At 47.2% G+C, this 72089-nt stretch overlaps 2 non-coding genes across 2 annotated transcripts; one reads left to right on the top strand and one right to left on the bottom strand.

The window, feature by feature from the left end:
* Positions 1 to 19741: 19741 nt before the first annotated feature.
* Positions 19742 to 19815, top strand: TRNAN-AUU (transfer RNA asparagine (anticodon AUU)). The gene has a single exon. It is a non-coding gene; the product is annotated as a tRNA-Asn (tRNA).
* Positions 19816 to 62900: 43085 nt separating this feature from the next.
* On the bottom strand, positions 62901 to 62974 carry TRNAN-AUU (transfer RNA asparagine (anticodon AUU)). The gene has a single exon. It is a non-coding gene; the product is annotated as a tRNA-Asn (tRNA).
* Between the last annotated feature and the right edge of the window lie 9115 nt (positions 62975 to 72089).

A 72089-nucleotide genomic window follows, 5' to 3' on the forward strand; every position in this document is an offset into this window, starting at 1 on the left:
ACTACGAGAAATAGATTTACCGGTGAGTAAAATCTTATTATATATATATATATATATATATATATGACTTGGGGTTTGTTTTATTAGATAGAGCATGTCCCTGTGAAGTGCCTTTTGGGGTTGTGGTTTTTCAGAAAGTTACAGGTTTTTTTTAATTAAGAGAAATATGCCCCATTATAGAGATCGGGCATTTCAATTTGTTGCGCCTGCGCAGTGGCCGCCAGCAGGGGGTGTACTAGAGTGCCTTCTCTTGAGAGCCGCAATATGGCCGCCTTCTCCCCGGTTATTCTGTAAATAGGAAAATAACCTCACAGGTTCACATAGGGCAGAGTTGCCACTACTAGTGCAGGGCTGTAACTTACAGTACTAAGGAAAAGCCATATACTAAAGCGGCACGGTGACCTCACCCCTCTCAGAGACACCAGGGCGCAGCACACTGGTGCACACACCTGTTAGCTCAGGGCAGCACTATAGGACCCTCCTGTAATGCTGTGCTGGCGGCGTGTAGTGATCAGGGCACTGGGAGACTGGCTGGCTGGTCTCCGTCTCTGCTGCCTATAGAGCTTCCACCTCTGTTATATATCAGGGCTGCTCTCCTGTTATGATTCCAATACTCTGGTCTGGGGATATCTTACAGCAAGGACCTGAGTACTGGAACGTAATGCTTGGAAACGGAGTGGGAACGGGAATATCCCCTGGCGCCCTATCTCCGTTGTCTCGTCCGTGCTGTCAGAAATCTCTTGCGAGACTATGGTTGCTTGGGCCCATGGCAGCCGCGTTTGAAGGGCGGATTACGTCTGCCCAACTCCGATGCCCCCTCAGGTCTTAATGGGAGACAAAGAGAAATCCGAGACAGGGTGATAACAAGGGGCCCTCTACTAAACAACAAAGCCAGGGGCTCAAAACTAACTTTAAACTAGAGTATGTGCGGAAAACCGCCAGGGAAAAGGACAACCAAAATACCCACTTGTCCACTCTTCTACCCGGCACCGGCGAGTTCCGGAGAGGAGTGTGGGAGCGTAAACCTCCGCAAATGCACCAACACAGAATACAAAATAAAGCGGCCTAGGCCGCAGCACGCGGCAGAGCCGCCACTCACGAAAACCACACGAGATCCTCTAGCGACTGTTGCGGGTAAATGAGGACTGGAAGACTCCTTGGGAAGAGATGACAACACTAAGATTCAGGAACTCTGAGGACAGGAATGACCGGACACAGCAGAACTGGAACAGACGTCAGCAAACCAAAGCAGCATGCAGGAAGCTATTACCGGCGTCTGTGTGAAGCACTGAGAAGGTATTTAGCAGGGAGTCCTTCAATCAGAAGTTCAGAGCCTGATTAGCACAATGCCGTGCAGCTGCCTTGCTGCACGACCAGAAGACAAGTGTGTGTGTGTGTGTAGTTCACTTGATTGACCCTGCAAGGGGAGCGCAGTCCGTCCGTGGCGTCCCCGTTGCTAGGGTCCAGGCGGCTCAGCGCGCCCGGCGTCCTAGCGTTGCTAGGGAGCCGGCGGCTAGCACGCTCGGCGTCCCTAGTTGCTAGGCGCCGGGCCGCGAGGACATCGCGGACCACGGCGCCTAACACCTGTGTGTTCTCTTCCTCTCCTACCTCACACTGGAACTGGCCGCCCAGAGAACGAGAGGGCAGCGGCTGACATCAGAGAGGGTGCAGCAATCTGTGTGGGCAGAGCCCCTCACAGCAAGGTGTCCTTATGCTGTGCCCCGTGTAATCACTGTGATCCATACAGACTCACCCTGGTATGCTCTCTATTATTTTTTTTTTACACTGCGGCATGCTCGAGGGAAGGGAGCAGGCACCACCCCACCGCCACTACTCCTCCGCCAGCATCACTACCGAGCCGGTCAGTGTTCCGGCAGCAATGAGCAGTAGGCAGCCACCAGCAACAACAGTCAGGAAGCTGTTACTCCCGGCAGCAGTAGCGTCAAGCTGCAATTCAGCCAGCGGCACGATGATCCGGGAGACAGTGGCAGCACAGGGAAGCAGTACCCCCTCCAATCGCAGCACCAACTAGGAGACTGAGGCAGCAACCTGCCCCCAGCAGCAGCACCACCCTGATGATAGGTAAGATGCATTTTGGTGTCACAAGAAGGTGGCCGGAGTAGTGGCTGGCTGTGGTCACACCCCGGGGAAAAGTGATAGTGATTTCAGTGTTCCCTTGCGTGGGGATTGGATGTGTAGATGTATGGAGGCTATGTATGTATAGATGTGAGCGGCAGTGTGCGGATGTATGAGAGCGGCAGTGTGCGGATGTATGAGAGCGGCAATGTACGGCTGTATAACTGCGTCGGTGTGCGGCTGTATGAGTGCGATGGTGTGCGGCTGTATGCGTGTGGCGGTGTGCTGCTGTAAGAGTGCGGCAGTATGCGGCTGTAAGAGTACGGCTGTAAGAGTACGGCTGTAAGAGTGCGGCTGTAAGAGTGCGGGGTTGTACGGATGTATGAGAGCGGGGTTGTACGGATGTATGAGAGCGGGGTTGTACGGATGTATGAGAGCGGCAGTGTATGGATGTATGAGAGCAACAGTGTACAGTTGTGTGAGAGCGGCAGTGTGCGGATGTATGAGAGTGGCGGTGTACGGATGTATGAGAGCGGCAGTGTATAGGGAGGGATGTCGGAATGCTGTTATAGGGTTCCTAATACAAAATGCCACGTTGGGCTTGATGGGCAGGTAGTGCGGCAAGCACACCCAAATTGGCATCTGACGTCGCCTGCAGTCCACACTGTTGTGAGGAGTCAGAGTTAATTTTGACTGTGTAGTGTACTCACAGAGGACCTACCGCCCGTCCCCTCCTCGCATCTGAGCAGCAGGTCAGGCTCTTATTTTCTTTTTAATCAGGAGAGGCCGAGTGAACTGTGAGCAGGGGGGCAGAGCTACATGGGACCCAGAGGGGCTGCTGTGCTGTCAGAGAGGGAGAGGAAGAGAGAGATGAAGCTACTGCAGATCCCCAGCTGATTGTGAGGTGCCGGGTTGAAGGGTGATGTGATCACCCTTCTCCCTCGCTGCCGCTGGGGACCGCATCTAGGCTTCCTCCATCGAGGGCATGCGGCGCAGCAGTGGGCAGCGTGTAATGAGTTTGTCTGACTCATTATACTGCTGCCTGTTGTGGACACCTCCGTCCGTACGGACTGGTGTACATGCCCAGCACAGAGGTGACAGTGTTGGTGGAAGTGCTGCCCAGTTCTGACCCTGCAGGCCTCCCTGATCTGACTGCGGCCGCTGCTACTGCTGCGGCCCGAAACCCCTGCCGGTCCCCTCCATAGACTTCTGCCTGTCCAGCGCTGAGGTACTAGGGGTATCCCAGCTGCGGGAAGGGTATGTCTCTGGCTTTCTCTCCGGCAGGGGAAGGTGACAGCGGCGGAGGAAGTGTTGCCCACCTCAGACACTGCAGGCCTCCCCGATCCAGCTGCGGCCACAGCTGATGCTGCCAGAACCCCCTGCTGGTCTCCTTTGTTGACTGCCGCATGGCCAGTGCTGAAGTACTGGGGGTAGGCCAGCTACGGGAAGAGTGTCTCTGCCTCGGGCTCTCTCTCTCTGTCAGGGGAAGGAAGGGCTGATTCTCTGGCACAACAGGGAGGGCTAGGCTGCAGGAACACAGCACTGGAAGAAACAGGAGGCCGAACTCATGACCAAAAAGTGAGCAGTGCAGTGATCAGCCCCCTAGTCTTTCCCTCTCTCTGGGTGCAGAGCTGTATTCTACAGAGAGAGCTGGGATGGGAAGAAGGGGAACGGCACCTGACACACACATACACGCGCGGCACCTGACACACACATACACGCGCAACACCTGACACACACACATACACGTGCGGCACCTGACACACACACACGTAGCATCAGACACAATAAAATAAACATGCAGCACCTGACCCACACATACACGCGCAACACCTGACACACACACATACACGTGCGGCACCTGACACACACACACACACACGTAGCATCAGACACAATAAAATAAACATGCAGCACCTGACCCACACATACACGCGCAACACCTGACACACACACATATACAAGTGCGGCACCTGACACACACACGTACCATCAGACACAATAAAATAAACATGCAGCACCTGACACATGCATATACACGCAGCACCTGACACATGCATATACACGCAGCACCTGACACATGCATATACACGCAGCACCTGACACATGCATATACACGCAGCACCTGACACATGCATATACACGCAGCACCTAACACATGCATATACACGCAGCACTTGACACATGCATATACACGCAGCACCTGACACATACATATACACGCACACCATCAGACACACACATACACACGCAGTGCCTTACTCACACACACATGTACACGCGCAGCACCTGACGCACACACATGTACACGCGCAGCACCTGACGCACACTCATGTACACACGCAGCACCTGACGCACACTCATGTACACGCGCAGCACTTAATGCACACTCATGTACACGCGCAGCACCTGACGCACACTCATGTACACGCGCATCACCTGACACAGACATACGTATTTATGCACAGCACCAGACATACACTTGTACACACGCGGAGCACCTGATACTCACACACATATACACCCGCCACACCTGACACACACACACACACGTGCGGCAGCTGACGCATACATACGCACCATCAGACACACTCATATATACACGCAGCACCTGACACACACATACACACAGGAGCTGACACACACATACCCAGGCAGCACCTGACACACACACACATATACACGCGCAGCACCTGACACCACGCACTCACACGTACAAGCAATGCATTTCACGCCTACCTCCAGCCTCAGTTACAGGCTGCTGCCGCCTACCCCCCTCCCTGCATCAGCTGCAAAGGCAGCAAAATATTTTGACCAAAGTCTAAAGGCCCGTACACATTAAACGATGTCGCTCTGTGAGCTACATCGTCTAATGTTTCCCCTCCCGGGCCGGCCGGCGGCCGACTGTACACACTGAGCGATATGACCGCTCATATCGCTCAGTGACGTCACGCCCCCGCCAGCCCTGCATGAAGGTCGTGGACGACAGTCCACATCCTTCCTGCATGCCCTACCGACAGCGAAGATTGTTGCCGACCCGCGGGGCCGCGCATCGTTTGTCGCTGGCTGCATACACACTTAACGATAAAATGAGCGACGTCGCTCATTAAATCGTTAAGTGTGTACGGACCTTAAACAATTTGGTTTGGTTAATAAAATAATTTTGCACAGAACAGTGATGTTATACGAACATTTTCATTAAACATTTAAAAAATCAAATGTTTATTCTTACAGTGAAATTTTACATTTCTGAATAAAAAAAATAAATGTAAAAAAAGCGATGAAATTCCATAGACAAAAAACCTTACGGTTTCACATGTCCCATTAAGGCTTCTTAGACATGATCGAAATTTCAGAAGCCTGTTGTAACTCTTCCACTCAAACTCCAAAAAGCAATGAAATTCCGATCATTAAGGCTGACGCCTTAATGGACGAGTTCCTTGCGCAATACAGATATGGTATGCCATCACAGCCTGTGGGTAAGTGCAGATTCAGCACTCTCACAGAGTGAGATTGCTGTCACTCACACAATGGTGGAGCTGCTAATTCACAGATTTGTGTGCTCATTGGAATACACACATGCAGTCTATGCAACTGAAGGTCTGAGCGGAAGACAACGCTGCTCAGATGAGGTAAGAGTGTTGTTGATTGGAGGGAGGAGAGCGGTGTGGATGGGGGAACAGAAGTGTGTGGATAGAGGGAACACTAAGCAGCACTAATGGGGGGACAGAGAAACACGGGGTAATTCAGACCGCAGCAGCAGCAGCGATTGCAGTCTGAATTAGTTTGTGAGGTGCGCACGTGCAATGGCCGCACTGCGCGTGCGTACCCCAGGAGCCCAGTGAGATGCTATCACCCTGCCTGATTGATAGGCAGAGGTGGTTGCGGGGAAGGAGGGGGGCGTGCAAACAGCGTTAGAATGCCATTGGCAGGGCATGGTCTGCACAACGGAGGCGTTTCCGGACCACTGGGGGGTGGGCTGTGGCGGTTATCCCCCTGCCAAGAGCGCAGGATCCACTAAATTTACCTTCAGGATGTCAGCTACATGAATAGGGTAAGAGTGGTGTGGATAGGGGGTAGATTAAGCAGCAAGTATGGGAAGGGAGACAGAGCGGTGCAGATGGGGGAAATGGTGCAGATGGGTTGAAAACACTGGCATGGATGGGTAGAAAACTGGTGCAGATGGGAGAGAAGACAGTGTGCCATGTACTGGAGGAGGCAGAGTGACGTTGAAGATGGAAACACTGAGCAGCACAGAGAGAAGAAAACGGTGGTACAGACAATGCACAGGTGGGGAAAGACAGATGGTACAGATAAGTTAGTACAGACTAGCACAGATGGGAGAACACAGCAGTAGGGATTGGGGAAGACCGGGCAGCATGGGGGTGTATAGGGGAAGTAAGTGTAGATGCATAGACCGTAGATGGGGTATTATAGTTTAGCAATTAACCAAGATGTTTGAGGGAGCTAAATGTGTATACTAAGTGAGATGGATGTATGGAGTTAGAAGGATGTTGTAACAAGGTGGCTTTGTTGTGTTGACTGAATGGGATGGTTGTGGGCACTGTGTGGGATGGGAGCACCACAAAACTGCTCAGACCTTCAGTTGCATAGACTGCATGTGTGTATTCCAATGAGCACACAAATCTGTGAATTAGCAGCTCCACCATTGTGTGAGTGACAGCAATCTCACTCTGTGAGAGTGCTGAATCTGCACTTACCCACAGGCTGTGATGGCATACCATATCTGTATTGCGCAAGGAACACGTCCATTAAGGCGTCAGCCTTAATGATCGGAATTTCATTGCTTTTTGGAGTTTGAGTGGAAGAGTTACAACAGGTTTCTGAAATTTCGATCATGTCTAAGAAGCCTTAATGGGACATGTGAAACCGTAAGGTTTTTTGTCTATGGAATATATATATATATATATATATATATATCACAAACATATATGATTCATACATATATCACACACACATACATGATACATACATGAGAAAGACCTGGGATGGTGATGAGGCCAGGGCCCCCTGCTGATGTTGCGTTGAGGAAGGCAGTGTTCCAGGGCGGATGCCAGTCGGGGAGAGCGCCGCGCAGCCCGGGAAAAATACTGCTGAGGAGCTACATCTGGAAGAGCCCCTGGGAGGGAGAGTGCCACATGCCCCATCCTGCGCGGCAGACTCTGCAGGCCTGCACATGGGAAGGGAGGTCTCTGGCCACACGTACTCACCCTTCTGCTGAAGCCCCGCTGCTGTCCCCATCAGCGATCTCCAGCGGGGAGCGGGGCCAGGATGAACCTCAACCTGTGAGAACTATCTTCATGATCAAGAGATCTCATATGCAAGATAAGTATGTGTTGGGATAGGGCTGGGGAGGGCGGCTGCTCGGGCACCCCCCCGTCAAGTTAAGGAGATTTAACTGAGGAAGCACAAGGGAACTCTCGTCTGGGGACAACAACTGCAGGGAGACCACATCTTTTCAGATGAACATGGGAGGGCAGAAGGCTGCCTAATACTGAAGCACCCTCAGACATTAAACCATATGCAACAACTATTGCAAGCATTCCTGGGGGAAGTTCTGCAGCAGACGGATTTGCATACGGTGATGTCATCCAAGCAGTGGGCCAAAGTTGGCTGGAACCCTCATCTGTATATGAAAAGAGAAAAGGGGCATGCAGGGCATGGCGGCCTTTTGCGGCGCTTGGATAACCCCAAGTTTGCATTAAACACCCCCACCCTCCTTCGGTGTGGGGCTCATGTTGGCCATGCCCAAGCCCCTGAAGCATTCAAGCTGATTTCTTGCAGCAGCTGGGCACTGTAACAGCTTCAGAGCTGCTCTACAAGACAAGTAAAAGGGTGTGGGCCCTGCAGCACCACCTGCAGTTTGCATACACACATATATAGGACAGCATCTCTTATATGCCCCAGGGTCAATAAAATAGTATCCTTGTCTAGGCTATCCATCCCCTCAGATAAGGTATTTGTCCATGCCGCTACAGCACTACACACCCAGGCCGACGCAATTGCCGGTCTGAGTAAGGTACCTGAATGTGTATAAATGGACTTCAGGGTAATCTCCTGTTTGCGGTCAGCACACTCTTTGAGGGTAGCCGTATCCTGGGACGGGAGGGCTACCTTCTTGGATAAGCGTGTTAATGCTTTGTCCACCCTAGGGGAGGATTCCCATCGTAACCTATCCGTTGATGGGAAAGGATACGCCATAAGAATCCTTTTGGAAATCTGCAGTCTTTTATCTGGAGATTCCCAAGCTTTTTCACATAACTCGTTCAGCTCGTGTGAGGGGGGAAAGGTTACCTCAGGCTTCTTTCCCTTGTACATATGTACCCTCTTGTCAGCGACAGGGGGTTCCTCTGTGATGTGCAAAACATCTTTTATTGCCATAATCATAAATCGAATGGATTTTGCCAATTTTGGCTGTAACTTTGCATCATCGTAATCGACACTGGAGTCAGAATCCGTGTCGGTATCTGTGTCAACAATCTGGGATAGTGGGCGCTTATGAGACCCTGACAGTCCCTGCAACATAGGATCAGGCATGGGTTTAAATCCTGACTGTCCCAAAGCTTCTGCCTTGTCTAATCTTTTGTGCAATGAGTTTACACTAGCATTTAAAACATTCCACATATCCATCCAATCAGGTGTCGGCGGAGACACCACATTCATTTGCTCCCGCTCCTCTCTAATATAGCCTTCTTCCTCAGACATGTCGACACACGTGTACCGACACACTACACACACAGGGAATGCTTTTTCTGAAGACAGTTTCCCCACAAGGCCCTTTGGAGAGACAGAGAGAGAGTATGTCAGCACACCCCCCAGCGCTATATAACCCAGGAATAAAACAGTAACTTAATGTTTGCCCAGTAGTGCTGCTGTATGTAATTTGCGAATTATGTGCCCCCCCCCCCCTCTTTTCAACCCTCTTGTCTAACGTGGTATAAGCAGGGTAGAGTCCGGGGAGCTTCCTCTCAGCGGTGCTGTGGAGAAAAAATGGCGCTGGTGAGTGCTGAGGGAGAAGCCCCGCCCCCTCGGAGGCGGGCTTCTGTCCCGCTTAAACTGTAAAATTGGTGGGGGCTTATACATATATAAAGTGCCCAGCTGTATATATGTTATATTTTTGCGAAAGAGGTTTATATTGCTGCCCAGGGCGCCCCCCCTGCGCCCTGCACCCTTACAGTGACCGGAGTATGTGAGGTGTATGGGAGCAAAGGCGCACAGCTGCAGTGCTGTGCGTTACCTCAGTGAAGATCATGAAGTCTTCTGCCGCCTCTGAAGTCTTCTTTTCTTCTCATACTCACCCGGCTTCTATCTTCCGGCTCTGCGAGGGGGACGGCGGCGCGGCTCTGGGACGGACGGCGAGGGTGAGATCCTACGTACCAATCCCACTGGAGCTAATGGTGTCCAGTAGCCTAAGAAGCAGGACCTAAGGTGCAACTCAGATAGTAGGACTGCTTCTCTCCCCTCAGTCCCTCGATGAGGGAGTCTGTTGCCAGCAGTGCTCCCTGAAAATTAAAAACCTAACAAAATACTTTCTGTCAGAAAGCTCAGGAGAGCTCCTGAAAAGCACCCAGTCTCCACTGGGTACAGTATCAAACTGAGGTCTGGAGGAGGGGCATAGAGGGAGGAGCCAGTGCACACCCAGAACTAAAGTCTTTCTTAAAGTGCCCATGTCTCCTGCGGAGCCCGTCTATCCCCATGGTCCTTACGGAGTCCCCAGCATCCTCTAGGACATTAGAGAAAATAGGATTTTAATACCTACCGGTAAATCCTTTTCTCTTAGTCCGTAGAGGATGCTGGGCACCCGTCCCAGTGCGTACTGTGTCTGCAGTTATTAAATGGCCCTTAACTCCAGAACATTTATGTGGAGATGAAAACATCCAAGGAAGACTTGACCATCTTCCTTGGATGTTTTCCCTCTGTGTGACTGCTCTCCAGCCTCGGAGGGTTGCATCCGTGGTCCCTAGGATCCCGTCCTGGATCCCGAACCATCGCCCCTCTAGGTGGTGAGAACTGTGCAGCCACCAATGGAGTGAGATTCTGGTCTTGGAAGACAGGATTATCCTCCGGTGCATGTGTAGGTGGGATCCGGACCACTTGTCCAACAGGTCCCACTGGAACACTCTGGCATGGAACCTGCCAAACTGAATGGCCTCGTAGGCCGCAACCATCTTCCCCAGCAACTGAATGCATTGATGGATTAACACTCTTGCTGGTTCCAGAATTTGTTTGACCAGACTCTGGATCTCCAGAGCCTTTCCACTAGAAGAAAACCTCTTCTGTGTCCAGTATCACTCCCAAAAACAACAACCGCGTCATTGGGACCTACTGCGATTTTGGCAAGTTTAGGAGCCAACCATGTTGTTGAAGAACTGTCAGGGAGAGTAGATGTTTTGCACCAACTGGTCCCTGGATCTCGCCTTTATCAGGAGATCATCCAAGTACGGGATAATTGTGACTCCTTGCTTGCGAAGGAGGACCATCATTTCCGCCATCACCCTGGTGAAAATCCTCGGAGCCGTGGACAGACCAAACGGCAACGTCTGAAATTGGTAATGACAATCCTGAATTGCAAACCTCAGGTAGCTTGATGCAGTGGCTAAATGGGAACATATAAGTAGGCATCCTTTATGTCTACCAAAACCATGAAATCTCCTTTATCCCCCGGACTGGAGATCACTACCCTGAGAGATTCCATCTTGAAATTGAATTTCTTTAGGTAGAAATTAAGGGATTTCAGATTTAAGATTGGTCTGACTGAGCCGTCCGGCTTCTGGACCACGAAGAGGCTTGAATAAAAACCTTCTCCCTGCTGACTAAAGCTGATTTGAACAATCGGTGAGGGGGAACGTCTTGAAACCCCAGTTTGTACCCTTGGGACACTATTTGTAAAACCCACGAGTCCAGGTCCGAATGAATCTAGAACTGACTGAAGAGTTTTAGACGTGCCCCCCACTGGTGCGGGCTCCTGCAAGAGAGCCCCAGCGTCATGCAGTGGATTTGGCAGAAGCAGAGGACGATCTCTGCTCCTGCGATCTTGAAGAGGCTACAGACCTCTTCCCTCTTTTCCTTCCTCTACCTGCAAAGAAAGGGGAATCTTAACTTCTTGCATATCTATTGGGCCGAAATGACTGCGTCAGATAATGATGCGTCTTCATCCGTTGAGAGGGAACATAGGGCAAGAAGGATGACTTACCTGCGGGAGCTGCCGAGATCAAATTAACTAGGCCGTCGCCAAACAAGGCTTCACCTTCATAGGGAAGAGACTCCCTTTCTTCTTGGAGTCAGCATCAGCATTCCCTTGGTGAATCCACAATGCCCTCCTATCCGAGACTGCCATGAAATTGGCCCGTGAGCACTTGTGCCCGGTGTAGGATTTTTAAATATGTGTAGTTTACTGTATGCAAGGGTTTAAAACCTTTTAGGAACTGAGATCTAAGGTGTATTACATGTAGTTTAAAAAAAACAAAAAAGGTTTATTTTATGGCAGTAGTTTCCAAACTGGGGTTCTTGCACTGGTAGCATAGTTTGGTGGTCCAGGACCAATTAAAATTATTTATACTTTATTAAATTGGCAAAACCATTCCCTCACAACATAACTGAACCTGAGGATGACATGCTATAAACACAATTTACTTAATTTTATATTTTTTTCTGAATTTCTCAATAAAAAAAACTTTGGCCTAGGGGTGCCGTGAAACAAATTTTGATACTCTAGGGCAGGGGTGTCAAACCCATGGGCCGCATGCCGCCCCCAATGCATCCTTTTGTGGCCCACAGGCCGGGGTCCGGCAGGGGTCCTTTTGTGGCCCGATCACCTTGCTTAGAGCGAGGGCAGGAGAGTGCAGCCAGAGTCTTTGCTTTCTATGTGCGGCACCATCTTCCCGAAGAGATCACCGGGAAGATAGTGCCTCTTCCACTGGCTACAGCACAGGTATACTGGGGTGGGGTAGCAAACTGGGGGCCCCAATGGGCCCCTCCAGCAGTCCCTCTACCAAAACACGTCTTTTGGTGGTTTTGCGGTGTTGTTATAACTACATGGTGACGATACTGTAGCACAGAGATTTTCAACCATTTACAACTCACGTCACACAGAACAAGATTTAAATATTGACAAGGCACACTGAAATATAATGGTGATGCATGGTGCAGTATCGTGTCCTAGGATGTCATGTCGCAGCTTCTCCATAGGTAACGCCTGAACAGGCCCGGTGACAGGGGGGACAAAGGGGACACTTGTTCAGGGCTCCAAGTATTAAGAACAGAAATAATGGGGCCACAGTGCCAATATTGCTTTTTAAAGTGTATCCACCAACTGCTCAATTTAAGCAGGAAAACAATTAACAGGCCAACTAAACCCTCCCCCCTCCTTTTACCCCATCACTTTGTCCAGTCCCTGTGGTCCATACTGTATTGCCATTATTATGCATGTTGCTGTGCTGGCCCTTTTCTGAATGTCCCTGCCACCGCCACCGAAGAGCTGGATAGCCCAGTATGAAAACCACCTGCTGGCCTCACTGACGGTCCGAGTCAAAGGCTCCATTTTTTTTAAAGATCCCTCTGCCAAGTTAAGGGGGGTTGAGGGGGCCCCAGAGATATCAGTGCACTGGGCCCCGAGATTTCTGTTGCTGGCCCTGACCCTCAGGGGCGTATCTACCCCTTGGCCAGGATGGCACTTGCCAGGGGCACCATCCAGCTGTGCTAACCGTGGCTAAGGGATAGAGTTCTGCAGTCTCGAAAGGGCGCTATGGCAATCAGCGTGGGACTGACCAATTAGACGGTGAGGGAAGGATACTGAAATTGTCCCAACCCTGTTACAGTTTGAAACGCCCCTCAACTGCTGTCCACTGCTTCACTCCTAGCTCTGCCCCTTTGAAATTATTAATCCCTACCCCCCGGTAGGCGGAGTTCTCCAGGCCCATACTCAGGAGTCACCACTGCTGTACATTATGTGCCGGTTGTAGAGGCAGAGCGGGGAACATCAGAGATCGCCACAAATTACACAGTGGGCAAGGAGATGGCTGGAGACAGCTGCACAGCCATGCCTTGCAAGTTCGAGAGAGCTGTTGAATTTCAGCACTTCAAGTCAGAGCCTGCCCCCTGCTGCCCAAGCAGTCCGTGACAGTTAGTGTCGAGGAGGGGGGGATTTGTGCATGTGTGCTATCAGTGTGTGTGTGTGTGGGGGGGTGGAGGATGTGTGTGACTGTGAGGGAGCTGTCAGTGTCAGTGGGGAGAGGAGCAGGAGGGAGTTGTCAGTGTGTGGAAGTGATGAGAGTTGTCAGTACTGGGGAAATGTGTGTGTGTGTGTGTGTGTGTGTGTACTAGATTTAGGAGTGTGTGTTTGTGAGAGGTTTCAGTTGGGGAATTAGAGTTCATACAGTAATTAAATGTTTTCATATTGAGAACTACATCTCCCAGCATATACAGTGTGCTGGGGATGCTAACAAGCTTTATTTAAAAGTTTAAAAAACATTGCTTTTATGACTGCAATGGTTTAAAAGGGAGAGCTATAAATCAATTTATCAGTGAATGATCGCAGTTTGAGCTGTTACATTTTACTGAACCACCTATCCCTCCACACTCACTACCTGTCCTCAGGATACATTTACCATCCCGGCAGACGGTATACCGGCGGTCATTTGACCGATGTTGGAATCCTGACACCACTTGGGAGACTGGTGCCGGCACACAGACAGCCAACATCCCGAAGGCGAGTATTGGAGGGAGGGTTAGGACCGGGGGAGCGGGTGATAGGGAAGGCACTAGGAGGGGGGGGGGGTTAGTCCTAGCTGCCACCCCCTGAGGGTTAGCCCTATCCGCCACCCCCCCCAGAGGGTTAGGATTAGGTATCATGTGACTGCTGGAATCCCGAGCGCCGGATGCCATACCCAACCCCCTTTACTTTTTCAGGCATTTCTATCTCTCCTCTCTCTATGGTGTTCCGATTGCCCACTTTCCCTTGTGCTTTTCTCTCTCTCTCCTTTGTTTAGAGCATCAGTTTCTGTAGTCCACTTTATCCTTATTTTTTCCAGTGTTTCACTATCTCTCTGATGTAATGAGGATGTATGGTCTAGAGGGATCAGTAATGCATTGTACTGTATAGAGGCGTCAGGGATGTAGCGTAGGGTATAGAGGCGTCAGGGATGTAGCGTAGGTTATAGAGGCATCAGGAATGTAGCGTAGGGAATAGAGGCATCAGGGATGTAGCGTAGGGTATAGAGGCGTCAGGGATGTAGCATAGGGAATAGAGGCGTCAGGGATGTAGCGTAGGGAATAGAGGCATCAGGGATTTAGCTTAGGGAATATAGGCATCAGGGATGTACTAGCAGGTATATAGAGGTCAGTGTACTGTATAGAGGGGTCAGTAATGCAGTGATGGTTATAGAAAGGTCAGTGATGTAGTGTAGGGTATAGAGGGGTCAGTTATGTAGTGTGGGGTAAAGAGGGGTCAGTAAAGATACTAAGCTGAAGTACTTAGAACACTTCTTGAATTAAGACACAACCTGCAAGAAAAAGTATGCAATATGGGTGAAAAGGCAAATGTCAGAGGTCTGATACAAGTAACCAGCTCCACACCTTGCACCACATAGCGTTATGTTAAACTGGGATATGTTCTTTTTTGGTGTGTGTGTATGTGTGTGGGGGGGGGGGGTGCCAAAGGAAATTTTTGCCATTGGCTCCTTTGGTCTAGAACCAGCCCTGATCACAAAATATTTTTGTCTAAGCAGACTGGACATTGATCAGCGTTGGCTCATTCTCAGCCCCCCGCCCAGCCTCTGCTGCCAACAGACTGCTATTAGCTAGTTAACCTTCTGCCTTCCCTATCTATGACACAGACTGCTGCTAATGCTACCAGACTGTTCCCAGTGGCTTCACACCAACAGTGAATCCCAGCCGATGATGTAGGGCAGCGTGTGGGGGAGGGGGTCAGTTGCTGTGGCTCCAACATGGTAACCGCCAATGGACTGCAATGCTTTATCGAAAGGGGGGGCGCCAGTCCCTTACTTTGCCAGGGGCGCTTGGACCCCTAGCTACACCTCTGTTGACCCTAACCGATACCCCTAAACTAACCATAATTCCTGCAGTAAAAATCCATGTTTCTATGTATATAGGGGGTCATTCCGAGTTGATCGCATGCTGCCGTTGTTCGCTGCGTAGCAATCAGTTGAAAAAAATGGCTAATCTGTGCATGCGCATGCTCCGTAATGTGCATGCGCATCGTACGGGTACAAAGTCCATTGTGGTTTTGCACTAGTTCTAGCGATTATTCCAATCACAGAACAGGCCACAAGGAGATTGACAGAAAGAGGGCGTTTCTGGGTGGCAACTGACCGTTTTCAGGGAGTGCTTGGAAAAATGCAGGCGTGGCAGAAGAAATGCAGACGTGGCTGGGCATTCGCTGGATGGGTGTGTGACATCAAAAGCCGTCCCTCGGTTGTTAGAATCAACGCACACGAAGTGTAACTACAGTGCTGGTCTTATTTTGAAATGATTTTGCAGGCGCTCTGCTGCTCAAGTGTTCGCACTTCTCCAAAGTGAATATACACTCTCCAGTGGGCAGCGACAATGCGTTTGCATGGCTGCTAAAAACTGCTAGCGAGCAATCAACTCAGAATGACCCCCATAGTGTATTGCAAGAAAATATCTGTAAATCCAATGGTACCGTAAGTGCGGTATATACTCGCACTTCTTTGCGGGGTGAGAACATCTCCCCTAAGTGAAGTCAGCCCTATGAATAGAGTTTGTGTGATCCCTGTGCAGCAGTCACAGAAAGGGTTCATCTCTGCAGTTTGTCACTCAAATTACATTGCTGCATTTTTTTCTAGAAGTGGATCTGAGAGCTGTTACCCGCAGACCAGCTACAATAATTATCCTGGGTACTCACTAGACCAGTGGTTCTCAAACTGCACCCTGGGGTGCCTCAGGACACTTGCAGGGGTGCCTTGGATTGGTGGTCCAGGACCAATTCAAAATATTTATAGTTAGTGTTATAGGCAAAACCAGTGCTGTTGGCTGGCAATCATAACATATGTGCACAAGCAGAAGCAAATCCTGTCCCCTACCAAAGGGCCAGTGCTAGGGTGTTTGGCGCCTCCCTGCAAACTATTAATTTGGGCCCTCTCTCCAATACTTAATAAAGGGACAGTGCGCTCCTTAAAAAAAGAAGGTGTGGTATCACAAGGAAGGGGCATGGCCACACAATAGCACCCCAAATCAAAATACGCCACACAGTAGCACTATCTTATTGTCATTACACCGCATGTAATAATAATAATAATAATACCCACAGTCGCAGTGCCCTTTATACACATAACCACCATATCAGTGCAGCTTACACACATAATGCCAACAGTAGCAGTGCCCCTTCTACACATGCCCACGGTGGCAATCCTTTACATGGCAAATATCAACCTGGTTTTGCCATGTAAAGGATTGCCACTTTAAAAACAAACAATCAAACAAAAACAAAAAAAACAACAGGAAAAAACACAAAATCTCTCACTTTCTGATTCTCACACCCTATTACATTCCTCTCTATATATTTAAATGTTTCTATTACTGTATGTTCCCTCTTCCCTTCTCCAAACTATACACATCAACATTTTTTAGTATTTCCAGGTAAGTTTTGTGATGTAGGCCATGCACAATTTTAGTTGCCCTAATGTATTTACAGCCTTCTGGAGATATGGCTTCTGGAACTGAACACAGGATTCTAAATGTGGCTGTACCAAGGACCTATACAGTGGCATTACAGGTTGAGTATCCCTTATCCAAAATGCTTGGGACCAGAGGAATTTTGGATATCGGATTTTTCTGTATTTTGGAATAATTGCATACCATAATGAGATATTATGGTGATGGGACCTAAATCTAAGCACAGAAGGCATTTATGTTTCATATACACCTTATACACAAAGCCTGAAGGTCATTTTAGCCAATATTTTTTATAACTTTGTGCATTAAACAAAGTGTGTGTACATTCACAGAATTCATTTATGTTTCATATACACCTTATACACACAGTCTGAAGTTCATTTAATACAATATTTTTAATAACTTTGAGTATTAAACAAAGTTTGTGTACACTGAGCCATCAAAACACAAAGGTTTCACTATCTCAGTCTCACTCAAAAAAGTCCGTATTTCGGAATATTCCGTATTTCGGAATATTTGGATATGGGATACTCAACCTGTATTACTTTTTTCTGCTACTGGTTCTTTAACCTATGCAAACAAGCATCTGACTTGCCTTTCCTATTGCTTTGTTACATTGCTTACCTGAAATAGTAATACTTAGATAGCTTTCCTCTTGCCATTATAATGCCCTTAATATTATAGTTAGCCTTTGCATTTTTGAGACGTGTATGATTTTGCATTTTTTGGCATTAAATGTTGCCATGTTCTTGACCATTCCTCTAGTCCAGGGGCGGAACTGCCAGAGACAACGGAGTCAGTTGCCGCCGGGCTCCAGCCCTAAAGGGGCTTCCTCCATTGCCCCCCGGCTGTTACGTGCCCTTCCTACTAAATAGACAAAGGCGCTACCAGCAGGGTCTCGCAGTTTGTACATTCCATGCCGTAACACCCTTCTTTCCACCTTCACAATGAAGCTATTGGTACTTTGCAAAAAAAAAAATTATTAGCATTGCAACTCAGCAGATCAATGCAGTGTGCAGCCACACACTCCATATATCTGCTCAGCCACAAAGCTGATTATTTCTTCACAAAGTACAAGGTGAGCTCCAAATAGAATTCTCTAGCTTAGATTATACCTTTCTATGCAAGGGTAAATAGCTCAATTGTTTGACTGCAATGCCACAGGAAATGGTTTGGATCCAAGACAGTGTGACTGAATAATAAAGAAACCTTAAGATGAGTTCATGAATGTTGTATAAGTATTAGTGAGAGAAGGGGTCAGGAGCATGCTAGGCTGCAAAAAATAAGGTAGGCTGCAAGTGAAAGTAATGATCTCCTATATATTTTCCCAGATCTGTCACTCTGTGTGGCTAACTCTGGGGGAAGTCACAGCAATGGGCGGAGACGGCAACTGCAGGACGATACACCAGTGCCAGCAGCAGACCGTAACAAAGTGACAGATCAGGGAGAATATATAGGAGGTAGGGAGGTGGCCATGGTACATGGCTGGCCAAGGGACACTAGCTCATGTACCCCTTTACCACTGAGGCTGGCCACCAAGGATGGACCTGTCACCAGTGCACATGCAATAACCTCTTCTGCTGCCCTCTTTGCAACTCAGATTGCCCAGTGCTCCCCTTCGCTAACAGTCCACAAAGTTTCCCCATCTCACGATCTGCCTCCTCACCCCCACTTTCATCTCTACAGCACACGCGCATATCATACAAGATCCCATCATGCGTACGTAGGTCTGAAATGCAAGAGGGAGGTTGGGGGGAGATTGGCATGCGCCAGCAACACCACACAGCTCACTGTGACCACAGTGGAGAGGCGCTGCAACAGGACAATACACCAACCTCGGAGCAAGGAACTGCGTCGGTCAGGAGGAGAACTATTTCAATAGCATAAAAAGGTTAATGCGTCCCACCCTATGGACACCAGACTCATCAAGTCACTGTTGCCAGAGTCTCATACAATGACTCTGAACCTCTAAGCACACTATTTGACTGTCCACACCCTGCTGTGCCTATTACCCATCTCCTCCACCACCCTCAACACTGACCCACACATCATTCACCCACAAAGATACAATAAAGGTAGTTTGGATAAATTAGCTAAATGAAATGGATTTAACCAATTTATCTAAATGACCATTTTTGGATGTTTTCCAGTGTTTGTGAACAAATGGTCAATTGTAATTTGCTGCCACATATTAGCATAATTTTGTTTCAACTAGAAAAAAAAATTGGACAGATAATCTAAGTGTGGATCCAGTTTAAAGGTCCGTATTCACGGCCCGATTTTGGGGAGAGATGTGTGCTGAGCGAACTGCTCAGCACACATCTCTCCCCCCGCTCAGCACAGCGTGATGTGTGCTGAGCGTACGGGGGGTGGGGGGGGGCGCTCATTTCACCCCCTGTGTAGGGCATTCTGTGTGTATCCAGCTTAACAGGTGTGAGCATCATACAACTACTGACTTGCGAGTAACTATACAGCAGCTCCATACCTTGTGACTTGAAGAAACACCAGTTAACCCCGGGAATGCTGCAGTCAAAGCAACAATTCCTCTTCTTCAATTACCATTTTAATAATAGGGTAAAGAAAATGAAGTGGATTTTTGAAAGAAAATAATACTGTCAATATACTATTAAAACAAATTAAAATGGTAAAAGTTATTGTACTTTAAGTAAAAATAAAAGAGACAAAATATCAATCCCAGTTTTGGATTACTTTAATTAACAAAAAAAATGCATATTGCAGAGGATAGTTTCAATCTGCCTACCTCTGGGTTATGGGCCCAGCATGCTTCCATTGCAGTACTCTGCTGCACATGTAAGTGCAAGAGATCCTGAAGCACTCACTCATCATGGGAAAGTACCAATGTGTTTCTTCGTTGGTTGATGGAAGAAACATCTTACAAAAACTCTCCAGATTATTGACTTTTTAAAGTTTTTCTAGGAAACGTTTTAGATGAATGCTTATTAGCCTTTGTCAGTATGGACTTTTGCAAAGTGTCTCTGTGGCGCAATCGGTTAGTGTGTTTGGCTATTAACCAAAAGGTTGGTGGTTCAATCCCACCCAGGGATGTAATTAACCTTGTGATCAGATTTTGGTGATATTTAAGTAGACAAGTCAAAATTTCAAACCTCCTCTTATGGTGTAGGGTACATGGCCTTCTCTGATGTAATCAGAGTTAGATTTGATTCAGTGATTTTATAAAAAACAGCTAGGAAGCACAATTTAGCAGTGGGTTGCAGAGAAAAAAAATATGCTGGCAGAAAAATCCAATCGAGTGATTAAACAGCTCTTCATTTTCTGGCTTTATTTTTATGCTAACAAATTTGTTCTCTGAAAAGTGTCCACAAAGCCAAGTCTCTGATTAACACCTTTGTAAGGATGGTTTTTCACCTATTACTAAATTAAACTTGCTTCATTGGAAAGGCAGCAAGATGCATCCTCATTTCAATGTCTACTGAAATAATACAAGTTGACACCAGGAAACATTAACGCCACTGCATCCTTGCTGCTTTCTCATGTGGAAGTCTGTTTAATGTGAAAACAAATGTGTGTGTTTTTTTCAACCTGGAAGCCCAACATCGATTAAGATCGATCTTAAATAGACCCCTGGGTTTTAAGGATAACCATGGTTGAGTCCAATGGTTAATTCACATTGACCGAAGTTCTAATTAAGTCACCTGTGCTCAAGCATGATATCCTTAAAATCTGGATTGCAATGACAGCATTTTGGAACTATGCCTAAGGGTTTAATTTTTACATTTATCCACTGACAATAAATCTACCTACAATATCCCTGTAACTGTTATGATTACAGTATTTCACTAAATAATTTAATTTGCTGAACCTTCTGTAAAAAGAAATATTAAGCTGCTGTAATTCCCAGATGCAGCAAATTTGTTAGCTAGTGGGCAAAACCATGTGCACTGCAGGGATGGGGGGGGGGCAGATATAACATTTGCAGAGAGATTTAGGTGGGTTATATTGTTTGTGTGCAGGGTAAATACTGTCTGTTTTGTTTTTACACTGCAATTTAGATTTCAGTTTGAACACACCGCACCAAAATCTAACTCTCTCTGCACATATTATACACCCCCCCCACTGCAGTGTACATGGTTTTAGCTAATAAATTTGCTGCTGTGATCAGATCTGAGTTAAGCCCTATGTATTTGGCACTGGCAAAGGGTTAGAGGCCTTGCTGTAGAGCTCACACCTTTCTTATCATGCATTGTAATATTTCCTATGTCCTGATGTTGTGCTCTCTGCTCCATCCAAGTAAACAGCAATGTAGCATGGCTATCAAAGAGCGTGAAGATTGCAGATTTCCTGGGATTAATGCTAAGGAATGCTATTCCAGAGGCTGCTGCTTTAATTCAAGTGTCACTGGGGTTAAATGGTGTTTTTACCTTAAAAACACAGGTAGAGTATATAGTACAGTGGTAAAGTGGGAGCATGTAGTGCTATTGATTACAGATTTGATGGAGCTTAAACATGGATAAGGTCCATGGCTCTAAGAGTTTATCTTGTGTATCCTTTATTCTTAGTCATGGTCAGATAAGATTAGAAAATACCATTTAAGTGGAAATTTCCTGTTAGCTGTTTTTCAGTTTGCTCAACTGTCTGATTAACTGGTCCTAAAAAAAGGACCAAAGGAGCTAAATTGCCCCGTGATCTAGCTAAATTGCCCCAGTTAAAAAAAAAAAAAAAACTAAGCTGCTGTAATTCCTGGATGTTTCCTTACTGCATCAACAGGAAGTGACAAGAAACAATGTAATGTGGAACCGTACAGCAGAAGGGATTGCGGCTACCCCACAATAAGTGCAGCGGAATGTAAGAAGAGGCATATACAGTGTGGTGTGGCTGTAGATGAGCTTAGTGGTTTCTGTTAGAGTTCTTCTACTTCTAACTACTCGTACATAAATGAGTAAGCCGCCGATTTATTAAACCTGGTGAAATGATAATTTGCATGGTGATAAAGTACCAGCCAATCAGCTCCTAATTGCCATGTCACATGCTGGGTTTGAAAAATGACAGTTAGGAGCTGACTGGCTGGTACTTTATCACCTTGCACTTTATCAGTTCACCAGGCTTAATAGATCTGCCCCAATGTTTCAAAATGGAATGCATCAAGAGAACGGTGTTGGTAGTATAAAACTACCTACAGCACCTGGTATTCCCAGGTGGTCTCACATCCAAGAACAAACCAGGCCTAAAATCAGGTGATATTGGGCATATACAGTGTGGTGTGGCTGTAGATGAGCTTAGTGGTTTCTGTTAGAGTTCTTCTACTTCTAACTACTCGTACATAAATGAGTAAGCAGCCGATTTATTAAACCTGGTGAAATGATAATTTGCATGGTGATAAAGTACCAGCCAATCAGCTCCTAATTGCCATGTCACAGGCTGGGTTTGAAAAATGACAGTTAGGAGCTGACTGGCTGGTACTTTATCACCTTGCACTTTATCAGTTCACCAGGCTTAATAGATCTGCCCCAATGTTTCAAAATGGAATGCATCAAGAGAACGGTGTTAGTATTGTAAAAATACACACAGCTCCTGGTATTTCCTTGTGGTCTCCCATCCAAGTACTAAAACCAGGACCAACACTGCTCAGCTTCCATGATCAGGAGAGATTGGGCAAATCCAGTGTGCTGTGGCTGTAGATGAGCTGGTGGTTTCTGTTACAGCTCTTCTACTTCTAACTTCTGGTACATAAAAGAATACATGTAAAAATTAAATGTACCAAGAAAATGGTGTTGGTAGTTTAAAAACACCTAAAGAATCTGATACTACCAAGCAGTCTCCCATCCATGTATTAACAAAGTCCAATACTGCTTTGCTACAAAAATCAAATGAGATTGGGCATATCCAGTGTGGTGTGGCTTTAGCTAAGCTTTGTGGTTTCTGTTAGAGCTCTTCTACTTCTAACTACTGGTACATTAATGAATATGTATAAGGTTGTAGTTTATCCAATATGCCTTTACTACCTTACCTTTCAACCCCCCCCTCCCTCCCCTCTTCTCCTTATAGCTTCCTTAGTTCTCTCCTCCTCGTGTGTGCGTTATTTGTTTTCTCATACGTCCTAGAGGATGCTGGGGTCACATTAAGAACCATGGGGTATAGACGGGATCCGCAGGAGACATGGGCACTTTAAGACTTTCAAAGGGTGTGAACTGTCTCCTCCCTCTATGCCCCTCCTCCAGACTCCAGTTTTAGTATTGTGCGCAGTGATACTGGATGCACTACAGGGGAGCTCTACTGAGTTTCTCTGAAAAGACTTGTTAGTTTTTTTTATTTTCAGGGAGGCTGCTGGCAACAGTCTCCCTGCTTCGTGGGACTTAGGGGAGAGAAGTATGACCAACTTCTAGTGAGTTCAATGGCTCTGCTTCAGGCTGACAGGACACCATTAGCTCCTGAGGGTGCTGATCGCTGGGTACGCCTAGATGCACACTCCCGCAGCCTGCCGTCACCCCCTTACAGAGCCAGAAGACAGGTGAGTAGCAGAAGAACAGAAGACTTCTTCTTCAGTGACGGCATTCTGAGGTACCGAGCAGCGAGCGGAACGCTGCGCGCCATGCTCCCACACAAACACAGGCACTGCAGGGTGCAGGGCACGGGGGGGGGGGGGCACCCTGGGCAGCATAAATTCCTCACAAAAGGCTGGAAAAAGTGGACATTAGTGCCTGGGCACTGTCCTTACCCCGCTAGCATAATTAATTATTTCTGAGCGGGACAGATACGCGCCATTACAGCGGCGGGGCTTCTTCCTCACCTCACCAGAACATCTTTAGAGCATTACAAGTCTATCACTATAGAGTTTATTATTTCCCAGACTGTGTACTTTTGGCGCTGGATTGTGAGCTGAAAAATCCTCTGTGTCCCTCTGACAGATTTACTGACGGTCTGTCCCCCATAAGCCGGTGTGTCTGTGGGTACTTGGTATATGTGTGTCAACATGTCGGTGGCTGAATGTTTTTCCCAAGAGGAAACTATATTAGGAATGCAGACATATGATGGTGGCCCTGTTGGCACCACCAATAACTGACTGGGTAAATGTTTCAGTAATATCAGAGTAAGGTTGGATAAATCTGTGTCCCAGACACAGACGTAGAGAATAGATGTGATATTCATGGCTATGTTTCTTTTCCCTCAGGCCCCGCTGGGTCGCAAAAATGTTATTTTGCCCAGTTACTACACACTGATACTGACACGGATACTGATACTTATGTCGACCATAATGTTTCCTGATTAGATCCAATATTGGCAAGGAGCATTCAGTACATGATTGTGGATATTAAGGACATATTAAAATCACTGAAGACCCTGCTGTTCCTGACAAAGGGGTCTATATGTATGTATATATAGATATATAATGAAAGCTGATGTAACGTTCCTCCATCTCTGTTTGAGAAAGTCTGGGCCAGCTCGACAAGATGGTTTCAAATCCCCAAAAGGATTCTGGTTGTTTATTCATTTCCCGCCGCGGACAGAATAAAGTGGGAGTCACCCCCTGTTCTGCACGGGGCCCTGTCACAAATCCAGCGGATCGTATGCAGGAAGCTACATTATTTCTAGTTATGTAACCACGGGTACATTACTTAGACCTGCCATTACATGTGCATGGGTGAGTAGTAATATTCAAGAATTGGTCGAATACCTTGTCATCCGATATAGATACCCTGGAGAGATGGGATACTCCTTACGTTGTATCATATCAAGGACACTGCAGCATACTTACGTGAGACTGCAAGGGATATAGGACTCTTGAGTTCACGGGCCAATTTCATGGCAGTGTCGGATAGGAGGGCATTGTGGATTCACCAAGAGAATGCTGATGCTGACTCCAAGAAGAAAGGGAGTCTCTTCCCTATGAAGGTGAAGCCTTGTTTGGTGACTGCCTAGTTAATTTGATCTCGGCAGCTCCCGCAGGTAAGTCAACCTTCTTGCCCTATGTTCCCTCCCAACGGATGAAGACGCATCATTATCTGATGCAGTCATTTCGGCCCAATAGATATGCAAGAAGTTAAGATTCCCCTTTCTTTGCAGGTAGAGGAAGGAGAAGAGAGAAGAGGTCTGCATCCTCTTCAAGATCGCAGGAGCAGAGATCATCCTCTGCTTCTGCCAAATCCACTGCATGACGCTGGGGCTCTCTTGCAGGAGCCCGCACCAGTGGGGGCACGTCTAAAACTCTTCAGTCAGTTCTGGATTCATTCGGACATGGACTCGTGTGTTTTACAAATAGTGTCCCAAGGGTACAAACTGGGGTTTCAAGATGTTCCCCCTCACCGATTGTTCAAACATTAAGTTACTGTGCTGTTCCTGGGTTATATAGCGCTGGGGTATGTGCTGGCATACTCTCTCTCTGTCTCTCCAAAGGGCCTTGTGGGGGAAATGTCTTCAGTAAAAGTATTCCCTGTGTGTGTGGTGTGTCGGTACGCGTGTGTCGACATGTCTGAGGAAGAAGGCTATATTAGAGAGGAGCGGGAGCAAATGAACGTGGTGTCTCCGCCGACACCTGATTGGATGGATATGTGGAATGTTTTAAATGCTAGTGTAAACTCATTGCACAAAAGATTAGACAAGGCAGAAGCTTTGGGACAGTCAGGGTCTCAACCAATGCCTAATCCTATGTCGCAGGGACTGTCAGGGTCTCATAAGCGCCCACTATCCAGATGTTGACACAGATACCGACACGGATTCTGACTCCAGTGTCGATTACGATGATGCAAAGTTACAGCCAAAATTGGCAAAATACATTTGATATATGATTATGGCAATAAAAGATGTTTTGCACATCACAGAGGAGCCCCCTATCCCTGACAAGAGGGTACATATGTACAAGGGAAAGAAGCCTGAGGTAACCTTTCCCCCCTCACACGAGCTGAACGAGTTATGTGAAAAAGCTTGGGAATCTCCTGCAGATTTCCAAAAGGATTCCCCTTTCCCATCAACGGATAGGTTACGATGGGAATCCTCCCCTTGGGTGGACAAAGCATTAACACGCTTATCCAAGAAGGTAGCCCTCCCGTCCCAGGATACGGCTACCCTCAAAGAGTCTGCTGACCGCAAACAGGAGATTACCCTGAAGTCCATTTATACACATTCAGGTACCTTACTCAGACAGGCAATTGCGTCGGCCTGGGTGTGTAGTGCTGTAGCGGCATGGACGGATACCCTAGATAAGGCTACTATTTTATTGCCCCTGGGGCATATAAGAGATGCTGTCCTATATATGTGTGTATGCAAACTACAGGTGGTGCTGCAGGGCTCACACCCTTTTACTTGTCTTGTAGAGCAACTCTGGAGCTGTTACTGGGTGCAGCTGCTGCAAGAAATCAGCTTGAATGCTTCAGGGGCTTGGGCATGGCCGACATGAGCCCCACACTGATGGGGGTGTATAAAGCGATCTAGGGGTCATCCAAGCGCAACCCCACAAAGGCCGCCATGCCCTGCGTGACCATTTTCTCTTTTCATATGCAGACGAGGGTTGCAGCCAACTATGCCCATTGCTTGGATGACATCACCGTATGCAAATCCGTCTGCTGCAGACCTTTCCCCAGGAATGCTTGTACTAGTTGTTGCATATGGTTTGATGTTTGAGGGTGCTTCAGTATTAGGCAGCCTTCCGCCCTCTCATGTTCATCTGAAAATATGTGGTCTCCCTGCAGTTCCCTTGTGCTTCCTCAGTTGAATCTCCTTAACTTGACGGGTGTGTGCCCGAGCAGCCGCCCTCCACAGCCCTATCCCAGCACATGCTTTTCTTGCGTATGAGATCTCTTGATCATGAAGATAGTTCTCACAGGGTGAGGTTCATCCATTACATTTTAAAGTAGGAAGGTACAAATTACATATTCAAATTACATATATGTGCTGGATTCAAATGTTTTCCCCCCTTCCTTTCTCAATTGTGCCCATCAGCAGCTATTCTAATGTTGCTGCCAATGGGTGTGACACATTCATTTCTTCTGTGGGGTACACTGGACTCCACAAGGATTCAGATTGGGGTGTAGAGTAGGATCTTGATCTGAGGCACCAACAGGCTCAAAGCTTTTGACTGTTCCCAAAATGCTCAGCGCCCCCTCCTCTATAACCTCGCTTCCATGAACAGGGAGCTCAGTTTGTAGTTGGTGCCTTCAGTAGCAGGCCACTTAAGAGGGGGCTGCCTCAGGCAGCCTATTCTTAGCTATTAATTTTGACAAGAAAAGAAGAACTTTTTTTTATAAGAATCTACAAGGGCTGCAGCAGGCTAGGTCTAATAGACATCTTTACTGCAGCTCCATCACTCCCAGCGGCGCAGTATACTCCCGCGCCCTGGTTGCTGGGTCACTGCAGCGGAGGCTCCGGTTTCTTCCTAAGGTAAGTCACACACACACCGCCCTCCGGGATCACGAGGCCGCTGATGAAAGGGAGGTAAGGGACTTCTGTGCCCACACTATACCGTGATCCAGCGTGGCTGTAGGGGGCGGGCCATGTGCGCACTGGCGTGGACACTGATTACTGGGCAGCTGCTCCACTAGCCACCAGGGACAGTTAAGGAGCACAGCTCTGGGGGGTTTTCTCTTATATTAACCCCATTTTGTACTACCCGCAGTGCATTGTGATAGGTAATAGAGCCTGATTCAGGTTGGATTGCAATCGCAATAAGCAGTCCAACTGCAAAAATTGCTAAGAGCATACGCATGCGCCTGCATTTTCTGCGGCACCCCGCAGTTAATGCGATCGCCTCTGACTGTCAATCGGTGCTGGGGGGGGGGGGGTCAGCAACACTCCATTTCCAAGTCGGAGATGGAGCGGTGCGTGGGCAGGGCTTCAAAATGGGGTCGGCAACGGAGAAACAGGAGGCGTGGTCAGAGCGGTTGCATGACATCACATGCAGCAGCTGCGATCACAAAAATGGTGGCGGCTTCCTGCGCACACATACAGTCTGCACCAACAGGAGGCTAACCCATTTTTTATGATCACGCTGAACTGCACTGCGACTGCAATTTCAGCGTGGTCAAGAAGGGAGGCGGCATGCTGGGTGGCCCCAGCATGCGAACCAAAGGATTGCAAATTCTGTTACTTAGCAGAATTTGCAATCCTTACTGAATTAGGCCCATTGATTACAAAATGTATTTGTAAATATTTGAAGTTTTTCTTCAGGGACTAACACAAAAGATGCTTGGGGCTACTAACACATGGGTAAGCCACGTAAAGCTTCCCATGGGTCAGTGGCATCACAACGGGGTTGCGGCCCACACCCGAGTGTCACCCGCCAAGGGGGGTGACACCAAAGTGCCGGCTCCTCTTCAGTGACAGAATATGGGTGTTTCACTGTGACATTACGTGCAACACCCAGTTTCTGTCACTGTGCAGGAGCCAGCACCACTCACACACTAGTCCCCGGGTGCAGCACTCAACCCCCGGGATACCCGGAGCAACAAAATGGAGATTCAGGCCAACAGGCCACACCCCTACCTATGAGACCATGCCTCCATTTTACCATTGCGCTGCTTATCTGCGCGCACTGCATTACAATCTCCCTCGCTGCCTCTCTGGGTGTCACCAATGATAGTGACACCTTTGCCATGCTTGTAGCAGCTGGTCCTAAGATCTACGCCTCCAGCCCTGAGTGTTTGCCCTTGTGACTTGTTGATCATCATAGCGAAGCAGATTCTTACAGAAAACTGCAGGGGCTTAGATTGAAAAGAAAAACATTGACGAACCCATCATTTCAGCAACAGGGTCTGCCACACGGCTGACTGAAATGACTGGTTGGTTTGGACCCCCACCAAAAAAGAAGCAATCAATCTCTCCTTGCACAAACTGGCTCTACAGAGGCAAGATGTCCACCTCATCATCCTCCGATTCCTCACCCCTTTCACTGTGTACATCACCCTCCTCACAGATTATTAATTCGTCCCCACTGGAATCCACCATCTCAGATCCCTGTGTACTTTCTGGAGGCAATTGCTGGTGAATGTCTCCACGGAGGAATTGATTATAATTCATTTTGATGATCATCATCTTCTCCACATTTTCTGGAAGTAACCTCGTACGCCGATTGCTGACAAGGTGAGCGGCTGCACTAAACACTCTTTTGGAGTACACACTGGAGGGAGGGCAACTTAGGTAGAATAAAGCCAGTTTGTGCAAGGGCCTCCAAATTGCCTCTTTTTCCTGCCAGTATACATTCGGACTGTCTGACGTGCCTACCTGGATGCGGTCACTCATATAATCCTCCACCATTCTTTCAAAGGTGACAGAATCATATGCAGTGACAGTAGACGACATGTCAGTAATCGTTGCCAGGTCCTTCAGTCCGGACCAGATGTCAGCACTCACTCCAGACTGCCCTGCATCACCGCCAGCGGGTGGGCTCGGAATTCTTAGCCTTTTCCTCGCACCCCCAGATGCAGGAGAATGTGAAGGAGGAGCTGTTGACGGGTCACGTTCCGCTTGACTTGACAATTTTCTCACCAGCAGGTCTTTGAACCTCTGCAGACTTGTGTCTGCTGGAAAGAGAGATACAATGTAGGTTTTAAATCTAGGATCGAGCACGGTGGCCAAAATTTATTGCTCTGATTTCAACAGATTGAATCCTGGTTAAGCGAATTAAGGGCTCCATCCACAAGTCCCACATGCCTAGCGGAATCGCTCTGTTTTAGCTCCTCCTTCAATGTCTCCAGCTTCTTCTGCAAAAGCCTGATGAGGGGAATGACCTGACTCAGGCTGGCTAGGAAGGATGTAACGTTAAAACATTACACCGTATATGGCGAAATTATGTTTCTTGGTGTGAGGCCAGGAATGCTCCTACGGAAGAATTCCATCTGGGCCGTTTCCTTCACTTCCTACAAACTGGAGTGAATTTGGGCCTAAAATTAGGCTCTATTAAGGTCCAGATTTCGGCCTTATCCATTTTCTTTCAAAAAGAATTGGCTTCTCTTCCAGAAGTTCAGACTTTTGTAAAAGGAGTGCTGCATATTTAGCCTCCTTTTGTGCCTCCGGTGGCACCTTGGGACCTTAACGTGGTGTTAAGTTTTCTAAAATTACACTGGTTTGAACCACTTAAAACAGTGGAGTTAAAATATCTCACATGGAAGGTGGTCATGTTATTAGCCTTGGCTTCGGCTAGGCGAGTGTCGGAATTAGCGGCTTTGTCACATAAAAGCCCATATTTGGTATTCCATGTGGATAGAGCGGAATTGCAGACCCGTCCTCAATTCCTACCAAAAGTGGTCTCATCTTTTCATATGAACCAACCTATTGTGGTGCCTGTGGCTACGCGTGACTTGGAGGATTCCGAGTTACTTGATGTGGTTAGGGCTTTGAAAATTTACGTGGCCAGGACGGCTAGAGTCAGGAAAACTGAAGCGCTGTTTGTCCTGTATGCAACCAACAAGATTGGTGCCCCTGCTTCAAAGCAGGCTATTGCTCGCCGGATTTGTAACACGATTCAGCAAGCGCATTCTATGGCTGGATTGCAGTTACTGAAATCAGTCAAGGCCCATTCCACGAGGAAAGTGGGCTCTTCTTGGGCGGCTGCCCGAGGGGTCTCGGCACTACAGCTGTGTCAAGCTGCTACTTGGTCGGGTTCACACACCTTTGCAAAATACTATAAGTTTGATACCCTGGCTGAGGAGGAACTCATGTTTGCTCAATCGGTGCTGCAGAGTCATCCGCACTCTCCCGCCCGTTTTGGAGCATTGGTATAATCCCCATGGTCCTTACGGAGTCCCCAGCATCCTCTACGGACTACGAGAAAAAGATTTACCGGTAGGTTTAAAATCTTATTTTCTACTTTATTCTTTTCTATCCTAGTTTATTACGACCAACTCTCATCCAAGGAGTTTGATATTCTACTACCTGCATGCAATTTAAATTGCTTAAATTGTTTATATGGTTGATTTGTCCTTCACAATCCATAATCTGCAACTTGGATGTACTTGTGTCATTGAAAATCTTATAATAAAAATGTATATACAGATACTCAACCTGTATATTGGAAAAAAAAAAAGTTATAAGACATATGCATTCAATATTTGAAGAAACAAAATAAAATAAAGCTATCTATTGGGTTTCACTAACAAGCACATTGGAAGACTTGACTACTGTTAAAAGACATGCATTACATGGTATAGAGCCACAAACCACAATGTAGTAAAATAAAAACAAACTTACATGTGTATCAAACCTATGTGAGGCTTACATTGATAGTGCAAGATCAACACTCTATCAACTGTGCAAACTAGACTGCACATAAATGCCATAAAATTTATCTGAGATTTTAGTAAATAAGGCCCGTTGCTGTCCGGGTCACGCAGCCGTCACGGCCCGCCCCCATACGGTCCGGTCATGTCTGCGTTGTCCTGACTGTGCCCCCAAAATGGCGGCACAACGCCGCTGGCCCGACTCCTCCTGCCCAGTGACCGCCTCTGCCTGTCAATCAGGCAGAGGCGCTCATTGGGCAGAGATGCTGATCGCATCTCTGGCATGTGCCGGTGCACTGCGGCACCAGCACACACGCACTTCAGACCTGATCTCCTGTTGTGTGAATATGCACAGCAGGGATCAGGTCTGAATTAGGCCCTATATACAGCTGTCAGTAAGGCAGGGATGTGCTGCTGCCAGTGAGGCAGGGATGTGCTGCTGGTAGTGAAGCAGTGATGTGCTGCTGTCAGCGAAGCAGTGCTGTGCTGCTGTCAGCGAGACAGGGATGTGCTGCTGTCAGCGAGGCAGGGATGTGCTGCTGTCAGCGAAGCAGGGATGTGCTGCTGTCAGCGAAGCAGGGATGTGCTGCTGTCAGCGAGGCAGGGATGTGCTGCTGTCAGCGAGGCAGGGATGTGCTGCTGTCAGCGAGGCAGGGATGTGCTGCTATAAGTGAGGTAGGGATGTGCTGCTGTCATTGAAGCAGGAATGTGCTGCTGCAGTGAGGCAGAGATATGCAGCCCACTATCTCCCTATCACCCCTGCCTGAGTCACACACTTTCCCTGTCACCCCTGCCTCAGTTACCCACTATCTCCCAGTCACCGCTGCCTCAGTCAACCACTATATCTGCGATCCCTGCCTCAGTCACCCACTATACCAGTCACCCCTGCTTTAGTCACCCACTGTCACCCTATCACCCCTGCTTCAGTCACCCACTATCCCTGTCAACCCTGCCTCAGTCACCCACTATCTCCCAGTCACCCCTGCCTCAGTCAGCCACTATCCCTGTCACCCCTGCCTCAGTCTCTTACTGTCCCTGTCACCCCTGCCACAGTCATCCACTATCTCCCTATCACCCCTGCCTTAGTCATTTATTATACCTGTCACCCACTTTCTTCCCATACTTACCCAACCCCTTCCTATCACCCCTCCCTCAGTAACCCACTATCTCCCTGTCACCCACTATCTCCCAGTCACCCCGGCCTCAGTCACCCACTATCTCCCACTCATACATGCTTCAGTCACCCACTATCTCCCAGTCATCCCTGCCTCAGTCACCTACTGACACCAGTGCTGACATTTCTGCTGCGGCCTCTCCACTCTCCAGCGTGAACGTCCTGACGACTGAGGAAATCCGCTTCCTAGTTGAGGACTCCGGGAATGAACACTGCCGATATTGCTGTCAGATGACTTTCTACCCAACGGAGGATTTTTGATACTTCCAGCTTTGCCATGCAGTTTCGAGTGCCGCCTTGATGATTTGTGTACACTACCGTGGTGGCGTTGTCAGATTGTACTTGAACAGGCCTGTTCTGTACTAGAGGCAGGGCCAGTGTCAATTAATTGAACACTGCCTGCAATTCCAGAATGTATATCAGGAGGAGAGATTCCTCCCTGGTCCACCGACCCTGGAGAAAGTGTTGCTCCAACACCATGGCCCAGCCCAAAAGACTGGCATCCATTGTCAGGAGGACACAGTTGGAGATCCAGAAGGGATGGCCCCTGCTCAACTGTTGGTCCTGTAGCCACCAGCTCAGTGTCAGACGAACCTCCGGAGTCAAGGAGATCATTTGAGACATCATCCGATGAGGCAGGCCGTCCCACTTGGAGAGGATTAACCTCTGCAGAGGGCGGTAATGAAATTGAGCCTACTCTACCATATCGAAAGCCGACACCATGAGGTCTAGTACTTGCATCGCTGTGTGTATCAACACTCTTGGGCGAGAGAGGACGATACTGTCCTGAATTTTCAGGACTTTCTCTGGAGACAGAAACAATTGTTGGCTGTGTGTGTCCAGCAGTGCCCCTAGGTGCACAATGTTCCGAGCAGGGACCAGCGAGGACTTTTTTCAGTTGATGAGCCACCCGTGGACTTTTAGGAATTGGACTGCCAGTTCCAGATAACTGTGGAGAACCTCTTGGGAGTTCACCAGGATCAGCAAGTCGTCCAGATTTGGCAGGATCCTGATTCTCTGATGGTGAAGGGTCGTCATCACGGCCATGACCTTGGTGAATATCCGAGGTGCCGTGGCCAAACCAGAAGGCAGGACTTGAAATCCAAAAACAAACCAGGCACAACACTGCTTAGCTTCCATCATCAGATGAGATTGGACCAGTGGCGTAACTACTGCCCCCGCAGTCCTCGCGGTGGCTTGGGGGCGAGGGGCTGCGGGTGCGCCACTGATTTACAACAGACTGACATGCGGACGAGCGTCCGCATGTCAGTCTGCAGTCTCCTTCCCTCCGCCGCTTTTTGGAGGGACACGGAGGGCACACAGCGCGCCTCCCTGTGTCCCTCCTGCTGCATCATCTCCGGCGGCCGCGGGTCTAATAGGGGGAAGTGCCGTCCGTGAGCTCTAATTGGCTCACGAACCGGCACTTCCCCCTATTAGACCCGCGGCCGCCGGAGATGATGCAGCAGGAGGGACACAGGAGAGACGAGCTGTGCCCTCCGTGTCCCTCCAAAAAGCGACGGCGGGGGGTGGGTAAATATCTGTCACTGGGGGCATATATGGCACGGGGGGGAGGGAGGAATATCTGGCACTGGGGCATTTCTGGCACTGGGGGGAATATCTGGCACTGGGGGCATATCTGGCACTGGGGGGGGATATCTGGCACTGGGGCATATATGGCACTGGGGGGGAATATCTGGCACTGGGGGCATATATGGCACTGGGGGGGGTATCTGGCACTGGGGGCATATATGGCACGGGGGGCATATATGGCACTGGGGGGAATATCTGGCACTGGGGGCATATATGGCACTGGGGGGGAATATCTGGCACTGGGGGCATATGTGTACCTGGCACATGGGGGGGACGACTATATTTGGCACTAAGGCATGTAAGTACCTGGCACCGTGGGGGAATATCTGGCACTGGGGACATATGTGGCACTGGGAGCACAGCCCTAGCAACAAGGACTACCTCCTAGCAACGAGCATGACACCCAGTGCATGAAACATCTGGCAACGAGCATGACACCCAGTGCATGAAACACCTGGCAACGAGCATGACACCCAGTGCATGAAACCCCTGGCAACGAGCATGACACCCTGAGCATGAAAACCCCTGGCACCGTGCATGGAACCAAGAGCATGAAACCCCTGGCAACGAGCATGACACCCAGTGCATGAAACCCCTGACAACGAGCAGGTAATTGAAAAGTAATTAGAAGCCTTACTGTAGGACTTAATGTGTAATGGGCATTACGGTGTGTGGCATAATGTATCACGGACATTGCGGTGTGTGTCATAATGTGTCGCAGGCATTACGGTGAATGGTATACTATATTGCGGGCATTGTGATATGTGGTATAATGTCTCAGGGTCATTGCAGTGTGTGGCATAATGTATCACGGACATTGCGGTGTGTGTCATAATGTGTCAGGCATTACGGTGTGTGGTATACTATATCACGGGCATTGTGGTATGTGGTATAATGTCTCAGGGTCATTGCAGTGTGGCATAATACATAACGGGCATTGCGATGTGTGGCATAGGGTATAACGGGCAGGGCATTGCGGTATGTGTCACAGGCATTACGGTGTATGGTATACTATATCACAGGCATTGTGGTATAATGTCTCAAGGTCATTGCAGTGTGTGGCATAATGTGTCACAGGCATTGTATGTGCTATAATGTATCAGGGGCATTGCAGTGTGTAGCATAATGTATAACGGGCATTGCGATTCCTGTCATAATGTGTCACAGGCATTACGGTGTGTGGCATAATGTGTCACAGACATTACGGTGTGTGGCATAATGTGTCGGGGGCATTACAGTGTGTGCATATTGTGTCGTGCATTATTGTGTGCGGCATAATGTCTAAGGGCCATTGCAGTATGTGGCATAATGTATACTGGGCATTACTATAAGGAGGAAAAATGACAAATAATGTAAGGGGCATGAATCAGGATTATTTTTCTTTCCTGTGGTGGCCAACGTATGGGCGTGCAGGTTGCAAAACTGGGGTATAAGGTAGTCTTTTCCTGCAATGCCACGCCCCTTTATGCGAAACCACGCCCACTCCAACAAAACCACGCCCCTTTTTTGACGTGCGCGCCTTTTTATCCCTTTCTTGCTCCCAATTATGGAGCATGAAGGGGGGGGGGGGGCGCCGAAGAATTTTTTGGCTTGGGGGAGAAAAATTTCTGGTTACGCCACTGGATTGGACATATCCAGTGTGATGCGGCTGTAGATGATTTTTGCTGTTTCTAACTTCTACATCAATGAATAAGTTTCAAAATAGAATGCATCAAGAGAACGGTGTTGGTAGTATAAAACTACCTACAGCACCTGGTATTCCCAGGTGGTCTCACATCCAAGAACAAACCAGGCCTAAGATCAGGTGATATTGGGCATATACAGTGTGGTGTGGCTGTAGATGAGTTTAGTGGTTTCTGTTAGAGTTCTTCTACTTCTAACTACTCGTACATAAATGAATAAGCGGACGATTTATTAAACCTGGTGAAATGATAATTTGCATGGTGATAAAGTACCAGCCAATCAGCTCCTAATTGCCATGTCACAGGCTGGGTTTGAAAAATGACAGTTAGGAGCTGACTGGCTGGTACTTTATCACCTTGCACTTTATCAGTTCACCAGGCTTAATAGATCTGCCCCAATGTTTCAAAATGGAATGCATCAAGAGAACGGTGTTGGTATTGTAAAAATACACACAGCTCCTGGTATTTCCTGGTGGTCTCCCATCCAAGTACTAAAACCAGGACCAACACTGCTCAGCTTCCATGATCAGGAGAGATTGGGCAAATCCAGTGTGCTGTGGCTGTAGATGAGCTCGTGGTTTCTGTTAGAGCTCTTCTACTTCTAACTTCTGGTACATAAAAGAATATGTGTAAAAATGAAATGTACAGTACCAAGAAAAGGGTGTTGGTAGTTTAAAAACACCTAAAGCATCTGATAATACATGGATGGGAGACTGCTTGGTAGTAACAAAGTCCAATACTGCTTTGCTTCAAAGATCAAATGAGATTGGGCATATCCAGTGTGGTGTGGCTTTAGATAAGCTTTGTGGTTTCTGTTAGAGCTCTTCTACTTCTAACTACTGGTACATTAATGAATATGTATAAGGTTGTAGTTTATCCAATATCCCTTTACTACCTTACCTCCCCCTCCCCTCCCCTCCCCTCCCCTCCTTATAGCTTCCTTTGTTCTCTCCTCCTCGTGTGTGCGTTATTTGTTTTCTCATACGTCCTAGAGGATGCTGGGATCACATTAAGAACCATGGGGTATAGACGGGATCCGCAGGAGACATGGGCACTTTAAGACTTTCAAAGGGTGTGAACTGTCTCCTCCCTCTATGCCCCTCCTCCAGACTCCAGTTTTAGAATTGTGCCCAGTGAGACTGGATGCACTACAGGGGAGCTCTACTGAGTTTCTCTGAAAAGACTTATGTTAGTTTTTCTTATTTTCAGGGAGGCTGCTGGCAACAGTCTCCCTGCTTCGTGGAACTTAGGGGAGAGAAGTATGACCAACTTCTAGTGAGTTCAATGGCTCTGCTTCTGGCTGACAGGACACCATTAGCTCCTGAGGGTGCTGATCGCTGGGTACGCCTAGATGCCCACTCCCGTAGCCTGCCATCACCCCCTTACAGAGCCAGAAGTCAGAAGACAGGCGAGTAGCAGAAGAACAGAAGACTTCTTCTCCAGTGACGGCATTCTGAGGTACCACGCAGCGAGCGGAATGCTGTGCGCCATGCTTCCACACAAACACAGGCACTGCAGGGTGCAGGGCATGTGGGTGGGTGGGGGGGGGGGCACCCTGGGCAGCATAAATTCCTCACAAAAGGCTGGCAAAAGTGGACATTAGTGCCTGGGCACTGTCCTTACCCCGCCAGCGTAATTAATTATTTGTTTCTGAGCGGGACAGAAGCGTGCCATTACAGCGGCGGGGCTTCTTCCTCACCTCACCAGCACATCTATAGAGCGTTACAAGTCTATCACTATAGAGTTTATTATTTCCCAGACTGTGTACTTTTGTCGCTGGGTTGTGAGCTGAAAAATCCTCTCTGTCCCTCTGACAGATTTACTGTAGGTCTATCCCCCATAAGCCGATGTGTCTGTGGGTACTTGGTACATGTGTGTCAACATGTCGGTGGCTGAATGTTTTTCCCAAGAGGAAACTATATTAGGAATGCAGACATATGATGGTGGCCCTGTTGGCACCACCAATAATTGACTGGGTGAAAGTTTCAATAATATCAGAGTGAGGTTGGATAAATCTGTGTCCCAGACACAGACGTAGAGAATAGATGTGATGTTCATGGCTATGCTTCTTTTCCCTCAGGCCCGCAAAAATGTTACTACACACTGATACTGACTCGGATACTGATTCCTATGTCGACCCAAATTGGCATCTGACGTCGCCTGCAGTGCACCCTGCAGTGCCTGTGTTTGTGTGGAAGCATGGCGCACAGCATTCCGCTCGCTGCGTGGTACCTCAGAATGCCGTCACTGGAGAAGAAGTCTTCTGTTCTTCTGCTACTCGCCTGTCTTCTGACTTCTGGCTCTGTAAGGGGGTGATGGCAGGCTACGGGAGTGGGCATCTAGGCGTACCCAGCGATCAGCACCCTCAGGAGCTAATGGTGTCCTGTCAGCCAGAAGCAGAGCCATTGAACTCACTAGAAGTTGGTCATACTTCTCTCCCCTAAGTTCCACGAAGCAGGGAGACTGTTGCCAGCAGCCTCCCTGAAAATAAGAAAAACTAACATAAGTCTTTTCAGAGAAACTCAGTAGAGCTCCCCTGTAGTGCATCCAGTCTCACTGGGCACAATTCTAAAACTGGAGTCTGGAGGAGGGGCATAGAGGGAGGAGACAGTTCACACCCTTTGAAAGTCTTAAAGTGCCCATGTCTCCTGCGGATCCCGTCTATACCCCATGGTTCTTAATGTGATCCCAGCATCCTCTAGGACGTATGAGAAAACAAATAACGCACACACGAGGAGGAGAGAACAAAGGAAGCTATAAGGAGGGGAGGGGAGGGGAGGGGGGGGAGGTAAGGTAGTAAAGGGATATTGGATAAACTACAACCTTATACATATTCATTAATGTACCAGTAGTTAGAAGTAGAAGAGCTCTAACAGAAACCACAAAGCTTATCTAAAGCCACACCACACTGGATATGCCCAATCTCATTTGATCTTTGAAGCAAAGCAGTATTGGACTTTGTTACTACCAAGCAGTCTCCCATCCATGTATTATCAGATTCTTTAGGTGTTTTTAAACTACCAACACCCTTTTCTTGGTACTGTACATTTAATTTTTACACATATTCTTTTATGTACCAGAAGTTAGAAGTAGAAGAGCTCTAACAGAAACCACGAGCTCATCTACAGCCACAGCACACTGGATTTGCCCAATCTCTCCTGATCATGGAAGCTGAGCAGTGTTGGTCCTGGTTTTAGTACTTGGATGGGAGACCACCAGGAAATACCAGGAGCTGTGTGTATTTTTACAATACCAACACCGTTCTCTTGATGCATTCCATTTTGAAACATTGGGGCAGATCTATTAAGCCTGGTGAACTGATAAAGTGCAAGGTGATAAAGTACCAGCCAGTCAGCTCCTAACTGTCATTTTTCAAACCCAGCCTGTGACATGGCAATTAGGAGCTGATTGGCTGGTACTTTATCACCATGCAAATTATCATTTCACCAGGTTTAATAAATCGTCCGCTTATTCATTTATGTACGAGTAGTTAGAAGTAGAAGAACTCTAACAGAAACCACTAAACTCATCTACAGCCACACCACACTGTATATGCCCAATATCACCTGATCTTAGGCCTGGTTTGTTCTTGGATGTGAGACCACCTGGGAATACCAGGTGCTGTAGGTAGTTTTATACTACCAACACCGTTCTCTTGATGCATTCTATTTTGAAACTTATTCATTGATGTAGAAGTTAGAAACAGCAAAAATCATCTACAGCCGCATCACACTGGATATGTCCAATCCAGTGGCGTAACTAGAAATTTTTCTCCCCCAAGCCAAAAAATTCTTCGGCGCCACCCCCCCCCCCTTCATGCTCCATAATTGGGAGCAAGAAAGGGATAAATATGCGCGCGCCCAAGGCGCGCGCGTCAAAAAAGGGGCGTGGTTTTGTTGGAGTGGGCGTGGTTTCGCATAAAGGGGCGTGGCATTGCAGGAAAAGACTACCTTATACCCCAGTTTTGCAACCTGCACGCCCATACGTTGGCCACCACAGGAAAGAAAAATAATCCTGATTCATGCCCCTTACATTATTTGTCATTTTTCCTCCTTATAGTAATGCCCAGTATACATTATGCCACATACTGCAATGGCCCTTAGACATTATGCCGCACACAATAATGCACGACACAATATGCACACACTGTAATGCCCCCGACACATTATGCCACACACCGTAATGTCTGTGACACATTATGCCACACACCGTAATGCCTGTGACACATTATGACAGGAATCGCAATGCCCGTTATACATTATGCTACACACTGCAATGCCCCTGATACATTATAGCACATACAATGTCTGTGACACATTATGACACACACCGCAATGTCCGTGATACATTATGCCACACACTGCAATGCCCGATACATTATAGCACATACAATGCCTGTGACACATTATGCCACACACTGCAATGACCTTGAGACATTATACCACAATGCCCGTGATATAGTATACCATACACCGTAATGCCTGTGACACATACCGCAATGCCCTGCCCGTTATACCCTATGCCACACATCGCAATGCCCGTTATGTATTATGCCACACTGCAATGACCCTGAGACATTATACCACATACCACAATGCCCGTGATATAGTATACCACACACCGTAATGCCTGACACATTATGACACACACCGCAATGTCCGTGATACATTATGCCACACACTGCAATGACCCTGAGACATTATACCACATATCACAATGCCCGCGATATAGTATACCATACACCGTAATGCCTGCGACACATTATGACACACACCGCAATGTCCGTGATACATTATGCCACACACCGTAATGCCCATTACACATTAAGTCCTACAGTAAGGCTTCTAATTACTTTTCAATTACCTGCTCGTTGTCAGGGGTTTCATGCACTGGGTGTCATGCTCGTTGCCAGGGGTTTCATGCTCTTGGTTCCATGCACGGTGCCAGGGGTTTTCATGCTCAGGGTGTCATGCTCGTTGCCAGGGGTTTCATGCACTGGGTGTCATGCTCGTTGCCAGGTGTTTCATGCACTGGGTGTCATGCTCGTTGCCAGATGTTTCATGCACTGGGTGTCATGCTCGTTGCTAGGAGGTAGTCCTTGTTGCTAGGGCTGTGCTCCCAGTGCCACATATGTCCCCAGTGCCAGATATTCCCCCACGGTGCCAGGTACTTACATGCCTTAGTGCCAAATATAGTCGTCCCCCCCATGTGCCAGGTACACATATGCCCCCAGTGCCAGATATTCCCCCCCAGTGCCATATATGCCCCCAGTGCCAGATATTCCCCCCAGTGCCATATATGCCCCCCATGCCATATATGCCCCCAGTGCCAGATACCCCCCCCAGTGCCATATATGCCCCCAGTGCCAGATATTCCCCCCCAGTGCCATATATGCCCCAGTGCCAGATATCCCCCCCAGTGCCAGATATGCCCCCAGTGCCAGATATTCCCCCCAGTGCCAGAAATGCCCCAGTGCCAGATATTCCTCCCTCCCCCCCCCGTGCCATATATGCCCCCAGTGACAGATATTTACCGCCCCCCCCCCGCCGTCGCTTTTTGGAGGGACACGGAGGGCACAGCTCGTCTCTCCTGTGTCCCTCCTGCTGCATCATCTCCGGCGGCCGCGGGTCTAATAGGGTCTAATAGGGGGAAGTGCCGGTTCGTGAGCCAATTAGAGCTCACGGACGGCACTTCCCCCTATTAGACCCGCGGCCGCCGGAGATGATGCAGCAGGAGGGACACAGGGAGGCGCGCTGTGTGCCCTCCGTGTCCCTCCAAAAAGCGGCGGAGGGAAGGAGACTGCAGACTGACATGCGGACGCTCGTCCGCATGTCAGTCTGTTGTAAATCAGTGGCGCACCCGCAGCCCCTCGCCCCCAAGCCACCGCGAGGACTGCGGAGGCAGTAGTTACGCCACTGGTCCAATCTCATCTGATGATGGAAGCTAAGCAGTGTTGTGCCTGGTTTGTTTTTGGATTTCAAGTCCTGCCTTCTGGTTTGGCCACGGCACCTCGGATATTCACCAAGGTCATGGCCGTGATGACGACCCTTCACCATCAGAGAATCAGGATCCTGCCAAATCTGGACGACTTGCTGATCCTGGTGAACTCCCAAGAGGTTCTCCACAGTTATCTGGAACTGGCAGTCCAATTCCTAAAAGTCCACGGGTGGCTCATCAACTGAAAAAAGTCCTCGCTGGTCCCTGCTCGGAACATTGTGCACCTAGGGGCACTGCTGGACACACACAGCCAACAATTGTTTCTGTCTCCAGAGAAAGTCCTGAAAATTCAGGACAGTATCGTCCTCTCTCGCCCAAGAGTGTTGATACACACAGCGAAGTACTAGACCTCATGGTGTCGGCTTTCGATATGGTAGAGTACGCTCAATTTCATTACCGCCCTCTGCAGAGGTTAATCCTCTCCAAGTGGGACGGCCTGCCTCATCGGATGATGTCTCAAATGATCTCCTTGACTCCGGAGGTTCGTCTGACACTGAGCTGGTGGCTACAGGACCAACAGTTGAGCAGGGGCCATCCCTTCTGGATCTCCAACTGTGTCCTCCTGACAATGGATGCCAGTCTTTTGGGCTGGGCCATGGTGTTGGAGCAACACTTTCTCCAGGGTCGGTGGACCAGGGAGGAATCTCTCCTCCTGATATACATTCTGGAATTGCAGGCAGTGTTCAATTAATTGACACTGGCCCTGCCTCTAGTACAGAACAGGCCTGTTCAAGTACAATCTGACAACGCCACCACGGTAGTGTACACAAATCATCAAGGCGGCACTCGAAACTGCATGGCAAAGCTGGAAGTATCAAAAATCCTCCGTTGGGTAGAAAGTCATCTGACAGCAATATCGGCAGTGTTCATTCCCGGAGTCCTCAACTAGGAAGCGGATTTCCTCAGTCGTCAGGACGTTCACGCTGGAGAGTGGAGAGGCCGCAGCAGAAATGTCAGCACTGGTGTCAGTAGGTGACTGAGGCAGGGATAACTGGGAGATAGTGGGTGACTGAAGCATGTATGAGTGGGAGATAGTGGGTGACTGAGGCCGGGGTGACTGGGAGATAGTGGGTGACAGGGAGATAGTGGGTTACTGAGGGAGGGGTGATAGGAAGGGGTCGGGTAAGTATGGGAAGAAAGTGGGTGACAGGTATAATAAATGACTAAGGCAGGGGTGATAGGGAGATAGTGGATGACTGTGGCAGGGGTGACAGGGACAGTAAGAGACTGAGGCAGGGGTGACAGGGATAGTGGCTGACTGAGGCAGGGGTGACTGGGAGATAGTGGGTGACTGAGGCAGGGTTGACAGGGATAGTGGGTGACTGAAGCAGGGGTGATAGGGTGACAGTGGGTGACTAAAGCAGGGGTGACTGGTATAGTGGGTGACTGAGGCAGGGATCGCAGATATAGTGGTTGACTGAGGCAGCGGTGACTGGGAGATAGTGGGTAACTGAGGCAGGGGTGACAGGGAAAGTGTGTGACTCAGGCAGGGGTGATAGGGAGATAGTGGGCTGCATATCTCTGCCTCACTGCAGCAGCACATTCCTGCTTCAATGACAGCAGCACATCCCTACCTCACTTATAGCAGCACATCCCTGCCTCGCTGACAGCAGCACATCCCTGCCTCGCTGACAGCAGCACATCCCTGCCTCGCTGACAGCAGCACATCCCTGCTTCGCTGACAGCAGCACATCCCTGCTTCGCTGACAGCAGCACATCCCTGCCTCGCTGACAGCAGCACATCCCTGTCTCGCTGACAGCAGTACAGCACTGCTTCGCTGACAGCAGCACATCACTGCTTCACTACCAGCAGCACATCCCTGCCTCACTGGCAGCAGCACCTCCCTGCCTTACTGACAGCTGTATATAGGGCCTAATTCAGACCTGATCCCTGCTGTGCATATTCACACAACAGGAGATCAGGTCTGAAGTGCGTGTGTGCTGGTGCCGCAGTGCACCGGCACATGCCAGAGATGCGATCAGCATCTCTGCCCAATGAGCGCCTCTGCCTGATTGACAGGCAGAGGCGGTCACTGGGCAGGAGGAGTCGGGCCAGCGGCGTTGTGCCGCCATTTTGGGGGCACAGTCAGGACAACGCAGACATGACCGGACCGTATGGGGGCGGGCCGTGACGGCTGCGTGACCCGGACAGCAACGGGCCTTATTTACTAAAATCTTAGATAAATTTTATGGCATTTATGTGCAGTCTAGTTTGCACAGTTGATAGAGTGTTGATCTTGCACTATCAATGTAAGCCTCACATAGGTTTGATACACATGTAAGTTTGTTTTTATTTTACTACATTGTGGTTTGTGGCTCTATACCATGTAATGCATGTCTTTTAACAGTAGTCAAGTCTTCCAATGTGCTTGTTAGTGAAACCCAATAGATAGCTTTATTTTATTTTGTTTCTTCAAATATTGAATGCATATGTCTTATAACTTTTTTTTTTTTCAATATACAGGTTGAGTATCTGTATATACATTTTTATTATAAGATTTTCAATGACACAAGTACATCCAAGTTGCAGATTATGGATTGTGAAGGACAAATCAACCATATAAACAATTTAAGCAATTTAAATTGCATGCAGGTAGTAGAATATCAAACTCCTTGGATGAGAGTTGGTCGTAATAAACTAGGATAGAAAAGAATAAAGTAGAAAATAAGATTTTAAACCTACCGGTAAATCTTTTTCTCGTAGTCCGTAGAGGATGCTGGGGACTCCGTAAGGACCATGGGGATAGACGGGCTCCACAGGAGACATGGGCACTTTAAGAAAGACTTTAGTTCTGGGTGTGCACTGGCTCCTCCCTCTATGCCACAGTTAGAGAAACTGTGCCCAGAGGAGACGGACAGTATGAGGAAAGGATTTTGTTAATCCAGGGCAAGATTCATACCAGCCACACCAATCACACCGTATAACTTGTGATAAACTACCCAGTTATCAGTATGAAAAAACAACATAGCATCAGTGCAGGACCGATGCAACTATAACATAACCCTTATTGAAGCAATAACTATATACAAGTATTGCAGAAGTAGTCCGCACTTGGGACGGGCGCCCAGCATCCTCTACGGACTACGAGAAAAAGATTTACCAGTAGGTTTAAAATCTTATTTTCTCTAACGTCCTAGAGGATGCTGGGGACTCCGTAAGGACCATGGGGATTATACCAATGCTCCAAAACGGGCGGGAGAGTGCGGATGACTCTGCAGCACCGATTGAGCAAACATGAGTTCCTCCTCAGCCAGGGTATCAAACTTATAGTATTTTGCAAAGGTGTGTGAACCCGACCAAGTAGCAGCTTGACACAGCTGTAGTGCCGAGACCCCTCGGGCAGCCGCCCAAGAAGAGCCCACTTTCCTCGTGGAATGGGCCTTGACTGATTTCAGTAACTGCAATCCAGCCATAGAATGCGCTTGCTGAATCGTGTTACAAATCCGGCGAGCAATAGCCTGCTTTGAAGCAGGGGCACCAATCTTGTTGGTTGCATACAGGACAAACAGCGCTTCAGTTTTCCTGACTCTAGCCGTCCTGGCCACGTAAATGTTCAAAGCCCTAACCACATCAAGTAACTCGGAATCCTCCAAGTCACGCGTAGCCACAGGCACCACAATAGGTTGGTTCATATGAAAAGATGAGACCACTTTTGGTAGGAATTGAGGACGGGTCTGCAATTCCGCTCTATCCACATGGAATACCAAATATGGGCTTTTATGTGACAAAGCCGCTAATTCCGACACTCGCCTAGCCGAAGCCAAGGCTAATAACATGACCACCTTCCATGTGAGATATTTTAACTCCACTGTTTTAAGTGGTTCAAACCAGTGTAATTTTAGAAAACTTAACACCACGTTAAGGTCCCAAGGTGCCACCGGAGGCACAAAAGGAGGCTGAATATGCAGCACTCCTTTTACAAAAGTCTGAACTTCTGGAAGAGAAGCCAATTCTTTTTGAAAGAAAATGGATAAGGCCGAAATCTGGACCTTAATAGAGCCTAATTTTAGGCCCAAATTCACTCCAGTTTGTAGGAAGTGAAGGAAACGGCCCAGATGGAATTCTTCCGTAGGAGCATTCCTGGCCTCACACCAAGAAACATAATTTCGCCATATACGGTGTAATGTTTTAACTAGAGATGAGCGCCTGAAATTTTTCGGGTTTTGTGTTTTGGTTTTGGGTTCGGTTCCGCGGACGTGTTTTGGGTTCGACCGCGTTTTGGCAAAACCTCACCGAATTTTTTTTGTCGGATTCGGGTGTGTTTTGGATTCGGGTGGTTTTTTCAAAAAACCCTAAAAAACAGCTTAAATCATAGAATTTGGGGGTAATTTTGATCCCAAAGTATTATTAACCTCAAAAAACATAATTTACACTCATTTTCAGCCTATTCTGAACACATCACACCTCACAATATTATTTTTAGTCCTAAAATTTGCACCGAGGTCGCTGTGTGAGTAAGATAAGCGACCCTAGTGGCCGACACAAACACCGGGCCCATCTAGGAGTGGCACTGCAGTGTCACGCAGGATGTCCCTTCCAAAAAACCCTCCCCAAACAGCACATGACGCAAAGAAAAAAAGAGGCGCAATGAGGTAGCTGACTGTGTGAGAAAGATAAGCGACCCTAGTGGCCGACACAAACACCGGGCCCATCTAGGAGTGGCACTGCAGTGTCACGCAGGATGTCCCTTCCAAAAAACCCTCCCCAAACAGCACATGACGCAAAGAAAAAAAGAGGCGCAATGAGGTAGCTGTGTGAGAAAGATAAGCGACCCTAGTGGCCGACACAAACACCGGGCCCATCTAGGAGTGGCACTGCAGTGTCACGCAGGATGTCCCTTCCAAAAAACCCTCCCCAAACAGCACATGACGCAAAGAAAAAAAGAGGCGCAATGAGGTAGCTGTGTGAGTAAGATTAGCGACCCTAGTGGCCGACACAAACACCGGGCCCATCTAGGAGTGGCACTGCAGTGTCACACAGGATGGCCCTTCCAAAAAACCCTCCCCAAACAGCACATGACGCAAAGAAAAAAAGAGGCGCAATGAGGTAGCTGACTGTGTGAGTAAGATTAGCGACCCTAGTGGCCGACACAAACACCGGGCACATCTAGGAGTGGCACTGCAGTGTCACGCAGGATGTCCCTTCCAAAAAACCCTCCCCAAACAGCACATGACGCAAAGAAAAAAAGAGGCGCAATGAGGTAGCTGTGTGAGTAAGATTAGCGACCCTAGTGGCCGACACAAACACCGGGCCCATCTAGGAGTGGCACTGCAGTGTCACGCAGGATGTCCCTTCCAAAAAACCCTCCCCAATCAGCACATGATGCAAAGAAAAAGAAAAGAAAAAAGAGGTGCAAGATGGAATTATCCTTGGGCCCTCCCACCCACCCTTATGTTGTATAAACAAAACAGGACATGCACACTTTAACCAACCCATCATTTCAGTGACAGGGTCTGCCACACGACTGTGACTGATATGACGGGTTGGTTTGGACCCCCCCCAAAAAAGAAGCAATTAATCTCTCCTTGCACAAACTGGCTCTACAGAGGCAAGATGTCCACCTCATCTTCACCCTCCGATATATCACCGTGTACATCCCCCTCCTCACAGATTATCAATTCGTCCCCACTGGAATCCACCATCTCAGCTCCCTGTGTACTTTGTGGAGGCAATTGCTGCTGGTCAATGTCTCCGCGGAGGAATTGATTATAATTCATTTTAATGAACATCATCTTCTCCACATTTTCTGGATGTAACCTCGTACGCCGATTGCTGACAAGGTGAGCGGCGGCACTAAACACTCTTTCGGAGTACACACTTGTGGGAGGGCAACTTAGGTAGAATAAAGCCAGTTTGTGCAAGGGCCTCCAAATTGCCTCTTTTTCCTGCCAGTATAAGTACGGACTGTGTGACGTGCCTACTTGGATGCGGTCACTCATATAATCCTCCACCATTCTATCAATGTTGAGAGAATCATATGCAGTGACAGTAGACGACATGTCCGTAATCGTTGTCAGGTCCTTCAGTCCGGACCAGATGTCAGCATCAGCAGTCGCTCCAGACTGCCCTGCATCACCGCCAGCGGGTGGGCTCGGAATTCTGAGCCTTTTCCTCGCACCCCCAGTTGCGGGAGAATGTGAAGGAGGAGATGTTGACAGGTCGCGTTCCGCTTGACTTGACAATTTTGTCACCAGCAGGTCTTTCAACCCCAGCAGACCTGTGTCTGCCGGAAAGAGAGATCCAAGGTAGGCTTTAAATCTAGGATCGAGCACGGTGGCCAAAATGTAGTGCTCTGATTTCAACAGATTGACCACCCGTGAATCCTTGTTAAGCGAATTAAGGGCTGCATCCACAAGTCCCACATGCCTAGCGGAATCGCTCCGTGTTAGCTCCTTCTTCAATGCCTCCAGCTTCTTCTGCAAAAGCCTGATGAGGGGAATGACCTGACTCAGGCTGGCAGTGTCTGAACTGACTTCACGTGTGGCAAGTTCAAAGGGCATCAGAACCTTGCACAACGTTGAAATCATTCTCCACTGCGCTTGAGACAGGTGCATTCCATCTCCTATATCGTGCTCAATTGTATAGGCTTGAATGGCCTTTTGCTGCTCCTCCAACCTCTGAAGCATATAGAGGGTTGAATTCCACCTCGTTACCACTTCTTGCTTCAGATGATGGCAGGGCAGGTTCAGTAGTTTTTGGTGGTGCTCCAGTCTTCTGTACGTGGTGCCTGTACGCCGAAAGTGTCCCGCAATTTTTCTGGCCACCGACAGCATCTCTTGCACGCCCCTGTCGTTTTTTAAAAAATTCTGCACCACCAAATTCAAGGTATGTGCAAAACATGGGACGTGCTGGAATTTGCCCATATTTAATGCACACACAATATTGCTGGCGTTGTCCGATGCCACAAATCCACAGGAGAGTCCAATTGGGGTAAGCCATTCCGCGATGATCTTCCTCAGTTGCCGTAAGAGGTTTTCAGCTGTGTGCGTATTCTGGAAAGCGGTGATACAAAGCGTAGCCTGCCTAGGAAAGAGTTGGCGTTTGCGAGATGCTGCTACTGGTGCCGCCGCTGCTGTTCTTGCGGCGGGAGTCCATACATCTACCCAGTGGGCTGTCACAGTCATATAGTCCTGACCCTGCCCTGCTCCACTTGTCCACATGTCCGTGGTTAAGTGGACATTGGGTACAACTGCATTTTTTAGGACACTGGTGAGTCTTTTTCTGACGTCCGTGTACATTCTCGGTATCGCCTGCCTAGAGAAGTGGAACCTAGATGGTATTTGGTAACGGGGGCACACTGCCTCAATAAATTGTCTAGTTCCCTGTGAACTAACGGCGGATACCGGACGCACGTCTAACACCAACATAGTTGTCAAGGACTCAGTTATCCGCTTTGCAGTAGGATGACTGCTGTGATATTTCATCTTCCTCGCAAAGGACTGTTGAACAGTCAATTGCTTACTGGAAGTAGTACAAGTGGGCTTAAGACTTCCCCTCTGGGATGACCATCGACTCCCAGCGGCAACAACAGCAGCGCCAGCAGCAGTAGGCGTTACACGCAAGGATGCATCGGAGGAATCCCAGGCAGGAGAGGACTCGTCAGACTTGCCAGTGACATGGCCTGCAGGACTATTGGCATTCCTGGGGAAGGAGGAAATTGACACTGAGGGAGTTGGTGGGGTGGTTTGCGTGAGCTTGGTTACAAGAGGAAGGGATTTACTGGTCAGTGGACTGCTTCCGCTGTCACCCAAAGTTTTTGAACTTGTCACTGACTTATTATGAATGCGCTGCAGGTGACGTATAAGGGAGGATGTTCCGAGGTGGTTAACGTCCTTACCCCTACTTATTACAGCTTGACAAAGGGAACACACGGCTTGACACCTGTTGTCCGCATTTCTGGTGAAATACCTCCACACCGAAGAGCTGATTTTTTTGGTATTTTCACCTGGCATGTCAACGGCCATATTCCTCCCACGGACAACAGGTGTCTCCCCGGGTGCCTGACTTAAACAAACCACCTCACCATCAGAATCCTCCTGGTCAATTTCCTCCCCAGCGCCAGCAACACCCATATCCTCCTCATCCTGGTGTACTTCAACACTGACATCTTCAATCTGACTATCAGGAACTGGACTGCGGGTGCTCCTTCCAGCACTTGCAGGGGGCATGCAAATAGTGGAAGGCGCATGCTCTTCACGTCCAGTGTTGGGAAGGTCAGGCATCGCAAACGACACAATTGGACTCTCCTTGTGGATTTGGGATTTCAAAGAACGCACAGTTCTTTGCGGTGCTTTTGCCAGCTTGAGTCTTTTCAGTTTTCTAGCGAGAGGCTGAGTGCTTCCATCCTCATGTGAAGCTGAACCACTAGCCATGAACATAGGCCAGGGCCTCAGCCGTTCCTTGCCACTCCGTGTGGTAAATGGCATATTGGCAAGTTTACGCTTCTCCTCCGACAATTTTATTTTAGGTTTTGGAGTCCTTTTTTTTCTGATATTTGGTGTTTTGGATTTGACATGCTCTGTACTATGACATTGGGCATCGGCCTTGGCAGACGACGTTGCTGGCATTTCATCGTCTCGGCCATGACTAGTGGCAGCAGCTTCAGCACGAGGTGGAAGTGGATCTTGATCTTTCCCTAATTTTGGAACCTCAACTTTTTTGTTCTCCATATTTTATAGGCAGAACTAAAAGGCACCTCAGGTAAACAATGGAGATGGATGGATTGGATACTAGTATACAATTATGGACGGACTGCCACGGTTAGGTGGTATAAAAAAACCACGGTTAGGTGGTATATATTATAATAATAATACAATTATGGATGGACGGACTGCCTGCCGACTGCCGACACAGAGGTAGCCACAGCCGTGAACTACCGCACTGTACACTGGTTGATAAAGAGATAGTAGTATACTCGTAACAACTAGTATGACACTATGACGACGGTATAAAGAAAGAAAAAAAAATACCACAGTTAGGTGGTATATATTATAATAATAATACAATTATGGATGGACGGACTGCCTGCCGACTGCCGACACAGAGGTAGCCACAGCCGTGAACTACCGCACTGTACACTGGTTGATAAAGAGATAGTAGTATACTCGTAACAACTAGTATGACACTATGACGACGGTATAAAGAATGAAAAAAAAACCACGGTTAGGTGGTATATATTATAATAATAATACAATTATGGATGGACGGACTGCCTGCCGACTGCCGACACAGAGGTAGCCACAGCCGTGAACTACCGCACTGTACACTGGTTGATAAAGAGATAGTAGTATACTCGTAACAACTAGTATGACACTATGACGACGGTATAAAGAATGAAAAAAAAACCACGGTTAGGTGGTATATATTATAATAATAATACAATTATGGATGGACGGACTGCCTGCCGACTGCCGACACAGAGGTAGCCACAGCCGTGAACTACCGCACTGTACACTGGTTGATAAAGAGATAGTAGTATACTCGTAACAACTAGTATGACACTATGACGACGGTATAAAGAAAGAAAAAAAAATACCACAGTTAGGTGGTATATATTATAATAATAATACAATTATGGATGGACGGACTGCCTGCCGACTGCCGACACAGAGGTAGCCACAGCCGTGAACTACCGCACTGTACACTGGTTGATAAAGAGATAGTAGTATACTCGTAACAACTAGTATGACACTATGACGACGGTATAAAGAATGAAAAAAAAAACACGGTTAGGTGGTATATATTATAATAATAATACAATTATGGATGGACGGACTGCCTGCCGACTGCCGACACAGAGGTAGCCACAGCCGTGAACTACCGCACTGTACACTGGTTGATAAAGAGATAGTAGTATACTCGTAACAACTAGTATGACACTATGACGACGGTATAAAGAAAGAAAAAAAAATACCACAGTTAGGTGGTATATATTATAATAATAATACAATTATGGATGGACGGACTGCCTGCCGACTGCCGACACAGAGGTAGCCACAGCCGTGAACTACCGCACTGTACACTGGTTGATAAAGAGATAGTAGTATACTCGTAACAACTAGTATGACACTATGACGACGGTATAAAGAATGAAAAAAAAACCACGGTTAGGTGGTATATATTATAATAATAATACAATTATGGATGGACGGACTGCCTGCCGACTGCCGACACAGAGGTAGCCACAGCCGTGAACTACCGCACTGTACACTGGTTGATAAAGAGATAGTAGTATACTCGTAACAACTAGTATGACACTATGACGACGGTATAAAGAATGAAAAAAAAACCACGGTTAGGTGGTATATATTATAATAATAATACAATTATGGATGGACGGACTGCCTGCCGACTGCCGACACAGAGGTAGCCACAGCCGTGAACTACCGCACTGTACACTGGTTGATAAAGAGATAGTAGTATACTCGTAACAACTAGTATGACACTATGACGACGGTATAAAGAATGAAAAAAAAACCACGGTTAGGTGGTATATATTATAATAATAATACAATTATGGATGGACGGACTGCCTGCCGACTGCCGACACAGAGGTAGCCACAGCCGTGAACTACCGCACTGTACACTGGTTGATAAAGAGATAGTAGTATACTCGTAACAACTAGTATGACACTATGACGACGGTATAAAGAATGAAAAAAAAACCACGGTTAGGTGGTATATATTATAATAATAATACAATTATGGATGGACGGACTGCCTGCCGACTGCCGACACAGAGGTAGCCACAGCCGTGAACTACCGCACTGTACACTGGTTGATAAAGAGATAGTAGTATACTCGTAACAACTAGTATGACACTATGACGGTATAAAGAATGAAAAAAAAACCACGGTTAGGTGGTATATATTATAATAATAATACAATTATGGATGGACGGACTGCCTGCCGACTGCCGACACAGAGGTAGCCACAGCCGTGAACTACCGCACTGTACACTGGTTGATAAAGAGATAGTAGTATACTCGTAACAACTAGTATGACACTATGACGACGGTATAAAGAAAGAAAAAAAAATACCACGGTTAGGTGGTATATATTGTAATACAATTATGGATGGACGGACTGCCTGCCGAGTTCCGACTGCCGACACAGAGGTAGCCACAGCCGTGAACTACCGCACTGTACTGTGTCTGCTGCTAATATAGACTGGTTGATAAAGAGATAGTATACAATACATACAACAATATACTACTATACTGGTGGTCAGGCACTGGTCACCACTAGTCACACTGGCAGTGGCACTCCTGCAGCAAAAGTGTGCACTGTTTAATTTTAAATTAATATAATATTATGTACTCCTGGGGGCTCCTGCTATAACAACCTGCAGTGCTCCCCAGTCTCCCCCACAATTATTATAAGCTTTGCCTTTTATACATTGATGTGCAGCACACTGGGCTGAGCTGAGTGCACACAGACTGAGTCACACTGTGTGACTGGCTGCTGCTGTGTATCGTTTTTTTTCAGGCAGAGAACGGATATAGCAGAGAACGGATATATTATATTAAAATAAATAAAAGTTAACTAACAACAACTGCACTGGTCACTGTGGTAAACTCTGTCTGACTCTGCACAATCTCTCTCTCTCTCTTCTAATCTAATTTCTAATGGAGAGGACGCCAGCCACGTCCTCTCCCTATCAATCTCAATGCACGTGTGAAAATGGCGGCGACGCGCGGCTCCTTATATAGAATCCGAGTCTCGCGAGAATCCGACAGCGTCATGATGACGTTCGGGCGCGCTCGGGTTAACCGAGCAAGGCGGGAGGATCCGAGTCTGCTCGGACCCATGAAAAAAACATGAAGTTCGTGCGGGTTCGGTTTCAGAGAAACCGAACCCGCTCATCTCTAGTTTTAACGTTACATCCTTCCTAGCCAGCCTGAGTCAGGTCATTCCCCTCATCAGGCTTTTGCAGAAGAAGCTGGAGACATTGAAGGAGGAGCTAAAACAGAGCGATTCCGCTAGGCATGTGGGACTTGTGGATGGAGCCCTTAATTCGCTTAACCAGGATTCAATCTGTTGAAATCAGAGCAATAAATTTTGGCCACCGTGCTCGATCCTAGATTTAAAACCTACATTGTATCTCTCTTTCCAGCAGACACAAGTCTGCAGAGGTTCAAAGACCTGCTGGTGAGAAAATTGTCAAGTCAAGCGGAACGTGACCCGTCAACAGCTCCTCCTTCACATTCTCCTGCATCTGGGGGTGCGAGGAAAAGGCTAAGAATTCCGAGCCCACCCGCTGGCGGTGATGCAGGGCAGTCTGGAGTGAGTGCTGACATCTGGTCCGGACTGAAGGACCTGGCAACGATTACTGACATGTCGTCTACTGTCACTGCATATGATTCTGTCACCTTTGAAAGAATGGTGGAGGATTATATGAGTGACCGCATCCAGGTAGGCACGTCAGACAGTCCGTATGTATACTGGCAGGAAAAAGAGGCAATTTGGAGGCCCTTGCACAAACTGGCTTTATTCTACCTAAGTTGCCCTCCCTCCAGTGTGTACTCCAAAAGAGTGTTTAGTGCAGCCGCTCACCTTGTCAGCAATCGGCGTACGAGGTTACTTCCAGAAAATGTGGAGAAGATGATGATCATCAAAATGAATTATAATCAATTCCTCCGTGGAGACATTCACCAGCAATTGCCTCCAGAAAGTACAAAGGGATCTGAGATGGTGGATTCCAGTGGGGACGAATTAATAATCTGTGAGGAGGGCGATGTACACAGTGAAAGGGGTGAGGAATCGGAGGATGATGAGGTGGACATCTTGCCTCTGTAGAGCCAGTTTGTGCAAGGAGAGATTGATTGCTTCTTTTTTGGTGGGGGTCCAAACCAACCAGTCATTTCAGACCCTGTTGCTGAAATGATGGGTTCGTCAATGTTTTTCTTTTCAATCTAAGCCCCTGCAGTTTTCTGTAAGAATCTGCTTCGCTATGATGATCAACAAGTCACAAGGGCAAACACTCAGGGCTGGAGGCGTAGATCTTAGGACCAGCTGCTACAAGCATGGCAAAGGTGTCACTATCATTGGTGACACCCAGAGAGGCAGCGAGGGAGATTGTAATGCAGTGCGCGCAGATAAGCAGCGCAATGGTAAAATGGAGGCATGGTCTCATAGGTAGGGGTGTGGCCTGTTGGCCTGAATCTCCATTTTGTTGCTCCGGGTATCCCGGGGGTTGAGTGCTGCACCCGGGGACTAGTGTGTGAGTGGTGCTGGCTCCTGCACAGTGACAGAAACTGGGTGTTGCACGTAATGTCACAGTGAAACACCCATATTCTGTCACTGAAGAGGAGCCGGCACTTTGGTGTCACCCCCCTTGGCGGGTGACACTCGGGTGTGGGCCGCAACCCCGTTGTGATGCCACTGACCCATGGGAAGCTTTACGTGGCTTACCCATGTGTTAGTAGCCCCAAGCATCTTTTGTGTTAGTCCCTGAAGAAAAACTTCAAATATTTACAAATAAATTTTGTAATCAATGGGCCTAATTCAGTAAGGATTGCAAATTCTGCTAAGTAACAGAATTTGCAATCCTTTGGTTCGCATGCTGGGGCCACCCAGCATGCCGCCTCCCTTCTTGACCACGCTGAAATTGCAGTCGCAGTGCAGTTCAGCGTGATCATAAAAAATGGGTTAGCCTCCTGTTGGTGCAGACTGTATGTGTGCGCAGGAAGCCGCCACCATTTTTGTGATCGCAGCTGCTGCATGTGATGTCATACAACCGCTCTGACCACGCCTCCTGTTTCTCCGTTGCCGACCCCATTTTGAAGCCCTGCCCACGCACCGCTCCATCTCCGACTTGGAAATGGAGTGTTGCTGACCCCCCCCCCAGCACCGATTGACAGTCAGAGGCGATCGCATTAACTGCGGGGTGCCGCAGAAATTGCAGGCGCATGTGTATGCTCTTAGCAATTTTTGCAGTTGGACTGCTTATTGCGATTGCAATCCAACCTGAATCAGGCTCTATTACCTATCACAATGCACTGCGGGTAGTACAAAATGGGGTTAATATAAGAGAAAACCCCCCAGAGCTGTGCTCCTTAACTGTCCCTGGTGGCTAGTGGAGCAGCTGCCCAGTAATCAGTGTCCACGCCAGTGCGCACATGGCCCGCCCCCTACAGCCACGCTGGATCACGGTATAGTGTGGGCACAGAAGTCCCTTACCTCCCTTTCATCAGCGGCCTCGTGATCCCGGAGGGCGCTGTGTGTGTGACTTACCTTAGGAAGAAACCGGAGCCTCCGCTGCAGTGACCCAGCAACCAGGGCGCGGGAGTATACTGCGCCGCTGGGAGTGATGGAGCTGCAGTAAAGATGTCTATTAGACCTAGCCTGCTGCAGCCCTTGTAGATTCTTATAAAAAAAAGTTCTTCTTTTCTTGTCAAAATTAATAGCTAAGAATAGGCTGCCTGAGGCAGCCCCCTCTTAAGTGGCCTGCTACTGAAGGCACCAACTACAAACTGAGCTCCCTGTTCATGGAAGCGAGGTTATAGAGGAGGGGGCGCTGAGCATCTTGGGAACAGTCAAAAGCTTTGAGCCTGTTGGTGCCTCAGATCAAGATCCTACTCTACACCCCAATGTGAATCCTTGTGGAGTCCAGTGTACCCCACAGAAGAAATTAATGTGTCACACCCATTGGCAGCAACATTAGAATAGCTGCTGATGGGCACAATTGAGAAAGGAAGGGGGGAAAACATTTGAATCCAGCACATATATGTAATTTGAATATGTAATTTGTACCTTCCTACTTTAAAATGTAATGGATGAACCTCACCCTGTGAGAACTATCTTCATGATCAAGAGATCTCATACGCAAGAAAAGCATGTGCTGGGATAGGGCTGTGGAGGGCGGCTGCTCGGGCACACACCCGTCAAGTTAAGGAGATTCAACTGAGGAAGCACAAGGGAACTGCAGGGAGACCACATATTTTCAGATGAACATGAGAGGGCGGAAGGCTGCCTAATACTGAAGCACCCTCAAACATCAAACCATATGCAACAACTAGTACAAGCATTCCTGGGGAAAGGTCTGCAGCAGACGGATTTGCATACGGTGATGTCATCCAAGCAATGGGCATAGTTGGCTGCAACCCTCGTCTGCATATGAAAAGAGAAAATGGTCACGCAGGGCATGGCGGCCTTTGTGGGGTTGCGCTTGGATGACCCCTAGATCGCTTTATACACCCCCATCAGTGTGGGGCTCATGTTGGCCATGCCCAAGCCCCTGAAGCATTCAAGCTGATTTCTTGCAGCAGCTGGACCCAGTAACAGCTCCAGAGTTGCTCTACAAGACAAGTTAAAGGGTGTGAGCCCTGCAGCACCACCTGTAGTTTGCATACACACATATATAGGACAGCATCTCTTATATGCCCCAGGGGCAATAAAATAGTAGCCTTATCTAGGGTATCCGTCCATGCCGCTACAGCACTACACACCCAGGCCGACGCAATTGCCTGTCTGAGTAAGGTACCTGAATGTGTATAAATGGACTTCAGGGTAATCTCCTGTTTGCGGTCAGCAGACTCTTTGAGGGTAGCCGTATCCTGGGACGGGAGGGCTACCTTCTTGGATAAGCGTGTTAATGCTTTGTCCACCCAAGGGGAGGATTCCCATCGTAACCTATCCGTTGATGGGAAAGGGGAATCCTATTGGAAATCTGCAGGAGATTCCCAAGCTTTTTCACATAACTCGTTCAGCTCGTGTGAGGGGGGAAAGGTTACCTCAGGCTTCTTTCCCTTGTACATATGTACCCTCTTGTCAGGGATAGGGGGCTCCTCTGTGATGTGCAAAACATCTTTTATTGCCATAATCATATATCAAATGTATTTTGCCAATTTTGGCTGTAACTTTGCATCATCGTAATCGACACTGGAGTCAGAATCCGTGTCGGTATCTGTGTCAACATCTGGATAGTGGGCGCTTATGAGACCCTGACAGTCCCTGCGACATAGGATTAGGCATTGGTTGAGACCCTGACTGTCCCAAAGCTTCTGCCTTGTCTAATCTTTTGTGCAATGAGTTTACACTAGCATTTAAAACATTCCACATATCCATCCAATCAGGTGTCGGCGGAGACACCACGTTCATTTGCTCCCGCTCCTCTCTAATATAGCCTTCTTCCTCAGACATGTCGACACACGCGTACCGACACACCACACACACAGGGAATACTTTTACTGAAGACATTTCCCCCACAAGGCCCTTTGGAGAGACAGAGAGAGAGTATGCCAGCACATACCCCAGCGCTATATAACCCAGGAATAGCACAGTAACTTAATGTTTGAACAATCGGTGAGGGGGAACATCTTGAAACCCCAGTTTGTACCCTTGGGACACTATTTGTAAAACACACGAGTCCATGTCCGAATGAATCCAGAACTGACTGAAGAGTTTTAGACGTGCCCCCACTGGTGCGGGCTCCTGCAAGAGAGCCCCAGCGTCATGCAGTGGATTTGGCAGAAGCAGAGGATGATCTCTGCTCCTGCGATCTTGAAGAGGATGCAGACCTCTTCTCTCTTCTCCTTCCTCTACCTGCAAAGAAAGGGGAATCTTAACTTCTTGCATATCTATTGGGCCGAAATGACTGCATCAGATAATGATGCGTCTTCATCCGTTGGGAGGGAACATAGGGCAAGAGGGTTGACTTACCTGCGGGAGCTGCCGAGATCAAATTAACTAGGCAGTCACCAAACAAGGCTTCACCTTCATAGGGAAGAGACTCCCTTTCTTCTTGGAGTCAGCATCAGCATTCTCTTGGTGAATCCACAATGCCCTCCTATCCGACACTGCCATGAAATTGGCCCGTGAACTCAAGAGTCCTATATCCCTTGCAGTCTCACGTAAGTATGCTGCAGTGTCCTTGATATGATACAACGTAAGGAGTATCCCATCTCTCCAGGGTATCTATATCGGATGACAAGGTATTCGACCAATTCTTGAATACTACTACTCACCCATGCACATGTAATGGCAGGTCTAAGTAATGTACCCGTGGTTACATAACTAGAAATAATGTAGCTTCCTGCATACGATCCGCTGGATTTGTGACAGGGCCCCGTGCAGAACAGGGGGTGACTCCCACTTTATTCTGTCCGCGGCGGGAAATGAATAAACAACCAGAATCCTTTTGGGGATTTGAAACCATCTTGTCGAGCTGGCCCAGACTTTCTCAAACAGAGATGGAGGAACGTTACATCAGCTTTCATTATATATCTATATATACATACATATAGACCCCTTTGTCAGGAACAGCAGGGTCTTCAGTGATTTTAATATGTCCTTAATATCCACAATCATGTACTGAATGCTCCTTGCCAATATTGGATCTAATCAGGAAACATTATGGTCGACATAAGTATCAGTATCCGTGTCAGTATCAGTGTGTAGTAACTGGGCAAAATAACATTTTTGCGACCCAGCGGGGCCTGAGGGAAAAGCAACATAGCCATGAATATCACATCTATTCTCTACGTCTGTGTCTGGGACACAGATTTATCCAACCTTACTCTGATATTACTGAAACATTTACCCAGTCAGTTATTGGTGGTGCCAACAGGGCCACCATCATATGTCTGCATTCCTAATATAGTTTCCTCTTGGGAAAAACATTCAGCCACCGACATGTTGACACACATATACCAAGTACCCACAGACACACCGGCTTATGGGGGACAGACCGTCAGTAAATCTGTCAGAGGGACACAGAGGATTTTTCAGCTCACAATCCAGCGCCAAAAGTACACAGTCTGGGAAATAATAAACTCTATAGTGATAGACTTGTAATGCTCTAAAGATGTTCTGGTGAGGTGAGGAAGAAGCCCCGCCGCTGTAATGGCGCGTATATGTCCCGCTCAGAAATAATTAATTACGCTAGCGGGGTAAGGACAGTGCCCAGGCACTAATGTCCACTTTTTCCAGCCTTTTGTGAGGAATTTATGCTGCCCAGGGTGCCCCCCCCCCCGTGCCCTGCACCCTGCAGTGCCTGTGTTTGTGTGGGAGCATGGCGCGCAGCATTCCGCTCGCTGCTCGGTACCTCAGAATGCCGTCACTGAAGAAGAAGTCTTCTGTTCTTCTGCTACTCACCTGTCTTCTGGCTCTGTAAGGGGGTGACGGCAGGCTGCGGGAGTGTGCATCTAGGCGTACCCAGCGATCAGCACCCTCAGGAGCTAATGGTGTCCTGTCAGCCTGAAGCAGAGCCATTGAACTCACTAGAAGTTGGTCATACTTCTCTCCCCTAAGTCCCACGAAGCAGGGAGACTGTTGCCAGCAGCCTCCCTGAAAATAAAAAAAACTAACAAGTCTTTTCAGAGAAACTCAGTAGAGCTCCCCTGTAGTGCATCCAGTATCACTGCGCACAATACTAAAACTGGAGTCTGGAGGAGGGGCATAGAGGGAGGAGACAGTTCACACCCTTTGAAAGTCTTAAAGTGCCCATGTCTCCTGCGGATCCCGTCTATACCCCATGGTTCTTAATGTGACCCCAGCATCCTCTAGGACGTATGAGAAAACAAATAACGCACACACGAGGAGGAGAGAACTAAGGAAGCTATAAGGAGAAGAGGGGAGGGAGGGGGGGTTGAAAGGTAAGGTAGTAAAGGCATATTGGATAAACTACAACCTTATACATATTCATTAATGTACCAGTAGTTAGAAGTAGAAGAGCTCTAACAGAAACCACAAAGCTTATCTAAAGCCACACCACACTGGATATGCCCAATCTCATTTGATTTTTGAAGCAAAGCAGTATTGGACTTTGTTAATACATGGATGGGAGACTGCTTGGTAGTATCAGATTCTTTAGGTGTTTTTAAACTACCAACACCATTTTCTTGGTACATTTAATTTTTACATGTATTCTTTTATGTACCAGAAGTTAGAAGTAGAAGAGCTGTAACAGAAACCACCAGCTCATCTACAGCCACAGCACACTGGATTTACCCAATCTCTCCTGATCATGGAAGCTGAGCAGTGTTGGTCCTGGTTTTAGTACTTGGATGGGAGACCACAAGGAAATACCAGGAGCTGTGTGTATTTTTACAATACTAACACCGTTCTCTTGATGCATTCCATTTTGAAACATTGGGGCAGATCTATTAAGCCTGGTGAACTGATAAAGTGCAAGGTGATAAAGTACCAGCCAGTCAGCTCCTAACTGTCATTTTTCAAACCCAGCCTGTGACATGGCAATTAGAAGCTGATTGGCTGGTACTTTATCACCATGCAAATTATCATTTCACCAGGTTTAATAAATCGGCTGCTTACTCATTTATGTACGAGTAGTTAGAAGTAGAAGAACTCTAACAGAAACCACTAAGCTCATCTACAGCCACACCACACTGTATATGCCCAATATCACCTGATTTTAGGCCTGGTTTGTTCTTGGATGTGAGACCACCTGGGAATACCAGGTGCTGTAGGTAGTTTTATACTACCAACACCGTTCTCTTGATGCATTCCATTTTGAAACATTGGGGCAGATCTATTAAGCCTGGTGAACTGATAAACTGCAAGGTGATAAAGTACCAGCCAGTCAGCTCCTAACTGTCATTTTTCAAACCCAGCCTGTGACATGGCAATTAGGAGCGGATTGGCTGGTACTTTATCACCATGCAAATTATCATTTCACCAGGTTTAATAAATCGGCGGCTTACTCATTTATGTACGAGTAGTTAGAAGTAGAAGAACTCTAACAGAAACCACTAAGCTCATCTACAGCCACACCACACTGTATATGCCTCTTCTTACATTCCGCTGCACTTATTGTGGGGTAGCCGCAATCCCTTCTGCTGTACGGTTCCACATTACATTGTTTCTTGTCACTTCCTGTTGATGCAGTAAGGAAACATCCAGGAATTACAGCAGCTTAGTTTTTTTTTTTTTTAACTGGGGCAATTTAGCTAGATCACAGGGCAATTTAGCTCCTTTGGTCCTTTTTTAGGACCAGTAAATCAGACAGTTGAGCAAACTGAAAAACAGCTAACAGGAAATTTCCACTTAAATGGTATTTTCTAATCTTATCTGACCATGACTAAGAATAAAGGATACACAAGATAAACTCTTAGAGCCATGGACCTTATCCATGTTTAAGCTCCATCAAATCTGTAATCAATAGCACTACATGCTCCCACTTTACCACTGTACTATATACTCTACCTGTGTTTTTAAGGTAAAAACACCATTTAACCCCAGTGACACTTGAATTAAAGCAGCAGCCTCTGGAATAGCATTCCTTAGCATTAATCCCAGGAAATCTGCAATCTTCACGCTCTTTGATAGCCATGCTACATTGCTGTTTACTTGGATGGAGCAGAGAGCACAACATCAGGACATAGGAAATATTACAATGCATGATAAGAAAGGTGTGAGCTCTACAGCAAGGCCTCTAACCCTTTGCCAGTGCCAAATACATAGGGCTTAACTCAGATCTGATCACAGCAGCAAATTTATTAGCTAAAACCATGTACACTGCAGGGGGGGGGGGGGGTGTATAATATGTGCAGAGAGAGTTAGATTTTGGTGCGGTGTGTTCAAACTGAAATCTAAATTGCAGTGTAAAAACAAAACAGCCAGTATTTACCCTGCACACAAACAATATAACCCACCTAAATCTCTCTGCAAATGTTATATCTGCCCCCCCCCCCCCCCCCATCCCTGCAGTGCACATGGTTTTGCCCACTAGCTAACAAATTTGCTGCATCTGGGAATTACAGCAGCTTAATATTTCTTTTTACAGAAGGTTCAGCAAATTAAATTATTTAGTGAAATACTGTAATCATAACAGTTACAGGGATATTGTAGGTAGATTTATTGTCAGTGGATAAATGTAAAAATTAAACCCTTAGGCATAGTTCCAAAATGCTGTCATTGCAATCCAGATTTTAAGGATATCATGCTTGAGCACAGGTGACTTAATTAGAACTTCGGTCAATGTGAATTAACCATTGGACTCAACCATGGTTATCCTTAAAACCCAGGGGTCTATTTAAGATCGATCTTAATCGATGTTGGGCTTCCAGGTTGAAAAAAACACACACATTTGTTTTCACATTAAACAGACTTCCACATGAGAAAGCAGCAAGGATGCAGTGGCGTTAATGTTTCCTGGTGTCAACTTGTATTATTTCAGTAGACATTGAAATGAGGCTGCATCTTGCTGCCTTTCCAATGAAGCAAGTTTAATTTAGTAATAGGTGAAAAACCATCCTTACAAAGGTGTTAATCAGAGACTTGGCTTTGTGGACACTTTTCAGAGAACAAATTTGTTAGCATAAAAATAAAGCCAGAAAATGAAGAGCTGTTTAATCACTCGATTGGATTTTTCTGCCAGCATATTTTTTTTCTCTGCAACCCACTGCTAAATTGTGCTTCCTAGCTGTTTTTTATAAAATCACTGAATCAAATCTAACTCTGATTACATCAGAGAAGGCCATGTACCCTACACCATAAGAGGAGGTTTGAAATTTTGACTTGTCTACTTAAATATCACCAAAATCTGATCACAAGGTTAATTACGTCCCTGGGTGGGATTGAACCACCAACCTTTTGGTTAATAGCCAAACACACTAACCGATTGCGCCACAGAGACACTTTGCAAAAGTCCATACTGACAAAGGCTAATAAGCATTCATCTAAAACGTTTCCTAGAAAAACTTTAAAAAGTCAATAATCTGGAGAGTTTTTGTAAGATGTTTCTTCCATCAACCAACGAAGAAACACATTGGTACTTTCCCATGATGAGTGAGTGCTTCAGGATCTCTTGCACTTACATGTGCAGCAGAGTACTGCAATGGAAGCATGCTGGGCCCATAACCCAGAGGTAGGCAGATTGAAACTATCCTCTGCTATATGCATTTTTTTTGTTAATTAAAGTAATCCAAAACTGGGATTGATATTTTGTCTCTTTTATTTTTACTTAAAGTACAATAACTTTTACCATTTTAATTTGTTTTAATAGTATATTGACAGTATTATTTTCTTTCAAAAATCCACTTCATTTTCTTTACCCTATTATTAAAATGGTAATTGAAGAAGAGGAATTGTTGCTTTGACTGCAGCATTCCCGGGGTTAACTGGTGTTTCTTCAAGTCACAAGGTATGGAGCTGCTGTATAGTTACTCGCAAGTCAGTAGTTGTATGATGCTCACACCTGTTAAGCTGGATACACACAGAATGCCCTACACAGGGGGTGAAATGAGCGCCACCCCCACCCCCCGTACGTTCAGCACACATCACGCTGTGCTGAGCGGGGGGAGAGATGTGTGCTGAGCAGTTCGCTCAGCACACATCTCTCCCCAAAATCGGGCCGTGAATACGGACCTTTAAACTGGATCCACACTTAGATTATCTGTCCAATTTTTTTTTCTAGTTGAAACAAAATTATGCTAATATGTGGCAGCAAATTACAATTGACCATTTGTTCACAAACACTGGAAAACATCCAAAAATGGTCATTTAGATAAATTGGTTAAATCCATTTCATTTAGCTAATTTATCCAAACTACCTTTATTGTATCTTTGTGGGTGAATGATGTGTGGGTCAGTGTTGAGGGTGGTGGAGGAGATGGTTAATAGGCACAGCAGGGTGTGGACAGTCAAATAGTGTGCTTAGAGGTTCAGAGTCATTGTATGAGACTCTGGCAACAGTGACTTGATGAGTCTGGTGTCCATAGGGTGGGACGCATTAACCTTTTTATGCTATTGAAATAGTTCTCCTCCTGACCGACGCAGTTCCTTGCTCCGAGGTTGGTGTATTGTCCTGTTGCAGCGCCTCTCCACTGTGGTCACAGTGAGCTGTGTGGTGTTGCTGGCGCATGCCAATCTCCCCCCAACCTCCCTCTTGCATTTCAGACCTACGTACGCATGATGGGATCTTGTATGATATGCGCGTGTGCTGTAGAGATGAAAGTGGGGGTGAGGAGGCAGATCGTGAGATGGGGAAACTTTGTGGACTGTTAGCGAAGGGGAGCACTGGGCAATCTGAGTTGCAAAGAGGGCAGCAGAAGAGGTTATTGCATGTGCACTGGTGACAGGTCCATCCTTGGTGGCCAGCCTCAGTGGCAAAGGGGTACATGAGCTAGTGTCCCTTGGCCAGCCATGTACCATGGCCACCTCCCTACCTCCTATATATTCTCCCTGATCTGTCACTTTGTTACGGTCTGCTGCTGGCACTGGTGTATCGTCCTGCAGTTGCCGTCTCCGCCCATTGCTGTGACTTCCCCCAGAGTTAGCCACACAGAGTGACAGATCTGGGAAAATATATAGGAGATCATTACTTTCACTTGCAGCCTACCTTATTTTTTGCAGCCTAGCATGCTCCTGACCCCTTCTCTCACTAATACTTATACAACATTCATGAACTCATCTTAAGGTTTCTTTATTATTCAGTCACACTGTCTTGGATCCAAACCATTTCCTGTGGCATTGCAGTCAAACAATTGAGCTATTTACCCTTGCATAGAAAGGTATAATCTAAGCTAGAGAATTATATTTGGAGCTCACCTTGTACTTTGTGAAGAAATAATCAGCTTTGTGGCTGAGCAGATATATGGAGTGTGTGGCTGCACACTGCATTGATATGCTGAGTTGCAATGCTAATAATTTTTTTTTTTGCAAAGTACCAATAGCTTCATTGTGAAGGTGGAAAGAAGGGTGTTACGGCATGGAATGTACAAACTGCGAGACCCTGCTGGTAGCGCCTTTGTCTGTTTAGTAGGAAGGGCACGTAACAGCCGGGGGGCAATGGAGGAAGCCCCTTTAGGGCTGGAGCCCGGCGGCAACTGACTCCGTTGTCTCTGGCAGTTCCGCCCCTGGACTAGAGGAATGGTCAAGAACATGGCAACATTTAATGCCAAAAAATGCAAAATCATACACGTCTCAAAAATGCAAAGGCTAACTATAATATTAAGGGCATTATAATGGCAAGAGGAAAGCTATCTAAGTATTACTATTTCAGGTAAGCAATGTAACAAAGCAATAGGAAAGGCAAGTCAGATGCTTGTTTGCATAGGTTAAAGAACCAGTAGCAGAAAAAAGTAATACAGGTTGAGTATCCCATATCCAAATATTCCGAAATACGGAATATTCCGAAATACGGACTTTTTTGAGTGAGACTGAGATAGTGAAACCTTTGTGTTTTGATGGCTCAGTGTACACAAACTTTGTTTAATACTCAAAGTTATTAAAAATATTGTATTAAATGAACTTCAGACTGTGTGTATAAGGTGTATATGAAACATAAATGAATTCTGTGAATGTACACACACTTTGTTTAATGCACAAAGTTATAAAAAATATTGGCTAAAATGACCTTCAGGCTGTGTGTATAAGGTGTATATGAAACATAAATGCCTTCTGTGCTTAGATTTAGGTCCCATCACCATAATATCTCGTTATGGTATGCAATTATTCCAAAATACAGAAAAATCCGATATCCAAAATTCCTCTGGTCCCAAGCATTTTGGATAAGGGATACTCAACCTGTAATGCCACTGTATAGGTCCTTGGTACAGCCACATTTAGAATCCTGTGTTCAGTTCCAGAAGCCATATCTCCAGAAGGCTGTAAATACATTAGGGCAACTAAAATTGTGCATGGCCTACATCACAAAACTTACCTGGAAATACTAAAAAATGTTGATGTGTATAGTTTGGAGAAGGGAAGAGGGAACATACAGTAATAGAAACATTTAAATATATAGAGAGGAATGTAATAGGGTGTGAGAATCAGAAAGTGAGAGATTTTGTGTTTTTTCCTGTTGTTTTTTTTTTTTTTTTGTTTGATTGTTTGTTTTTAAAGTGGCAATCCTTTACATGGCAAAACCAGGTTGATATTTGCCATGTAAAGGATTGCCACCGTGGGCATGTGTAGAAGGGGCACTGCTACTGTTGGCATTATGTGTGTAAGCTGCACTGATATGGTGGTTATGTGTATAAAGGGCACTGCGACTGTGGGTATTATTATTATTATTATTACATGCGGTGTAATGACAATAAGATAGTGCTACTGTGTGGCGTATTTTGATTTGGGGTGCTATTGTGTGGCCATGCCCCTTCCTTGTGATACCACACCTTCTTTTTTTAAGGAGCGCACTGTCCCTTTATTAAGTATTGGAGAGAGGGCCCAAATTAATAGTTTGCAGGGAGGCGCCAAACACCCTAGCACTGGCCCTTTGGTAGGGGACAGGATTTGCTTCTGCTTGTGCACATATGTTATGATTGCCAGCCAACAGCACTGGTTTTGCCTATAACACTAACTATAAATATTTTGAATTGGTCCTGGACCACCAATCCAAGGCACCCCTGCAAGTGTCCTGAGGCACCCCAGGGTGCAGTTTGAGAACCACTGGTCTAGTGAGTACCCAGGATAATTATTGTAGCTGGTCTGCGGGTAACAGCTCTCAGATCCACTTCTAGAAAAAAATGCAGCAATGTAATTTGAGTGACAAACTGCAGAGATGAACCCTTTCTGTGACTGCTGCACAGGGATCACACAAACTCTATTCATAGGGCTGACTTCACTTAGGGGAGATGTTCTCACCCCGCAAAGAAGTGCGAGTATATACCGCACTTACGGTACCATTGGATTTACAGATATTTTCTTGCAATACACTATGGGGGTCATTCTGAGTTGATTGCTCGCTAGCAGTTTTTAGCAGCCATGCAAACGCATTGTCGCTGCCCACTGGAGAGTGTATATTCACTTTGGAGAAGTGCGAACACTTGAGCAGCAGAGCGCCTGCAAAATCGTTTCAAAATAAGACCAGCACTGTAGTTACACTTCGTGTGCGTTGATTCTAACAACCGAGGGACGGCTTTTGATGTCACACACCCATCCAGCGAATGCCCAGCCACGTCTGCATTTCTTCTGCCACGCCTGCATTTTTCCAAGCACTCCCTGAAAACGGTCAGTTGCCACCCAGAAATGCCCTCTTTCTGTCAATCTCCTTGTGGCCTGTTCTGTGATTGGAATAATCGCTAGAACTAGTGCAAAACCACAATGGACTTTGTACCCGTACGATGCGCATGCACATTACGGAGCATGCGCATGCACAGATTAGCCATTTTTTTTCAACTGATTGCTACGCAGCGAACAACGGCAGCATGCGATCAACTCGGAATGACCCCCTATATACATAGAAACATGGATTTTTTACTGCAGGAATTATGGTTAGTTTAGGGGTATCGGTTAGGGTCAACAGAGGTGTAGCTAGGGGTCCAAGCGCCCCTGGCAAAGTAAGGGACTGGCGCCCCCCCTTTCGATAAAGCATTGCAGTCCATTGGCGGTTACCATGTTGGAGCCACAGCAACTGACCCCCTCCCCCACACGCTGCCCTACATCATCGGCTGGGATTCACTGTTGGTGTGAAGCCACTGGGAACAGTCTGGTAGCATTAGCAGCAGTCTGTGTCATAGATAGGGAAGGCAGAAGGTTAACTAGCTAATAGCAGTCTGTTGGCAGCAGAGGCTGGGCGGGGGGCTGAGAATGAGCCAACGCTGATCAATGTCCAGTCTGCTTAGACAAAAATATTTTGTGATCAGGGCTGGTTCTAGACCAAAGGAGCCAATGGCAAAAATTTCCTTTGGCACCCCCCCCCCCCACACACACATACACACACACCAAAAAAGAACATATCCCAGTTTAACATAACGCTATGTGGTGCAAGGTGTGGAGCTGGTTACTTGTATCAGACCTCTGACATTTGCCTTTTCACCCATATTGCATACTTTTTCTTGCAGGTTGTGTCTTAATTCAAGAAGTGTTCTAAGTACTTCAGCTTAGTATCTTTACTGACCCCTCTTTACCCCACACTACATAACTGACCCCTCTATACCCTACACTACATCACTGACCTTTCTATAACCATCACTGCATTACTGACCCCTCTATACAGTACACTGACCTCTATATACCTGCTAGTACATCCCTGATGCCTATATTCTAGAGATGAGCGGGTTCGGTTTCTTTGAATCCGAACCCGCACCAACTTCACTTTTTTTTTCACGGGTCCGAGCGACTCGGATCTTCCCGCCTTGCTCGGTTAACCCGAGCGCGCCCGAACGTCATCATGACGCTGTCGGATTCTCGCGAGACTCGGATTCTATATAAGGAGCCGCGCGTCGCCGCCATTTTCACACGTGCATTGAGATTGATAGGGAGAGGACGTGGCTGGCGTCCTCTCCATTTAGATTAGATTTAGAAGAGAGAGAGAGAGAGAGAGATTGCTGTGATACTGTAGATTAGAAGAGAGTGCAGAGTGCAGACAGAGTTTAGTGACTGACGACCACAGTGACCAGTGACCACCAGAGACAGTGCAGTTGTTTGTTTTATTTAATATATCCGTTCTCTGCCTGAAAAAAATGATACACAGTCACACAGTGACTCAGTCTGTGTGCACTGCTCAGCCCAGTGTGCTGCACATCAATGTATTGTATATAAAGCTTATAATTGTGGGGGAGACTGGGGAGCACTGCAGGTTGTTATAGCAGGAGCCAGGAGTACATGATAAATAATATTATATTAAAATTAAACAGTGCACACTTTTGCTGCAGGAGTGCCACTGCCAGTGTGACTAGTGGTGACCAGTGCCTGACCACCAGTATATTAGTAGTATTGTATACTATCTCTTTATCAACCAGTCTATATTAGCAGCAGACACAGTACAGTGCGGTAGTTCACGGCTGTGGCTACCTCTGTGTCGGCACTCGGCAGGCAGTCCGTCCATCCATAATTGTATTATATACCACCTAACCGTGGTTTTTTTTTTCTTTCTTTATACCGTCGTCATAGTCATACTAGTTGTTACGAGTATACTACTATCTCTTTATCAACCAGTGTACAGTGCGGTAGTTCACGGCTGTGGCTACCTCTGTGTCGGAACTCGGCAGGCAGTCCGTCCATCCATAATTGTATTATAATATATACCACCTAACCGTGGTTTTTTTTTCGTTCTTTATACCGTCGTCATACTAGTTGTTACGAGTATACTACTATCTCTTTATCAACCAGTGTACAGTGCGGTAGTTCACGGCTGTGGCTACCTCTGTGTCGGAACTCGGCAGGCAGTCCGTCCATCCATAATTGTATTATAATATATACCACCTAACCGTGGTTTTTTTTTCGTTCTTTATACCGTCGTCATACTAGTTGTTACGAGTATACTACTATCTCTTTATCAACCAGTGTACAGTGCGGTAGTTCACGGCTGTGGCTACCTCTGTGTCGGCACTCGGCAGGCAGTCCGTCCAACCATAATTGTATTATATACCACCTAACCGTGGTTTTTTTTTCATTCTTTATACCGTCGTCATACTAGTTGTTACGAGTATACTACTATCTCTTTATCAACCAGTGTACAGTGCGGTAGTTCACGGCTGTGGCTACCTCTGTGTCGGCACTCGGCAGGCAGTCCGTCCAACCATAATTGTATTATATACCACCTAACCGTGGTTTTTTTTTCATTCTTTATACCGTCGTCATACTAGTTGTTACGAGTATACTACTATCTCTTTATCAACCAGTGTACAGTGCGGTAGTTCACGGCTGTGGCTACCTCTGTGTCGGCACTCGGCAGCCCGTCCATAATTGTATATACCAGTGACCTAACCGTGGTTTTTTTTTCTTTCTTTATACATACATACTAGTTACGAGTATACTATCTCTTTATCAACCAGTCTATATATTAGCAGCAGACACAGTACAGTGCGGTAGTTCACGGCTGTGGCTACCTCTGTGTCGGCACTCCGCAGCCTGTCCATAATTGTATATACCAGTGACCTAACCGTGGTTTTTTTTTCTTTCTTTATACATACATACTAGTTACGAGTATACTATCTCTTTATCAACCAGTCTATATATTAGCAGCAGACACAGTACAGTGCGGTAGTTCACGGCTGTGGCTACCTCTGTGTCGGCACTCGGCAGCCCGTCCATAATTGTATATACCAGTGACCTAACCGTGGTTTTTTTTTCTTTCTTTATACATACATACTAGTTACGAGTATACTATCTCTTTATCAACCAGTCTATATATTAGCAGCAGACACAGTACAGTGCGGTAGTTCACGGCTGTGGCTACCTCTGTGTCGGCACTCGGCAGCCCGTCCATAATTGTATATACCAGTGACCTAACCGTGGTTTTTTTTTCTTTCTTTATACATACATACTAGTTACGAGTATACTATCTCTTTATCAACCAGTCTATATATTAGCAGCAGACACAGTACAGTGCGGTAGTTCACGGCTGTGGCTACCTCTGTGTCGGCACTCGGCAGCCCGTCCATAATTGTATATACCACCTAACCGTGGTTTTTTTTTCTTTCTTTATACATACATACTAGTTACGAGTATACTATCTCTTTATCAACCAGTCTATATATTAGCAGCAGACACAGTACAGTGCGGTAGTTCACGGCTGTGGCTACCTCTGTGTCGGCACTCGGCAGCCCGTCCATAATTGTATATACCAGTGACCTAACCGTGTTTTTTTTTTCTTTCTTTATACATACATACTAGTTACGAGTATACTATCTCTTTATCAACCAGTCTATATATTAGCAGCAGACACAGTACAGTGCGGTAGTTCACGGCTGTGGCTACCTCTGTGTCGGCACTCGGCAGCCCGTCCATAATTGTATATACCACCTAACCGTGTTTTTTTTTTCTTTCTTTATACATACATACTAGTTACGAGTATACTATCTCTTTATCAACCAGTCTATATATTAGCAGCAGACACAGTACAGTGCGGTAGTTCACGGCTGTGGCTACCTCTGTGTCGGCACTCGGCAGCCCGTCCATAATTGTATATACCAGTGACCTAACCGTGGTTTTTTTTTCTTTCTTTATACATACATACTAGTTACGAGTATACTATCTCTTTATCAACCAGTCTATATATTAGCAGCAGACACAGTACAGTGCGGTAGTTCACGGCTGTGGCTACCTCTGTGTCGGCACTCGGCAGCCCGTCCATAATTGTATACTAGTATCCAATCCATCCATCTGCATTGTTTACCTGAGGTGCCTTTTAGTTGTGCCTATTAAAATATGGAGAACAAAAATGTTGAGGTTCCAAAATTAGGGAAAGATCAAGATCCACTTCCACCTCGTGCTGAAGCTGCTGCCACTAGTCATGGCCGAGACGATGAAATGCCAGCAACGTCGTCTGCCAAGGCCGATGCCCAATGGCATAGTACAGAGCATGTCAAAACCAAAACACCAAATGTCAGTAAAAAAAGGACTCCAAAACCTAAAATAAAATTGTCGGAGGAGAAGCGTAAACTTGCCAATATGCCATTTACCACACGGAGTGGCAAGGAACGGCTGAGGCCCTGGCCTATGTTCATGGCTAGTGGTTCAGCTTCACATGAGGATGGAAGCACTCAGCCTCTCGCTAGAAAACTGAAAAGACTCAAGCTGGCAAAAGCACCGCAAAGAACTGTGCGTTCTTTGAAATCCCAAATCCTCAAGGAGAGTCCAATTGTGTCGGTTGCGATGCCTGACCTTCCCAACACTGGACGTGAAGAGCATGCGCCTTCCACCATTTGCACGCCCCCTGCAAGTGCTGGAAGGAGCACCCGCAGTCCAGTTCCTGATAGTCAGATTGAAGATGTCAGTGTTGAAGTACACCAGGATGAGGAGGATATGGGTGTTGCTGGCGCTGGGGAGGAAATTGACCAGGAGGATTCTGATGGTGAGGTGGT

The sequence above is a fragment of the Pseudophryne corroboree genome, unplaced genomic scaffold (genome assembly GCF_028390025.1).
Source record: "Pseudophryne corroboree isolate aPseCor3 unplaced genomic scaffold, aPseCor3.hap2 scaffold_321, whole genome shotgun sequence".
Classification (NCBI taxonomy): domain Eukaryota; kingdom Metazoa; phylum Chordata; class Amphibia; order Anura; family Myobatrachidae; genus Pseudophryne; species Pseudophryne corroboree.